Source organism: Gossypium hirsutum, chromosome A09, assembly GCF_007990345.1.
Source record: "Gossypium hirsutum isolate 1008001.06 chromosome A09, Gossypium_hirsutum_v2.1, whole genome shotgun sequence".
Lineage (NCBI taxonomy): Eukaryota > Viridiplantae > Streptophyta > Magnoliopsida > Malvales > Malvaceae > Gossypium > Gossypium hirsutum.
This window is the reverse complement of record NC_053432.1, coordinates 13,269,080-13,341,168: the sequence shown is the minus strand read 5'-3', so window position 1 is coordinate 13,341,168 and position 72,089 is coordinate 13,269,080. Positions and strand designations below refer to the sequence as shown.

General features: G+C 31.9%; 5 protein-coding genes across 7 annotated transcripts; 1 reads left to right on the top strand and 4 right to left on the bottom strand.

Moving 5' to 3' along the window:
- The first annotated feature begins 28,277 nt into the window (after positions 1 to 28,277).
- Positions 28,278 to 33,045, top strand: LOC107888740 (peptidyl serine alpha-galactosyltransferase). The gene is made up of 8 exons (XM_041077550.1): positions 28,278 to 28,948; positions 29,438 to 29,608; positions 29,863 to 30,106; positions 30,223 to 30,423; positions 30,689 to 31,161; positions 31,313 to 31,477; positions 31,598 to 31,841; positions 32,033 to 33,045. The coding sequence occupies exons 1-8, from the start codon at positions 28,650 to 28,652 to the stop codon at positions 32,699 to 32,701; spliced, it is 2,466 nt and encodes an 821-aa protein (XP_040933484.1). The 5' UTR covers positions 28,278 to 28,649; the 3' UTR covers positions 32,702 to 33,045.
- LOC107888741 (protein FAR1-RELATED SEQUENCE 12) lies at positions 33,040 to 36,435 on the bottom strand. The gene is made up of 2 exons (XM_016812928.2): positions 36,155 to 36,435; positions 33,040 to 35,549 (listed from the first exon to the last, which is right to left on the bottom strand). The coding sequence occupies exon 2, from the start codon at positions 35,465 to 35,467 to the stop codon at positions 33,098 to 33,100; it is 2,370 nt and encodes a 789-aa protein (XP_016668417.1). The 5' UTR covers positions 35,468 to 35,549; positions 36,155 to 36,435; the 3' UTR covers positions 33,040 to 33,097.
- A 1,785-nt stretch (positions 36,436 to 38,220) lies between these two features.
- On the bottom strand, positions 38,221 to 39,315 carry LOC107888739 (uncharacterized). Its single transcript, XM_016812925.2, has one exon. The coding sequence runs from the start codon at positions 39,013 to 39,015 to the stop codon at positions 38,386 to 38,388; it is 630 nt and encodes a 209-aa protein (XP_016668414.1). The 5' UTR covers positions 39,016 to 39,315; the 3' UTR covers positions 38,221 to 38,385.
- Positions 39,316 to 40,649: 1,334 nt separating this feature from the next.
- Positions 40,650 to 43,517, bottom strand: LOC107890214 (zinc finger CCCH domain-containing protein 43). Of its 2 annotated transcripts, none has more exons than XM_041077549.1 (8): positions 43,092 to 43,517; positions 42,874 to 42,983; positions 42,620 to 42,736; positions 42,448 to 42,523; positions 42,232 to 42,366; positions 41,821 to 42,123; positions 41,170 to 41,412; positions 40,650 to 41,004 (listed from the first exon to the last, which is right to left on the bottom strand). In XM_041077549.1, the coding sequence occupies exons 5-8, from the start codon at positions 42,232 to 42,234 to the stop codon at positions 40,915 to 40,917; spliced, it is 639 nt and encodes a 212-aa protein (XP_040933483.1). In that variant the 5' UTR covers positions 42,235 to 42,366; positions 42,448 to 42,523; positions 42,620 to 42,736; positions 42,874 to 42,983; positions 43,092 to 43,517; the 3' UTR covers positions 40,650 to 40,914. The 2 variants fall into 2 exon arrangements, with proteins under 2 accessions (XP_040933483.1, XP_040933482.1); XM_041077548.1 differs by having other exon boundaries at positions 42,927 to 42,983.
- A 383-nt stretch (positions 43,518 to 43,900) lies between these two features.
- On the bottom strand, positions 43,901 to 48,365 carry LOC107888736 (uncharacterized membrane protein At3g27390). 2 transcript variants are annotated; one of them, XM_016812923.2, is made up of 10 exons: positions 47,715 to 48,365; positions 47,253 to 47,361; positions 46,969 to 47,161; positions 46,744 to 46,871; positions 45,824 to 46,112; positions 45,325 to 45,431; positions 45,124 to 45,235; positions 44,826 to 45,021; positions 44,477 to 44,711; positions 43,901 to 44,388 (listed from the first exon to the last, which is right to left on the bottom strand). In XM_016812923.2, the coding sequence occupies exons 1-10, from the start codon at positions 47,806 to 47,808 to the stop codon at positions 44,130 to 44,132; spliced, it is 1,722 nt and encodes a 573-aa protein (XP_016668412.2). In that variant the 5' UTR covers positions 47,809 to 48,365; the 3' UTR covers positions 43,901 to 44,129. The 2 variants fall into 2 exon arrangements, with proteins under 2 accessions (XP_016668412.2, XP_040933481.1); XM_041077547.1 differs by having other exon boundaries at positions 47,828 to 48,361.
- Positions 48,366 to 72,089: the final 23,724 nt, after the last annotated feature.

Genomic DNA, 72,089 nt, shown 5'->3' with positions numbered 1-72,089 from the left:
TATTAAATTTGTTGTTTCATAACCACTATTCCATTTAGGCCCTATTTCGAGATGTTACAATCTGTGTGTTCTTTATTTTTATTTCTCTTTTCTTTACAATATTTTGTCATTACCGACATTCTATTTTTTACAAATTGGTATCAGAGCTTCTGGGTTATTCATCTCGATTACGGTAATGGCATCTTTAAAGTATGAAATTTCGCTGTTGGATCGCAACACCAGATTTGCGTTGTGGTAGATAAACATGCTAGCAGTTCTTGCACAGGTGGACTTAGAGGAAGCCCTGCTAGGGGTAGATAAGATGCCTTCGACATTGATGGAGGAAGAGAAGAAGCACAATGTAACACCCCTTACCCGTATCATGCACCGGGAAAGGGTGTGAGGCATTACCGAACGTAAACACAAGCACTCGTACAAAACCAAGACATGGATTTCAGTTCAAATTTAAAAATTTTCATTCACACGCATATCGTCCCTTATATGGGTCCTCGAGGCCCAAAACATACATTGGGTGTGGTTCGGGACTAAACCGAGAACTTACAAAAGTTTCATATCACTTACAAAATTTTCCTCGAAAGAAGAGTCATATGCTCATGTAGGTAGGCCACGTGGTCACACACGCCCGTGTGGCTTGGGACACACTCGTGTCCTCAGCCCGTGTAACTCTCTGTTTATGATGTCATCAACACAAATAAGTTCAAACGGCCAAGTCACACGCCCGTGTGCTTAGGCCGTGTGGAGAATTAAATTCCAAAATCAAGTGCAGACTTCACACGACTTGGGCACACGCCCATATCCTGAGGTTGTGCCCTTCACACGGCAGAGACACACACCCGTGTCTTTTCCTGTGTGTTTACTACTGGGCATTTTGTTTTGCATTAATTAGGGTGCAAGAGACACACGACCAAAGCACATGCCCATAGGGCAGACCGTGTGTCACAGACGACCTAGACACACATCCATGTGTCTACCCGTATGGATAACTTTGAGGCTATTTTTCTAAGCCTTTTGTCACCCTTAATGTTACAAGCACACTTACACATCTCAATGACATCCTACATGGCATAAATGAGTGGTCACACCTTCACAAACTAAGCTCATGCATAACAACTTCTTATCAATTAGTACTTGTTAAGACTCCATATTTTATTTGAACTAAGCTCACTAAATCACATGCAACATACAAGATCAATTTACTTCCATTTTACACATTTATGCATTATTTGTTATTATGTCATTTACTCACAATCCATCATCAAACATCAATGATCGTTTCCACAATTCATACATGCCAAAATGAATTTAACCACATTATGAATGACCTTAGCATAAACATGCATATATGAATAGGATTGCATCCCTATAATTAATATGAACCATATCTTATGGCCATATACAAAATGAATCATCAAATCATTATAAGCCAACACATTTGGCTAACCTAATATGACATATAACAAAAAGACCAAGTCCCTATACATGCCATACTCAAAATGTTGAGACTAACTATACCCAAATTTTCCAGTTGATAGTGTGATCGAGTCTCCGACGTCCTTTGATCCCCGAGCTAGCTTGGCGACACTATAAGAAAATGGAAAAGAGAAGGGAGTAAGCATATAGCTTAGTAAGTTCACATGCAAATAAATAGCAACATAATCACTAACATATATACATAGATACCATTGACATAACATAGCTTACATATGTGTCATCATAAATTCATAGGCATAACTTAAATTTATAGGCATAACTTACACATTTTCAACCTTACCAGAAGATCATCACATGCGGGGTTCATTCATAAGAGTTTTTCATACATATATGTACTGACTCATAATACATTCTCATATTTCCTCATCAATGACTTACTAGTCGAACAAATCACTAATTTACCCGTTGAACACTTGGAATACTATCGAATACACGGAAGACCTGCACATAGTGCTCCGAACGCAGGTGCATTCTACCTCATATCTCAACCACATATTGCTCGCTCTTGAGCTAATCACGGGCCTGCTCACACAAGCTGATAGGTACTAGCAACACATGCCGGGCTACCCAGCCACCGGTCGAACGTACAAGACTAGCACCCAGATTCACTTAAGTACATATCACATATTTTATGAGCTCAACACATCTATTTCCTCATGACATGTCACATTGTATCCTAAATTATTCCTAATGTTCAAACAAGATTTTCCTGATATCACATCTTCGTCAAACTCATTCATAATATCATGCTAATAGACTATAACATCATTCATGCACTTGTCATAATAATTAAACATAGAGACTCATACATTAATAAAATATTAAAACATGATATATCATTGCATTATTTATACATGAACTTACCTCGGTGCAAAATATGAACAACTAATTTGATTTAGACCAAAACCTTGTTCTTTCCCCAGTCTAGGTCCAGACTTGTTTTTCTTGATCTATAATAGAAAATTCAGCTTATTTAATCATCACTTTCTTCAAATCAGTCCAAAAACTATATTAGGAAAAATTATAGTTTTTCCCCTAAACTTTCACATATTTAAAAATTAGTCCCTAGGCTCGTAAAATGAAATGTGTTCATTTTCTTTGTTATCCAAGCCTAGTCGAACTTATAACATACTCATAGAAGCCCACATTTCTCATTAAATCATACATCTTACTTCCCATTTTACAAACTTTACAAATAAGTCATTTTTAGCCATTTTCACTAGGAATCACTGGGTAAAAGATGTTTATCACACATCAAACATTCATATTCCTCTATTAAACATCAAAACACAAGCATGCATACATGGATCAAATTTCAAACATGAAACCTACTCAAATATATGGCTAGAAATAAGTAAATCGGGTTACGAGGACTTCAAAAATGTAAAGAGCATTAAAAATGGGGCTAGGATGTTCTTACAATCAAGCTTGAAAGATGACAAAACCCTAGCTATGGAGAGCTTGAGAATTGCAGTCAAGGGTTGGAGAAGATGGACAAATTTTGGCTTTATTTTCCATTTTTATTCTTTTATTAACCAAATGATAAAAATGCCCTTAAGGCCTTTCTTTCAAATTTTTCCTATTCATGCCCCTTTTTGTCCATAAAAATAGAAATTGGGAAAAATGCTATTTAAGGACCTCTAATTAATAATCCATGGCAATTTCATGCTTAAGGCTTCTAGAACTCACATTTTTCAACTTTTGCAATTTAGTCCTAAATGTCAAATTGGACACTTTATCAATGAAATTTCTTCATGAATTTTTCACACAAGCATACAATCATATCATAGACCTCCTAATAATCATAAAATAATTATTTTTATTTTGAATTTGTGGTCTCAAAACCACTATTCTGACTAGGCCCTAATCCGGGATGTTACACGCACGGATCGAAAGGCGTTAACACAGTTACATATGCATTTGTCTAACAAAATTTTGTTGGACGTGATGAAGGAGAAGACTGCCGCTAGATTATGGAAGAAGCTAGAACAAATATGTATGTCGAAAACTCTAACCAGCAAGCTCTATATGAAGCAGCGTCCTTATGCTCATCGTTTGGAAGAAAGTGCATCTGTGCACAAACACTTAATAGTGTTTAAAGAAATTCTCTCAAACTTGGAGACCATGGAGGTTCAGTATGATAAGGAAGATCTAGGGTTGATTTTACATTGTTTGTTGCCCCCGTCTTATTCAACCTTTAGAGACACGATTTTATATAGTCGCGAGTCTCTCACAGTTGATGAGATTTATGATTCTTTGACCTCATATGATAAGATGAAGCATCTTGTGGTTAAAACTGACTCTCAGGGTGAGGGTCTCATTGTTCATGGGAGACAAGATTGAAATGCTGATGATGATTTTGGAATGACACAGGAACAGAATCCCCGCGACAAATCTAAGGGTAGATCAAAGTCTTCAAATAGAGGTAAAACTTATAACTTCTGTAAAAAGAAAGGGCACATTAAATCTGAGTGCTATAACCTACAGAATAAGATCAACAGAGAGGCTACGAATCAAAAGGGAAAACAACCAGAAAATTCTGGTGAAGCTGATATTGTGGAAGACTACAGTGATAGTGAACTTCTAGTCGCTTTTGTCAATAATTCTAAAGTGAGCGATGAGTGGATCTTTGATTCGAGCTGCACCTTCCATATGAGTCCCAATCGGGATTGGTTTACAACTTACGAAACAGTGTCTGAATGTGTTATTTTGATAGGAAATAATGCTTCGTGTAAAATTACAGGTATTTGAACAATTAAAGTTAAGATGTTTGACGGAGTTATCAGAACACTTAGTAACGTGTGACATATTCTAGAGTTGAAGAGAAATTTAATTTCATTGATTCAAAAGGGTACAGATACATAGCTAAAAGTAGGGTTTTGAATATTTCCAAAGGTTCCCTTGTTGTGATGAAAAGGTAGAGAAAGACTGTCAAGTTATATGTTTTGTAGGGTTCTACTGTTACTGGTGATGCAGCTATCGCTTCCTATTCCTTGTCAGATGATGATATTACTAAACTTTGGCATATGCGACTAGGGCATATGAGTGAGAATGGCATGGCAGAATTGAGCAAAAGAGGACTTCTTAATGGGCAAGGAATTTGTAAACTAAAATTCTGTGAGCACTGCATTTTTTGGAAGCAAAAGAGAGTTTGATTCACCAGAGGAATCCATAACACGAAGGGAAAATTGGAGTATATTCATTCTGATCTACGAGGACTATCCAGAGTGCCTTCGAGAGGTGGAGCTAATTATATGCTAACTTTTATTGATGATTTTTCTAGAAAATTTTAGGGCGTTCTTCCTGAAGCAGAAAAATGACGTGTTTTCCGCATTCAGGTTTTGGAAAACTATGATTGAAAAATAGACGGGAAAATAAATAAAATACCTCCGTACAGATAATGGCTTAGAGTTTTGTTCTGATAAGTTTAATAAACTGTGCAAGTCAAAAGGAATCGTGAGACTCTTGACAGTTCATCATACTCCACAGTAAAACGGCGTTGCAAAACGAATGAATAGAATGATCATGGAGAAGGTTCAATGTTTGTTTTCAAATGTCAACTTACCAAAGTCGTTTTGGTTCGAAGTAGCCTCTATTGCATGTTTTTTGATCAACCGATCTCTATCCGTTGCCATTGAGAAAAAGACTCCACAAAAGGTATGGTCTGGTAATCCTACTAATTATTCTGATTTAAAGATCTTTGGGTGTCCTACGTATGCTCATTCTGATAATGGAAAATTGGAATTGAGATCCATTAAATGTGTTTTTCTTGGTTATAAAGCTAGTGTAAAAGGGTATAAGTTATGGTATCCTGAAAATAGAAAAGTTGTGATTAGCAGAGATGTTGTTTTTGATGAAACTGGTATGATACCTAACTTATCTCTTAAAGACTCTTCCAATAAAAAAAATCAAAAGCAGTTGGAGCATCAGTTTAATATAGAATTGACAACAGAGTCGACTCCTCAAGTCAGTACAAAAATTGAGAATGGAGTTGCTTATTTACCACAATACTCTATCGTCAAAAACAGAACTAGAATAGAAATTAAACCTCCAAAGAAGTATGCCGAGGCTGATCTAGTTTCTTATGCTTTAAATGTGGCTGAAGATATAGATGTGAACCAAGAGCCATCTAGTTATTCTAAGGTGGTTAGCTGTGAAGACTCAGAAAAATGGATGTTTACCATGCAAGAGTAGATGGAATCGCTTCACAAAAATAGAACATGGGATCTTGTGAAACTTCCAAAAGGTAAAAAGGTTGTTCGTTGTAAATGGGTGTTTAAAAAGAAAGAAGAGACTCCAGGAGTTGAAGAACTCAGATATAAAGTAAGGGTTGTTGCAAAGGGTTACAGTCAAATTCCAAGAGTGAACTTCACAGATGTGTTCTCCCCAGTTGTGAAGCATAGTTCGATTCGAGCTTTGCTTGGTATTGTGGCCATGCATGATTTAGAACTTGAGTAGTTAGATGTAAAAACTGAATTTTTGCATGAAGAACTTGAAGAGGATATTTACATGCAACAACCAGAGGGTTTTATAGTCTCAGAAAAAGAGGACTATGTTTGCTTATTGAAAAAGTCCCTTTATGGTTTGAAATAGTCACCAAGATAGTGGTACAAGAGGTTTGATTCCTTTATGACTTCTCATGATTTCAAAAGAAGTAGTTTTGGCAGTTGTGTTTACTTTAAGAAAAACAGTGATGGTTCTTTTGTGTATCTACTTCTTTATGTTGATGACATGTTAATAGTAGCAAAAGATAAATGAGAGATAAGAAAGGTCAAAGCCTAACTAAATGAATAATTTGAGATGAAAGATTTGGGACCAGCAAAGAAGATACTTGGTATGAAGATTCTTAGAAATAGAAAAGTAAGTAAATTGTACCTAAGTCAAAAGGGGTACATTGAGAAAGTTCTTTGCAGGCTCAATATGCAGAGTGCTAAGCCTGTTAGTATTCCTTTAGCAGCCCATTTCAGACTTTCATCGATTTTGTCTCCATTATTAGATAATGAGATTGAGTACATGTCACATGTTCCATACTCTAGAGCAGTGGGATCTCTCATGTATGCTATGGTTTGTTCACGTCCAAATTTATCATATGCAGTCAGTGCAGTTAGCAGATACATGGTGAATCCCGGTAAAAAACATTGGAAAGCAGTTCAATGGATTTTAAGATACTTACGAGGTACTACTGATGTTTGCTTACAGTTTGGAAGAACTAGATATAGAGTCATTGGGTATATTGATGCTGATTTTATTGGAGACCTTGAAAGAAGAAAATCTCTCACAGGTTATGTCTTTACAATCGGAGGTTGTAAAATCAGTTGGAAAGCCACTTTACAAACTACAGTCACTTTGTCTACCACTGAAGCTGAGAACATGGCAATTACTGAAGCTTGTAAAGAAGCTATTTGGTTGAAGGGACTCTTTAATGAACTCAATGAAGACCTTCAAATCAGTACAGTATTTTGTGACAGTCAGAGTGCAATCTTCCTTATAAAAGATCAAATGTCTCATGAGAGAACAAAACACATTGATGTTCGGTATCATTTTGTTCGTGATATTATGCTCGTAGTGATATTGTTATGAGAAAAATTAGCACTCATGAAAATCCTACAGATATGATAAGTCTGAGCAATTGCTCAGACTTGGTTGGTGTTCATTGTTGAAGTTAAACCCTTAAGGGGTTTTATGGAAGAGGTGGAGAACTTGCTCGTTGAGAGTTCGCGATGAAGAACTTATTCATTAAGAATTCGTGTCAAGGTCGAGATTGTTAGAATTAAGTGACCCGAATCCTTATTTAAATAAAATCAATGGTAAAAAAAAGTAAAAGTAAAATCCATATAGAACTATACTTCTTTTATTTTATTTTATTTTAGAATAAGATTTTTTAAACCTTATTAAACTCCATCTATTTTATATCGATTAAAATAAGGTGTTTCAATCTTACTACACTCCTATTAGAATATGGCTTTACAAGCCTATGAATAGACATTGTCTATTCCTCTTGTATTTAATTCGAATTCGACATAGTGAATTTTCTTCTCTTCTGCCCGTGGTTTTTTCCCGAAAGTGTTTCTACGTAAAATCTGTGTGTTCTTTATTCTTATTTCTCTTTTCTTTGCGATATATTATCATTATCGACATTCTATTTTTTACAGTATCAGCAACATGATTTCCTTCATGAAACACATGCAATAGCCTAACTTTCCATTCTTCTTAGCCAGTATCGTAGCAACCTAAACAATGGGCTCATACCGTCTACATCTACCTATAAACCATGCTGATGATGTGAATATATTATTTACAAAATATAAATTAAATTTAGATAATAAATATTTAAATTTTGATTTTATTATTTACAAAAGTAAAACAAATTCAAATAAAAATGCAAGCATTAGTGCATTCATTACAAATAATTATTAAAATATCTATAATTTAAATATCATTTGAATTTACAATATTCAAATATAAAAAATAACAAATCAAATACTCCTAAGTCCGCACTATTCCATTCTTATAACTAATTCCTACTACCCATTTGGAAGGTGCCAGTGCTACGTTAAGTCCACCAACTCCGTTGACTTTCTTCCAGTATTTTTTTTTCACATGTTTCCCACTCTTTTTTTTTCTTCTTCTAACTTCTTTTAATAAAATATTGAAAATTATAACACATAAGTATATGCAAAGAAATCACATATTTAAAATATAAGCGTATATTTAAAAATAAATTATAATAAATGATGAAATTTAAGGTTTGAAATTAATAATAATTAACACATGTAATATGTACGGAATTAAATAAAAAATAATTTAAATTATGAGTAAAAGGAAATTTAAATATGTAAGTACATCTAATTAAAAAATATTAAACACATTCCAATTGTTTAACATGATATGGTCATTTTTCTTGAGTTAATATCGAGTTGACTTGTGACACTAATTCAATTAACGATATTATCAATATATAGAAATAATGTGGCTGAAACAATTTATGTAATTAATTTGAAATGTATAAAAATATTAAAAGAATTTCGGTTGAAGTGGGAAAAAAATTATAGATGTTGGTGGCATATAGGGATGGAAATGGGGTGGGGCGTATTTTTGTCTGCCCTGAGTCCGACCTGAAACTTGAGGTATTCTCTCCGACCCTAACTCTTAAATAAAATTATGCCCGATCCAAAATTTAATAGGAGATCCAATTCCGACCCGATCTAAATTTAATTTTATTTTTTATTTTTTATTTTAAAGAAAATAAAATTATTTTTTAGTTTAGAATTAAAACATAATATATATATATTGAAAGCAAAAAATTAATATATATATATTAACAAAAATTTTGTAAATATCTTGGGTTGGAGGTGGATTTACCTCAAACCCAACCACAACCTAATCCGACTTTCTTTTTATAACTCGACCCTAACGGATCAGGTTAGTTCGAAATCAGTCAAATTCGGAAATTTTTTACCATCCCTAGTGGCATAGGTTCAAATCTCAACATTTGTAATATTTTTATTAATTTTTTAAATATAAAAAATAAAAGTACCCTCATAAGAATATAACTTTTTCAAGATATATATGATTATTTTAATAATTTTCTTAACTAAATTAATATCGAATTGACTTGTAATATTGATTCAATAACACTTAGATAATTGTATAGATAAACCATTTTTTTACTTATTTCTCATAAACAATTTTGTACTCAACAATACATTGATTAATGTAATAAATGGTGTATTAAAAAAGTTTGTACTAAGAACTTAAAGCTTAAGTTTATTAAAAGATTAATGTAATAAATGTTGTATTAAAAAGTTTGTACTAAGAACTTAAAGCTTAAGTTTATTAAAAGATTAATGTAATAAACGTTGTATTAAAGAGTTTCTACAAACAACTTAAAAGCTTAAGTTTATTAAAAACAAAAAGAAAAAGTTTAAGAATCCGTTTGTTTCATTGAAAATGATTTCTAAAAAATAAATTTTGGAGAAGTTAATATTTTCTAGTGTTTAGATGAATTTGTATAAAATACTTTTTGTTGTTTGACAAATTTTTTAAAAATATTTTATAAATGTTGTTTTCAATGAAACAAACATACATTTGAGATTTTATTATCTTTTCATTGTTTAATTGAGTTTATTTCATAAAGCTTATTTATATTTTAATTAATCATGTTTTAGTTTTAATTAATCTTAATTTACTTAATTAAGCTTAATTGTTAATTTCATACATTAAGGAATATAAATTTATATTTAATTAAGTTGAAAGTGGTAAATATTTATTTTGAATATTATTTGGATGAGTAAGTTGAAAACGATTTAATTTGATAAAATTTGAAGTAAGGACCAAATTGTAAAATTTGTAATTTTTTTTAATTCTAAGGGTTTGAGTAGTGAAATCTTAAATGTTGATGTAGTAACAAAATTATATGATTATGAAATATGAAAATTTGGAAAGTTGAGTATAAAATAGAAAAGTTGAAACTATAAGGGTTAAATTGTAAAGATTTCAAAACTTGAGTTTTAGGACTAATTTACATTATTTGGGAATTTACAATTTTGAGAAATAGAATATGAAAGTTTAATTGTTCAAAAATCAAGGACTAATTTTTGGAAATTTGACAATTTTAGTTGTAAGGACTAGATTATAAAATTTGGAAATTTTGGAAAAGGATTTTTTGCAAAACTATACAAAATGAGGTTTAGGGTTGAACTGTAGAATAAGAAAATCTATTTTTGAGGAATAAAATTGTAGACTAGTAAAAATTTGGATTTTAGGGACTAAATCATAAAAAATATAAAATTAGAATATAAGGGATTGTTTTCTTTGACAATGAAGAGAGCTTCCCCTCTGTTGCTCTGAAAGCTTCCCCTTTTTGGTTTCTTTGACAATGAAGACAGTGAATAGAGCCTTATCAGTTTGAAAAATGTCTTATGGAAAAAAAATTGATTAGACATTTTCCTTAAAAAAGCCTTGATTTTACCCTCTTTTTGGAGAATGATTTATTTTAGTAATTCATTTTCCACCAAACAAACACCGTAAAACAATGAAAATGTTTTACATAAAATATTTTACATTCAAATAAATGGACCCCAAGTTGATTTTGATTATTGATGATTTGGGTTGAATTTTAATAATTTCTTTTATATAAAATATGATATTAACCTAAATCTATATTATTATTTATTAAGCTTTAGTTGAGTTAGTGTCACTCTCAACCGAATCACCAACACAGTCAAAAAATTACATAAATATTCTTCTGTAATTAAGAAAAGTAATATTATTCGAGAGTTTTTTAGTTTTGCTATAAAATAAAAGATAGAGAATAAAGAACAAAGAGAATGGGAGAGCAAAGAGAGGGCGTATTTTATTGATCAATCAGGATATTTACAAAGTTTCTCCAAAGTCTCTAGTTATAGGTATAAGAAGTATAAATGAAGTAGAGATCTATTTCTAATAACTGTTAGAATTTAAAGTACATCAAAACTTATCTTGATCCTGACGGACATCTACTTAATAATATATTCATAATATTTCCCCTTGGATATTCATTAGTAGATAATGTGTCTCGTTAAAATCTTACGAAGATAAAAACCTTGTGAGAAAAATTTCTAGTGTAGGAAAAAGAGTACACATATTTATAATACACATAATATGCTACCTTACTAAAAACCTTACCAGGAAAACCCAATGGGAAAAAACCTCGGTTAAGGAAAAAAAAGTACAGCACGTATTTACTCCCTATCATGAAAACATCACATAATATCTCATATTCTATGTATTCAATCTTGAATACTAGCTTTTCAAATGCCCATTTAAACGTATTTTCTAAGCATTTATATCAACATTCTTTCGAAAGTCATGAGTGAGGGAAAATTTTGGGGTAAATATATTTTGATCTCTTCATGAGTTTCAACAATAATCATAACAAATTTTAATCATGATCCCTCTATAAAAATACAAATAGGTATTTTGGATCATTTTATAATCCTCTTTCAACTACTATTGACTAAGTCAAAATTACTACATATGTTCAATTATTTCAATTCATATAAATGACTAATTTCCCGATAATTTCAATATGCTTCTGGCTTTCTAAATCCTTCAAGGATTTTAATATAAACTTTAATATATAGTGATTCATAAAAGGTTGTAACAACAACTATTAGACGCAAGTTAAATTTTTAATGAACTATTAGTTTAATAACATATCTAAAGGTTATTACATCCATCACAAAAGAATATTATATTTTTTCATAATTAATGTCAAAACTTATCAAAAACTTCATATTTTATTCCATTTTGCAAAACTACTTCATTTGCACCCTCACTGGCTTTATACATTTAGATATTTGGACTACTAGTCCAAAAACTCCACAAATTTAATTGTACGTAAGTTGTGTCTTTCTATTTTGACCAATTTACTCCATATCTATATTTCTCAATAGATTTATTCAAAATCCTCCTTTTATTTCATTATTCCAACAATAATATTGCATGTAAAATCATTATTGACCACTTTTATTATCGGTTCAACATTTTCTCTAATTCACATAACTTATCAATATCTCTTATTTTTCACCATTTTAATCTGCAGTTTCAGGTACCTAAATCTCTTCTAAAGTTTTACTTATTAGTTATGTCTTAGGTCTCTTCTAAAGCACCTGCCTTAACTATATGACCATCTAGATTTATTATTTTCTTTTATAAAAATTTTCATATTTGGAACTTCTAGTTCAAATTACTCTCCCCCCTAACTCATTACAAGTTATTATTTCTCTCACCCTAATGCCGAGAAAACTATCAAATCAAAATAGTAATCACAAATCATGTCATAATTGAATCTGCAATACATTTAAAACATATAATAAAACAAGGAGACTCATAATTAATATATATTCTCAACTTTCTTTGAGTATTCACTCATCTTTGTTCTGGTGAAGCAATTGGAACATATACGCACATACAAAAATTCAAAGATAAGAAATATTTAGCCCTTTACCAAAAATCAATAATAATGGGAGTATTTATAACTTATTGGCTTGATGCGTGCAACACGTAAATCAACATAATCTCATGTTGAAATAGGAAGTTTAGTTATCATAAGTAATGGTTTAGACATTAACCAGAAGCGTTCAATCAATAATTGCTCTAAACCATTATGCACATAAATAACAAACTTTTACAAAAGTTTTTCAAACTCAGTCAATAAAAGATTGAGATATAAACTCATTAGTATTAGCAAGATGAATTGTCTTTATTGCATGATATGAAATTTATTATTTAAACAAGCAATCTTGCAAATGATAGGTTGCAAGTTGGTAACACATATGTGATTATTTTGTAGGTGCATCTACCAAAATCATATAATATCAAAACCATCCACATGGTGGATGAATAGGCCCATATTCATTTCAGAAATACAAGACATTAAGTCTCAACTTTAGCTAGTGAGTTTCTAACAATCAATTTTCATTGAGAACAAGCAACAAATGAGAATTTTTTTTAAATTAAAGAATCTTCTGGTTCTTTAATGAATGTCCATATAAATTCTCAATTAATTTTCACATCATATATGATCCAGGATTGTCTAAATGGTCACACCAAGTAATAAATGTATTTGTATCTGTAAACTTTTGGTTTACTTTAATATGTGTTTCGATTGTACTAAATTGTACTATCATTCCTTTTACTTTGTATCAAATATAAGTACTATTATGGCATTTACTACTAGAAATGTCTAAATTAATGTAAAGTCTATAATGCCACTAAGTCAATAAAATATAATTTCCAAATAATTATATACAATATTCGCTTCAGGGAATATATCAAAATCTTCAAATGCAAGGCATTTGGTCTAGTGGTATGATTATTGTTTATGGTGTGAGAGTTTCCAAGTTTGATTCAAAATACTTTTAAAACCCTTTTAACATGAGTTTTACATAATCAATTAACTAGTAAGAATAATTGCCTAGGTCATGTATAGAAACAAGCCTATATTAAATATATCAATAAAAGTCACATCTCAAACATAAAATCTCAAACATAAAAATATGACATAATGAAAAATTAGTAATTTTTTTCATAACCATCATTATAAACATGCATGAAATTTAATTCAAAATTCAACCATTCATGCTCATAGAACTTTTCATTTACAATTGCTCGTGTCATTTTTCTAAATAATTAACAAATGGAATAATATAAACCATACGAATTGCTACTTTTAGCAATTCTTTGAACTAAATCAAATCGAATAACCATAAAATTCATTATTTTATTAACACAAATTTGCATACTAGATATTTTTAATCAAATATATTATTTAATTATAAAACCTATTATAACGACATAAATAAATTAGTTAATATTCATTTTCATGAACAATTGAGATGCTTAAAATAATATGTAACCCATGTAATCAAAACTTAAAAAGAAACCATCTCAAATATTTAAATCATATATCAAGTTGATTTAATATTTAAAGATGTACCCCATTTTTTTTCTACGTTGAGAGTTGACAATTTTATTAAGAAGTAAGAAAATTAAACTCCAGTAGTAGATTTTGAATCCAATCAAAATTTATTAATACCAAACTTTGAGAGGGGATCTTATTTCCAGGTGTACAACAGGTACATAACCAATGACTTTTCATACATAAGTTTTCTCTCTTGCAAGTTCTTATTAGTAATATTTTTCACGTAATTTTAATTGAAAACTTACTGTAGAGTTATACTCATAGCTTAAAAAAGAACTTGCAACTTCAAATGCATCCAACCATAACGAGCTTTAGATATAATTATCATATTCTATTGCTCATAAGTAGATTTTTCATAGTCAAATATTTTGCTTTCAATCCCTTAATGGAGATGACGATAAAAATAGATCACAAAAATAGTCACAAGTAATTTAATTTAATAACAAGAGTAATCAATAACTCAATCCTCCTTTTTTTTTCATCCTTTCAAAATAGATATTTATAACAATAGTGATTCATATGAAATATTATCTTTTCTTCATTCACAATCTCAATATGATATCCATTATAATAAATATCTTTTAAAACTAATCCATTAACCAGCACAAATTTTGCGCTTTTTTAGATATTGATATATTAGCTGTTCTGAAGCTTTCAACTAATTTTGTACTATCAAATATTGGAATAATATTTGTTTGTTTCAGTGCCAAATAAAATAAATGTTTTTTATCTACAATGATAGAATTCTTTACTACATTCTCATGTCTTTCCTCAAAGAATATTAACAGAAACAAAATATTTGGGCATATATGTGGCCAATAATCTTTCATATTATATTGATAACACTTTATCCTTTGAAGAGTTATCTTGAGAACTCTCATTGTTCTCTTATTTATTACTATGTTCTCACTTTTAGTGGTCCATGATTATATATTTTATTTGCTTTATGTTTGCATCCACTTTGGGGAATGCAACAAATCTAATAGGACAAACATCTAAACACCTCCATTGATTCTTTATTTCATAGTCACTATCGCAAACATACGTAGATTTCAAATCATAATCTATCTATTCATGTTTGTTATGATTAGTCTCCAATTATAATAAACATAATATAATAAATAAATCATAGTAAAATATACTGAAGATCTTTAACACCATCATCGTCACATTGGCTATTATCACAAGCACTATTACAAGAACAATTTAAATTGTGCTCTATAAATCCAAAATCTATACTGAGATCAAATTTTTTTTTCACCATCCAAAGCAATGGACTGTAGTGTCCATCTTGATGTTGAGCCTCTTAGTGTATACTCAAACCTTCCATTCGGAGTAATACTCTTTTACCAACTTTAATAAGAAGTAAAACAAGTTAATTAAAATAATCTCAAATTAATTTAATTTAATTTAAAATTAATTTAGATATAAAACACAAATAGATAAAAACTTCTTGCAAAGAGTTGCAAACAGCAATGGGTGAAAGGCATGAAGTAATGGAGAATAAAGGAAGTCAGCACTCAATTTGAATACCAATTGACAACAATAAATAGCCATTTGAAGAAGCAAATGAGCCAATGAAACAGAAAATTAAGAGCAATTTTAGTTGTTGGAGGTTGAATTTTGGTATTATATGAGGCTTAATGGTTCGCAAAGTTGCCACTAATTTAATCCACAACTAAGATAATTAAAAGAGAATTGTGCTAATAACGTGTTATAAAATAAAAAATAGAAAATAAAGAACAAAAAAAAGGAGAGCAAAGATGTAGCGACTCGTTTTTAGTCAAATCAGAACAGTGGTTTTGGAACCACAAATTCGAAGTCAAAATATTTATGTTATTATTATTTTAATTTTTACAGTATGATAGCATGTATATGTGAAAATTTCGTGAAAAAATTTTATCGTTTAAATGGTTAATTTGAGAAAAAAGACTAAATCGCATAGAGTGCAAAAGTAGTGTTCTATTAGTTAAAGGTATTAAATAGCTATAGAACCTTAAAGTAAAGGTTCTTATGTTGTAATCAGACCATCTCTAGTGTAAGTGGACTTTTGTGTACATATTATCATGAATTTTAATGGTTTTTAATTAAGGGTAAATAGGTAATTAGTATATTAAAGATAAAATAAATAAAACAAAACAAAAGAATTGTTTTGCATCATCATCCTTAGCCGATTTTTAACTTGAGGAGAAGCCATTTTAGGGCTTGAATTTCGGCAAGCTTGTTTTCTTCAATTAAGGTCAAAAAAAGAGGAATTCAGACTTAGATCGAGGAAAAGCAAAGTAATTGAATAGTCAGTCCGTTCTGTTATTTCCATACACGAGGTAAGTTCGTATATTTGAACTTAAAAGTGTATTTATTCAATGAATGGATGGTATTGAGATTGTATTTATCCTATGGTTAAATGTGTAGAACTTAATTGAAATGTAACTGTTTCAGTAGATGAATTGTTGAATAAGACCATAGTTGGGCTATGGGAAATTGGATAATAAGACCATAACTTAATTGAAATGTACTGTTATGTCATGTGAATGTAAGACCACGACAGGGCCTTGGCAACATATGTGTAAGACTATATTTGGACTATGGCATCGGAAAATTGAAGTATTTGTATCATAAACATTTATAAGCTCGAAGTGATTTGGTAAGAGAGTAGGTGATAAATAGATATGTATCAATACAAGTATGTACTGAAAACTATTCAGATAACGAGTTAGAAGAAGTTGAGGACTTATGAGTTCGATATGGTTAAACTTTACGTTAGCTCATTGATTGATGTTTTAAATGTTAATTATTTTATCCATTTTGAAGTGCTAATGATTGTTGAGATTATTTCATATTTACATACGAACTTACTAAGCTTTATAGCTTACTTTGTTTAATTTTTGATGTTTTATAGTTCTACAAAGCTAGCTCGGATCTGGGGATCGTCAAGGACTTTATAGCACTATCGAGCATCTATTTTGATACTTTTCAAGTGTGTATATATGGTTTATGGCATGTATAGGATTGAGTCATTTTGGTATGTGATGAAAATGTATTTTGGCCACTTGAGCTGGCTTGTGATGATGAATTTAATGATGTTTATAAATGTGCAAATGGTTTTGTTTTGAGTTTGGTAATTGGCTTATATTGTGTGTTTGAAGTTGGATTTATGATGCTTAATGATATTAGGTAATTTGAATGGTAAAGGATTGATATTTGGGAAGCTTTATGCTTGTGAATTGGTACATGATAATGCATGATTGGAAGGGTATAATTAATTGAATTGTATCTATGAATTTAGGTATGAAATTAGATGGCAAATTGTAGTATATTGGTGATTAGTATTGATGGTAAAGAAATGGTATGATTTGAACATTGGTTGGTGGTATTTTGATGCATATTAGTGTCTTGAAATGGTACCATTTGATCTTGAATAGGTATATGCAAAATGGGTGGCAAAATGGCTTGGTAAATAGCCTATTTTTGTCCACACAGGCAGAGACACGGGTGTGTCTCAGCCGTGTGTCCCCTGGTGTTGAATTTGAAAACAAGTTAGTATGCTCCACACGGTCTCACATATGGGCGTGTGACTTGGCCGTGTGGTATAACTCAGTATACTCTACAGGTCTGACACAGCCTGGCATACGGACGTGTATGGCCATTTTTAAGGCACACGGACTAGACGCACAGGCGTGTGTGTTGGCCGTGTAACCCAAGTCAATGAGTTACACGGGGTCAGACACAGGCTAGGACACGGCTATGTGCTCCCATTTTGAATGCCCACATGACTTGTGACACGGGCATGTCTAGTGGCCGTGTGAGACACATGGCCTGGTCACACAGGCGTGTGTCCCCTATTTTAAGAAAAAATTTCAAAGTTTCCTGAAAGTTTCTGGAGTTACCAATTTAGTCCCGAATCACTCCCAAAGCATGTTTAGGGCCTCGTAGGCTCGTATAAGGGACAAATTGATTGAGGTTGAATGATGAATGCTTGAATTGAGAAAATGTATGCTAAATGGATGTTTTATTGTTTTGTAAGTCCGGTAATGCTCTGTAATCCTATTATGGCGTTGAATACGGGTGAGGGGTGTTACATTTATTGGTATCGGAGCTACAGTTTAGTCGATTCTAAGACTAACGTAGCATGTGTGAGAGTCTAGCTATACATGCCATATATATATAACTTGTGATAGTGTGATGGATCCTTACATTATAAACTATGCTTTCGTATAGTATGAATACCGAACAAACTATAGTAGATGATGTTGAGAGTAATGCGGCAGCTTCGGCTCAAGGGACAGCGCCTTCTAAATCTAGACCCGTATTGAGTAGTCACGGAGGGGAGGCTAAAGAAGCCTTCTTTCAAATGATGATCGAGTGGTTCACTCAATACATTCGTATGAACCTAGCTGCTCAACAACCTCCACCCCTACCAATTCCTCAACCAATCCCCGTAGTTCCTCAAGTTATTGATCCAATATGATTGAACAAGCCACCAGTCAATAGAATTCGTAAGCATGGGGCTGAAAAGTTTAGGGCTAATGTTAATGATGATCCTGAGAGAGTTGAGTTTTGGCTTGAAAATACGATCTGAATGTTTGATGAACTTTCCTGCACACTGACCGAATATTTAAAGTGTGCTATATCCCTTTTGAGAGACACTACATACCAGTGGTGTAATACATTAATATCTATGGTATCAAGAGAGAGAGTCACCCAGGATTTCTTTCAGACCGAGTCCCAAAAAAAGTACATAAGTCAACAATTTATGGATCAAAAGCATAAAGAGTTTTTAGAACTGAAATAAGGCCGCATGACTATAACCAAATATGAAAGAGAATTTGTACGGTTGAATAAGTATGCTCGAGAGTATGTTTCTACTAAAGAGATTATGTGCAAGCGATTTTTTGACGGGTTGAACGAAGATATTAAACTTCTAGTCGGGATATTAGATTTAAAAGAATTTGTTGTGTTAGTTGAACACGCTTGCAAAGCTGAAAAACTGGGCAAAGAAAAGAAAAAGGTTGATTCTGAAGCAAGAGATTCAAGAAAGAGATTGGTGAATAAACCCTATCACTCTTCATCAAAGAAATCTCGAGATTCGTATAGTCGATCAAATGCATTAGTGGAGTATTCTAACAGAGATCGTGGGAAACAATTTACGAGTTCAAAAACTCTAGTTACATCAATGGCAAGTGTGGGTAATACTAGACCGAATAAACCTGAATGTGGATGATGTGGGAAACGACATTTTGGATAGTGTAGAATGAATGATAAAGCCTGTTTTATATGTGGTTCACACGAACACTTCATTTAAGATTGTCTTGAGTTAAATGAGAAAGATAAATCTCAGAGTGTAAGATAAAGCAACACGACTGCGAGAGGAAAACCATTCCGTAATATTTGAAATGTGGGTGGTGGTAGTGGTGCAACACGAGATGCTGCTATGAGATCATAGGCTAGAGCACCTACCACAACTTATGCTATTCGCACTCTCGAAGAAGCGTCATCTCCAGATGTTATTACTAGTACATTCTCTCTTTATGACACTGATGTAGTTGCATTGATAGACCCGGGATCAACTCATTCATACATATGTGTGAACTTAGTGTCTAGTAAGAATTTACTTGTTGATTCTACTAAGTTTGTTATAAAAGTGTCCAACCCCTTAGGCAAAAATGTCCTGGTTGACAAAGTTTGCAAGAATTGCCCGTTAATAACCTGGGGTTATTGTTTTATGGCTGATTTGATATTGTTGCCGTTTGATGAGTTTGATGTTATTCTGGGTATGGACTGGTTGACGTTGCATGATGCAGTGGTAAATTGTAGATGAAAGACCATTGAGTTGAAATGTCAAAATAATGAAATTCTCTTAATCGAATCAAACGATTTGAAGGGTTTATCAGCTGTAATTTCGTTGATGTTAGCTTAGAAATATGTGAAAAAGGGGTGTAATGCATATCTTGCATACGTACTTGATACAAAAGTGTCAAGAACAAAGATTGAATTAGTACCAGTTGTTTACGAGTTTCCAAATGTGTTTCCAAAAGAGTTACCGGGTTTGCCACCGATTAGAGAGGTTAAATTTGCTATTGATTTAGTACCGGGAACTTCACTAATATCGTAGCTCCGTGCAGAATGGCTCCGACAGAGTTAAAAGAGTTGAAATCTCAGTTGCAAGAATTAACTGATAGAGGATTCGCAAGACCGAGTTTCACGCCCAGGGGTGCACTAGTGTTGTTTGTAAAGAAAAAGGATGGTTCTATGAGAATGTGTATAGACTATCTACAGCTCAACAAAGTGACAATCAAGAATAAATATCCATTACAGATAATTGATGATTTGTTTGATCAATTAAAAGTAGCTACAGTGTTTTCTAAGATTGATTTAAAATCTGGCTATTATCAGTTGCAAGTTAAAGATGCTGATGTGCCAAAGACAGCATTTAGAACAAGGTACAGACATTATGAATTTCTTGTTATGCCTTTTGGATTGACTAATGCTCCTGCCATTTTTATGGATTTGATGAATTGGATTTTCAGACCGTATTTAGACAGATTCGTTGTTGTTTTTATTAACGATATTTTGATTTATTCACAAGATGAGTCTGAGCATGCTGAGCATTTGAAAATAGTGTTACAGACACTAAGAGATAAACAATTGTTTTCAAAGTTCAATAAATGTGAGTTTTGGCTCTGAGAGATTAGATTTTTGGGGCATATCATTTCAGCCGAAGGTATTAGAGTTAACGCGAACAAGATTTCTACAATTATAGATTGGAAACCTCCGAGAAATGTATCTAAAGTCCAAAGTTTTCTAAGACTAGCTAGCTATTATTGATGTTTTGTGAAAGGATTTTCTATGATTGCAACACCTCTGACTCGATTACTTCAAAAAGATATAAAATTTGAATGGTCTGAAAAGTGTCAACAAAGTTTCAAACAGTTGAAAGCATTATTGATAGAGGCACCAGTGTTAGTACAGCCTGAATCGGGTAAAGAATTTGTAATTTTTAGTGATGCGTCATTGAATGGTTTGGGTTGTGTATTGATGCAAGAAGGCTAAGTAATAGCTTATGCTTCTAGATAGTTGAAGTTGTGTGAAAAGAATTATCCAACACACGATTTAGAGTTAGTTGCGATTGTGTTCGCATTAAAGATTTGGCAACATCACTTGTTTGGTCAGAAATGCCACATCTATACAGATCACAAGAGTTTAAAATATTTAATGACTCAGAAAGACTTGAATTTGCGACAAATAAGATTTGAATTTGCGACAAATAAAGATTGCTTGAATTACTGAAAGACTATGAGCTAGTAATTGACTATCATCCCGGGAAAGCAAACGTAGTTGCTTATCTGTTCATCTTGGGAGTACCAAAATGTACAATGATTTGAAGAAATTGTATTGGTGGTCGCGTATAAAATGAGACATTTCTGAATTTGTATCAAAATGTTTGATTTGTCAGCAAGTGAAAGCCGAGCATCAAGTGCCTTCGGATTTGCTTCAACCTGTGATAATACCAGAGTGGAAATGGAATAGAGTGACTATGGATTACGTATCGAGATTACCCCTATCTCTGAAGAAGAAAGATGTAATTTGGGCTGTCGTGGATCGACTAAAGAAATCCACACATTTCATTCTGGTACGTACTGATTTTTCACTTGATAAATTGGCTGAATTATACATTTCTAAGATTGTTAGCTTACACAGAGTGCCAATTTCGATTATTTCGGATAGGGATCCGAGATTTATGTCGCGATTTTGCAAGAAATTGCAAGAAGCTCTGGGTATGAAATTGAATTTCAATATAGCTTTTCATCCGCAAACCGACGGTCAGTTGAAACAGGTAATACAAATCCTCCAAGATATGCTCAAATGTTGTGCTTTAGAGTTCGAAGGCAACTAGGAGAAATATTTGCAGCTGGTTGAATTTGCGTATAATAACAGTTTTCAATCGAGCATAAAGATGGCACTGTATGAAGCTTTGTATGGTCACAAATGTCAAACTCCATTGTATTGGTATGAACTTAGCGAGAAACAGATTCACAGGGTTGATTTGATTAGAGAAATCGAAGAGAAAGTGAAAGTAATTCGCAACTATTTGAAAGCAGCTTCTGATCGACAAAAATTGTATGCGGATTTAAAATGAAAAGATATTGAATTTCAGATCGGTGAAAAAGTGTTTCTAAAAGTATCCCCATGGAAGAAAATACTTCGTTTAGGCCGTAAAGGCAAGTTAAGTCCGCGATTTATCGGGCTGTATGAGATTATTGAACAAATAGAGCCAGTATGTAACACCCCTAACCCGTATTCGTTGCCGGAATAGGGTTACGAGGCATTACCGATCAATTACAGCATACATCTTACATTTCTCACATAAAAATCCATTAACACATAAACATCCATCAAACATAATCACATTGTCTCTTATAAGGTTCTACGAGACCTTAAATCATGCTTGGAAGAGGTTCGGGACTAAACCGATAATATTTGCAAACTTTGTGAAACTTATAAAATTTTCAAACATTCATGGGTCACACGCCCGTGTTAGACCGTGTGAAAACAGGGCATACATACTGACTTGCACCACATGGCCGAGGACACGCCCGTGTGCCATGGCTGTGGGAAATCTCGAAGGGTTACTGAATTGGGTCACACGGCCGACCACACATATATGTGTCAGCTTGTCTGTCATACACGGCCAGTAGACACGCCCGTAGGTCTAGGCCGTGCCAAACCTATAGGGTATACTGACTTAATTAGGACTACCCCAGGGGACACACGGCTATGTAACATGACCGTGTATCGTACACGGCTGAGAAAAACGCCCGTGTCTCTGCCTGTGTGAACAAAAATAGGCTAATTGCAAAGCCAACTTGCCACCCTTTTCTCATGCACACCTAGCAATCAAAATGGCACCATTTCAAATACATTTATAGGAAGCCAAAATATCCATTTCAATACACATTATAAGCCATTTCAAAATCAAGCATTCATATACTCAAATCAATACCATTTCTACATTCAAACACATACCAACTAACATGATTCTTTCATCATTACTCACCTATTCAATCATATACCAAAGTACATATCATACTTATCAATACAACCTATTTCAATATGTATTTTTACTACCATCAATCACACACAAAGCTTGACTCATAATTCATCTATTAGCCATTCATTTATTAAGTCCAAATTCATGTTTTTCATAAGTAAATACTTATCATATACCAATTGACCAAAGGATCATCTTGAACCATCACCAATCATACCAAATTATGCCATTACACAATGCAAATTACACATAAAACATAAGTCATTAATAAGCCATATAAATGGCCAAATACATCACCAAAACCTCTATCAAAAAGACTCAAGCCTATACATGTCATATTACCAAGTCACAAGTATATAAATACCAAAATCAAAAAACCGGATAGTGTGATGCAATCTCCGTCAACTTCCAACCCGAGCGAACGTCTGAATCACTATAAAACATAGAAAAATAACTCAAGTAAGCTATAAAGCTTAGTAAGCTCGTATGGTAATAAACTCATATTATTAAATAACTGCATTTAAAACCATTATTCAAATCATGATATAATTCATATGATTGCACCATTCTATCTTGAATTCATACACATAGTTGATCAAGATTTTCATGAGTTTATTCATTCAAAACACATATGGTTTGAATACTTCTTATCAATTCATTCATATCTTCATATGCATAAGCAATTATATATAAAAACTTTATTCAATTCAACTTCCATCACCTTTTCTTTAGCCAAGTGAATTATGTGAAATATCATCAAATAACGGTATTTCGCACACTATGTACCATATGTATATTTAGTTAAAACAACTATAACTCATATCTCACATATCATTCAATTCATACCTCATTATAGCCAAATAAACACATTTTTGCATGAAACATACTTATACACAAATCTTTCTCATTTCATATACATGATACACTAAAAACTTGCGAAATTACCTTCATTTGATTCTTATATAGGTTTTGTATGTACCTATATCACTTAATTTAATTGTACTTTTATTCTCGTCTTGACTTTGCCCGTTGAACCATTGGAATTGTTAAGGATACTCAGAAATCACATTAGCTCGTACAATGTCATATCCCGGATATGGTCTTACATGTTATCACATATCAGTGCCACTATCCCAGACAGAGTCTTATACGAAATCATATAATGATGCCAATGTCCCAGACATGATCTTACACGTAATCACAATACAATGCCAATGTCCCAGACATGGTCTTACATGTAATCACATCTCCGTAAAACCTAATGTCATGACATTTGTATCCTATACTATTCCTAAGGTTCGTACGAGACTTTCGGATATCATAACTTCATCGATTCTTGCTCGTATTCATGACCATTCATCATTCAATTCAATTCAATAATAATTAAGCATTTATAACACTATTTAAATACGTTTATTAGCATACGAACTTACCTCATTCGTTGTAACGACAAATTAGGTCAACTAATCCGATACTTTGTTTTCCCCCGTTCTAGATCCAAATCTCATTTTTCTCAATCTATATAATAACAAAATTTTACTTATTTAGTCATTAATTCATTCAATTTAACACAATTTACACATTTTGGCAAAATTACAGTTTTTCCCTATTATTTCACATTTTTGCAATTTAGCCGTTATCACATAAAAATACAAATTCATACAATTCAATACCAGCCCATGCTATTCGAATTTTCCTTATGTTCATATCAGCCCATTTTTTTCATTAATTCACACATTTACCCATGGATTTTACAAATTTCTCAATTAAATCCGTAATTGACATTTTTGTCAAAAATCACTTTATAAAACTTGTTAATCTAGCTTCAAACTTTAATAATCTATCATAAAACACTTAAAAAACCAAGCATTCAACAATGGCATCATTCAAAATCTATAACAGTTTCAAAATCAGAGGTACAGGCTAGCTAGATTACAAAGCAACGATATCAAAAACACAAAAATCGTTAAAAACAGGACAAAAATCACTTACCAATTTAACTCCAAAGTGACCAAACCCTAAATGTATAAAAATCGCTTCCTCTTGTTAGTATTCAGTTGATGATGAAGGAATAAAAAGATGATATGAAATTTTATCACATTTAATTAAGCTTTATTAACTAAATTACAAAATTAACCATATTCATAAACATTATAATCATCAAATTAATGGCCATAATAGTCCACTCATATAAAAAAATTTCAAATTTCCATGCAAGTGCTCCACATTTCCTTTTTATAGTTATTTGGTTCATTTAACTAGTAAAACTCATATTTTACGCCTTACGTGATTTAGTCCTTTTTACCTAATTAAGCATTTAAATAGTAAAATTTCTTTATGAAACTTTCACACAATAATTCTATCATGTTGTAAACCTTAATAAAATAATAAAATAAATATTTTGAATTTGGATTTGTGGTCTCGAAACCACTATTCTGATTTGACCCAAAAACAAGCTGTTACATAGTAGCATATTGACTAGCCTTACCATCGGAGTTAGAAAAGATTTATAACGTATTCCATGTTTCGATGTTGCACCAATATAGATCTGATCCATCACGTGTGATTTCTTCGTCTGAGATTGAAATTCAACCTGATATGACGTACAATGAGGAACCGGTCAGAATTCTAGCTCAATAGGTTAAAGAATTGAGAAATAAACGCATAGTTTTAGTGAATGTTTTGTGGCAACATCACGGTGTCAAAGATGCTACGTAGGAGCCTAAGGAAGCTATAAGAAAATAGTACCCTGGCCTTTTCATTGGTAAGATTTTCGGGGATGAAAATTCCTAAAGTGGGAGAGTTGTAACAGCCCATTTTTAGTCAAATCAGAATAGTGGTTTCAAAACCACAAATCCAAAGTCAAAATATTAATGTTATTATTATTGTAATGTTTGCATAATGATAGCATGTATGTGTGAAAATTTTGTAAAGAAATTTTATCATTTAAATGGTCAATTTGAGAAAAAGGGTATAATTAATTGAATTGTATATGTGAATTTAGATATGAAATTAGATGGCAAATTGTAGCATATTGGTGATTGGTATTGATGGTAAAGAAATTGTATGATTTGAACATTGGTTGGTGGTATTTTTATGCATATTAGTGTCTTAAAATGGTACCATTTGATCTTGAATAGGTATGTGCAAAATTGGTGGCAAAATGGCTTGGTAAATAGCCTATTTTTGTCCACACGGCCGTGTGTCCCCTGGTGTTGAATTTGAAAACAAGTTAGTATGCTCCACACGGTCTCACACACGGGCGTGTAACTTGGCCGTGTGGTGTAACTCAGTATACCCTACAGGTTTGACACGGCCCGGCATACGAGCGTGTATGGCCATTTTTAGGGCACATAGGCTAGCCACACGGCCATGTATGTTGGCCATGTGACCCAAGTCAATGAGTTGCACGAGGTCGGACAGGGGCTAGGACACGGCCATGTGCTCCCATTTCGAATGTCCACACGGCCTGTGACACAGGCGTGTCAAGTGGCTGTGTGAGACACATGGCCTGGTCACACGGGCATGTGTCCCCTGTTTTGAGAAAAATTTTCAAAGTTTTGTGAAAGTTTCTGAAGTTACCTGTTTAGTCCCGAATCACTCCCAAAGCATGTTTGGGGCCTTGTAGGCTTGTATAAGGGACAAATTGATTGAGATTGAATGATGAATGCTTGAATTGAGAAAATATATGCTAAATGGATGTTTAATTATTTTATAAGTCCGGTAATACTCCATAACCTTATTTCGGCGTTGAATATGGGTGAGGGGTGTTACAAAAGAGAACATATTTTATTGATAAATCTAGATATTTATAGGCATAAGAAATATAAATGAAGTAGAGATCTACTTCTAATGACTATTAGAATTTAAAGTATATAAAAACTTATTTTGATCTTAATGGACATCCACTTAATAAGTATTCATAACAAGTTTTTTATTTTAACAAAAAACAATTAAAATATGCATATGCTGATATTTGAACTTGCACTGAATGAATTACTAAAATATTAAATTTAGCACTCAACTAATACTTTATTTTAATGCATTTTATGCATTTTTCTTTTTAATATACACAATTTATATTTATACTTACTATTTATTAAGCCCCTGATCGAGTTGGTGTGTATTTTAGTTTTTTTTCATTCCAACAAAAACCAATCAAAATATGCATATAGTGGGATTTGAAACTACACAAATTAGATTTATAAAACTTTAAATTTACCATTCAACCGAACCTTCATATTAATATATTTAATATATTTTTTTTAATATAAACATTTTATTATCTACATCATTTGTATAATTAGTTTCAAACCATACATCTAAACAAGAATATGTGTTTTAAATTTGTGGTTTCCACACATATACACATTTGATAGAATTTCTAATATTTATTAAGTCCCTGAGTTGATGTCACCCTCAACTGGGTTATTAACTTAGTCAAGAAATTACAAAAATGTCATTTCATAATTAAAAAATGTTATATTATTTTAGGGTATTTTAATCTTTTCATTTTAACAAAAACCAATTAAAACATGCATGTAATAAGATTTAAACCCACATCAATTGTATTATTAAAACTTTAAATTTAACATTCAACCAAAGTTTCATTTTGACGCATTTTATACAATTTTGTTTTAATATACACAATTTATTATACTCATCAATTGTATATATTAATAATATTGTTTATTGAGTTGGTATTACAAATCAACTAGATATTAATTCAAAATTGATGAAAAAATCATGATAAATAATTATAGTGCATTTAGTATTATTTATCTGATGTATTTATGTGTTTAAATCTTGTTTTACTCATAATTTAATCTAATTTTTTATTTTAATATCGTACATATGTCATTTATTATCATGATTAATTAGTTTTAAACTATATGTTTCATTGTTGATTTGTATGTTACATTTAAACAAATATATCTATTTTAAATTTGTGATTTTTATGCACATACGCATGTGATAGAAAATGAAATCTATTGTAAAAATGTATTTGAATGAAAATATGTAGAAATTTTTGAAAATAATAATAACTTATTTTCAATGTTTTGTAAAATGAAAGTTGAAAATAAGAGTTGTTAATTTATGAATTAATTTTGGTTTAAAGTTATATAAAGAAAATTCCATTTTTCCAACTGTTTTTAAATATGTGTATTTTTTAAAAAAATTTTAAAAATAAAAATATTTCAGAAATCAAAACTACTCTTTAGGTAATTGATTATTCTTTTTCCTTACGAATAGTTTAGTTTGTCGTGTGGCATTGATTTTTGTCGAGAACGACAACCACTCGGTGTCGTTTAAGGTTGATTTTAACTGTCTCGTGAACTCAGGCGGCTCCTTCTTCCTATGTTAGATGTACACAGTTGTTCAATTCAGATTTTTATCCTGTTTTGCTTTTATCAATTCAATAGTTAAAAAGAATCGTTCCATTTTTTAATCAAATTAATACAAATCTAAAAAACTATTTTTTTATAGCATTTCTTTGCCACCATCTCCCCTGTTTATATATGTTACCTATAAAAATTTAGAATTTTTCAACGTCTTGACTTCTTACAATCTCTTCACCCTCATGAAATCCAGATCTTTTAGAAACTACCCATTTCAAACCAGGCCTTGAAAACTCAACTTCCAATGGCCAATTTCTTAGCTATTCTAATGCTAGTTAGCTTTTGGGTTAGTTTCATTTCGGGTCAAAACCCGGGTCTTGAAGCTCCCTATAGGATCCACACTTTGTTCTCGGTGGAATGCCAGAACTACTTCGATTGGCAAACCGTCGGATTCATGCACAGCTTCAAGAAGGCCCAGCAACCCGGACCAGTGACCCGGTTACTGAGCTGTACGGAGGAAGAGAAGAAGAATTATAAAGGGATGGATTTGGCTCCAACTCTAGAAGTTCCCTCTATGAGTAGACATCCTAAAACTGGAGATTGGTAAAGTTTCTCCCTCTCTTTTAGCTCTTTTTTGGGTTTGAAGTTCTTTAATGGTTCCTTTGGTTCTTCATTGTCTAATTTCAATTTCCTTGATCTAAAACTATCATGATTCAAATAAGTATGCTGTTCTGATTAAAGTATTGCTCTTGGAATTGATCAAGTTTGTGAATTGTTGTTGTTGTCAACCTAAATAAAGTTGAAGGATTAAAAATCAAAATACCAAATTTCTTTACCTTATGAAAGAATGTTCATTAAACTTCTTTTTCATATGTTTAATGGTTCAAGAATGATGAACATCTTGCATTGTTTCATGCTTACTTCCCACTCCTTCAGGCATAGAGTCCACTGTTGTGTCCTTTCTGATTAAACTCTCTCATTGTAGCTTTCATCGTGTTATCGTTTTTTGACAATTTTATCTGAGTTCTGATACAACTGAGATCATAGGAGTCTGGAAGAACTTCATGGATGACACTTATTTTGATTATGTAGGTATCCTGCAATTAACAAACCTGCTGGAATTGTCCACTGGCTAAAACATAGTAAAGATGCGCAGAGCACCGACTGGGTAGTGATTTTGGATGCGGACATGATCCTCCGAGGTCCGATTATACCTTGGGAACTTGGGGCAGAGAAAGGCCACCCTGTTGCCGCTTATTATGGGTATGGAACTTTCGTTATTTTTTTGAAGTATGCCAAAACTTAGGACTATTTTTACATGTAGTTATGATAATGCTTCAACATTCTGTCATCGATACTTTTTCTGGTTTCACAATTATCATATGCCCAAAGGCTGATATTGAGAAAAAAATTTATATTTCTATGCATTGTTGCAAACTGTAGATGCATTGTGCATATTGTCTACGATCATTTTCAAATTTTGCACTTAGATATTCATAATTTTTTTGGTACTCCAGGTACTTGATTGGATGTGACAATATTTTGGCTAAAATGCATACAAAGCACCCAGAACTTTGTGACAAGGTTGGTGGGCTCTTAGCCATGCACATAGATGATCTTCGAGTTTTAGCACCTTTGTGGCTTTCAAAGACGGAAGAAGTACGAGAAGACAGAGCTCACTGGGGGACTAATATAACCGGTGACATCTATGGGACAGGCTGGATTAGCGAGATGTATGGCTATTCGTTTGGGGCAGCAGAAGTATGTTATTTTTTTTACTACCACAAAGAGTATAAAAGAAAACTTTACTTCAGCCTTTCTGTGTGCGATATTTTTATGTCCATCTTTTAATTCTGGTTATGTTCTTTTCTTTTCAGGCTGGACTTAGGCACAAGATTAATGACAACTTGATGATCTACCCGGGCTATACTCCACAACCTGGTGTTGAGCCTATTCTTCTACATTATGGCTTGCCATTTAGTGTGGGAAACTGGTCTTTCAGTAAATTAGAACACCATGAAGATGGAATTGTTTATGAGTGTGGGCAACTCTTTCCCGAGCCTCCTTATCCTAGAGAAGTAAGTTAAGATCTAAACCTTGCACTAAGAAATGCCTTTGTAAAATGCTCATTTATTTGCATGTGATGCATTTTTCTCTTACCAAAAAGGAAAAAGAAAATAACCTGTGACATGAGATTGGTTCCATTCATGAACTAAACATCATGCTTATTACTTTTTTTTTCCAGAACATTATGATTATTACTAATGCTGCTTGCATATATCATCTGTTCGTAATTACGAATTACATGTAACACTTGACTTAGTATATCCTTTCCTTACGCAGATTAAATTGATGGAACCTGATCCGAATAAAAGGCGTGCCTTGTTCTTGAATATTGAGTGTATTAATACCATGAATGAGGGCCTTCTGTTACAACATGCCAGAAATGGATGCCCGAAGCCAAAGTGGTCAAAATATCTAAGCTTTTTGAAAAGCAAAAGTTTTGCCAAACTAACTCAACCGAAGCTTCTTACTCCTCCTAGGATGCAAACTGAGGTGGCCAAGGAGGTGAAGGAAATCAATGAATCTATAAGACCATACCCGAAAATCCATACATTATTTTCGACAGAATGTACTACTTATTTTGATTGGCAAACTGTAGGGCTCATGCACAGTTTCCACCTCAGTGGCCAGCCCGGAAATATAACACGTCTTCTCAGCTGTACAGATGAGGACTTAAAGCAATACAAAGGCCATGACCTGGCACCCACTCATTATGTCCCTTCAATGAGCCGCCACCCGCTAACAGGCGACTGGTAATTCTCAAGTTATTGTTATTTACTTTTGCTCCAGATAAAAGAACTCTTAGGCAACATAAAGCAAGAGATTAACAAAACGTTTATGTGCCCAAGCCTTGTGAACTAGAAGGCAGACCACAAACTCTTATCGTTGCTTGATTCATTTCAGGTATCCGGCAATTAATAAACCAGCTGCTGTTGTTCATTGGCTCAACCATGTAAACGTTGATGCTGAGTACATAGTTATCCTTGATGCCGACATGATCTTAAGAGGCCCAATTACACCATGGGAGTTCAAAGCAGCACGTGGCCGACCAGTTTCAACCCCGTATGAGTAAGTCAAGGAGAACAAGGATTAATGTCACTCAAATTCTTTTTACATAACTCAAGCTGCAGCTTATCTCCCTCACTCTTCTCTTATTTAATGACCTTATTTTATTGCTGTGCTTGATAGATACCTTATTGGTTGTGACAATGAGCTTGCTAAACTTCATACTCGCCATCCTGAGGCTTGTGACAAAGTTGGTGGTGTCATTATCATGCATATTGATGATCTCCGGGAATTTGCACTGCTATGGTTGCTTAAAACCGAGGAGGTCCGAGCTGACAAAGCTCATTATGCAACAAACATCACTGGAGATATATATGAATCTGGTTGGATCAGTGAAATGTACGGTTACTCGTTTGGTGCAGCAGAGGTAATGTTTTCCATCTACTTTTTAGAAACTAGATTGTAACTCTTTTATGTCCTACAAATTCCTTGTTGCGAGATTATGAGGTAAAGGCAATAGCATTTTTTGAGGGATTGATTTGCTGTTTGAGTTTATTATTAATGGTATTCTCACTAAATGAAGTTCATTTTTTTGTATGTTCCTCTTATATCATGCAGTTGAAATTACGGCATCTCATAAGCAATGAGATATTAATATATCCCGGATATGTTCCCAAACCTGATGTCAAGTACAGAGTCTTCCACTACGGCTTGGAATTTAAAGTTGGGAACTGGAGCTTTGATAAAGCGAAGTGGAGAGAGGTTGACATGGTCAACAAATGCTGGGCTACATTTCCGGACCCTCCAGATCCTTCAACCCTTGAACAAACCGACGAGAATGAACTTCAACGAGACCTGCTTGGCATAGAATGTGCAAGAACACTAAATGAAGCACTGCGTTTGCATCACAAGAGGAGAAACTGCCCCGAGCCTACTGTCTTATCAAATCCAGCATTGGATACAACTAAGGATATTGCAAATTCAAGGAAAGTCGGTAGGTTTTCCAAGACTGATGATATAGAAAGCAATCCCGTGCCCAGAAATCATTCTCAGGAGTCATCTGAACCTAAAGTTAGAGATGGGCTATTCAGTACTTTAAGGTTCTGGATCATTCTCCTATGGGTGTTTTCTGGATTGGGTTTTATTTTAGTCATGTTAGCGATGTGTTCAGGATATACAAGCAAGGGGTCATCAAAAGGGAAAAGTAACAAAAGCAGGAGAAGATCTTATACGGGGTTTTTAAAAACCAATGGTCGTGATTGGCAAGGTCGCAAGTCAGACGCATAATTGTAACATCACAAGTTGCTTCTAAAGACAAAAAATACATATTCCGATAACAAGTGGAGCAAGCCTGAGCATGATAAAGAGTTCCAAGACAAATATGGTGAAGTGAATGCCATTGATGTAGTTGGAGATTAGAAAAATACTAGGTTTCTCTCGTTTTCTAACTGGCAGATGGGATCATTGGTTGACATTGTAGTTCTTTTCGTTGCATATACTTCGGTTTTGAAGCTCCAACCAAGAAAGACATGTTTTGACATGCTATTTTATTCAAATTTTTGGTTTCTCGAATTGTGAAACATAACTCTTTTATCTTATGAAATGAGATCACAAGCTTTTGCATATCAAAATACAGCTCTTTCATTACATTACTAATTGCTTGTCAGATACAGCAACCAAGCTCTAAACTCTGGCCTCCCTTGTCCACCTCTTTAAGATGTATTGGCTTGGGAGCGACCTAATATTACTATAATCTAGCACTTTTAATGCATGACTGCATAACACTCCTATAAACTCGAATTGCATACAACTACAACAAACGGTGTTGTTAGACAAGTTATAACTTACTGTGTACTCTCTAGGTTGGCCGTATATGCTGACTTTATACTCGAGCAGCGAACCATTCTCAATGCATTGATTGACAACAATATTCAGACATGTTTCGTATTCTTGCTGCAACAATTCGAATATCCTTGGTGTGTAAGCATCTCTTGCATACTTCAAGAGAATCACATCCCCCATTAGTTTCGGCATGTTTTGGGACATATCATAATTAGCTTCCAACTCTTTGTGGTGGCAATCATTCACCATTTTCCCAAGTTGCTTGAGGAATGAAAGAACATCAGAATCAGACTTTAAGTATTTCTTTAGATTAAGTATAAAACTTCCACGCAGTTGCACGGATTTTATGTCGGCGCAAAAGATGTGCCGTTTGTATGCAATGGCCCATTGCTCCCTGGTTTTGAAAATCTTGTTCAACCATTCATTATCCCAAACACCATGTAGATCCATCATATGGTTCCATGAAGCAATGAAGTCTTCTTCTTCCTCATGATCGAAAAAGCAACTGAGTAAGTCATTCACGAAAGGCGGAGAACCTATAAACATATGACTCAGTTGCTTGAGTGCCCTTTGGTACACATGCCAAACGCATACTCGTTGGTTTATGTCCGGTAATATGGAACTAATTGCTTCAGACACTATTTCATCTTGATCAGTGAGGATTGTTTTTGGCTTCTTACCAGACATTGCCTCCAAAAACTTTTGGAACAGCCACTTGAAAGAATCAACAGTTTCATCATATAAAAGTGCAGCACCAAAGATCACCATTTGCCTATGATGGTTCACCCCAACGAACGGTGAAAATAGACGACAATCTTCATTTATCCTGTAGGTTGTATCGAAGCAAAGTACATCACCAAAGTCACTGTAGTCCATTACCATCTTTGCATCAGTCCAAAAAATATTAGCTATTTGATTGTCAGCATCGAGTTGGATGGCATAGAAAAAGGATGGATTTTTCACTTTCTTACCCTGAAAATATTGTTGTATCTTTTCAGCTTCTCCATCTCTCATTTCTCGAGTACGTTTGGAAATCAATTTACTTCTTCGATCTACTGGATCATATGCATGGTCGACACAAGCCTCAATCGAGTTACATGATACTTCATATGCTGACTTTAGTTGTATCTTACGACCCTCAATTGCATTGCCTTCGGCAATTTGGGCTGCAACCAACCGCTTTTGTGATCGTAACATTCTAATCCGACATGCTGCAACAAGCTCGTGATTGTGTTTTTCTTCGAAATTAGTGACACGGTAGCTACCATCAGACTGATGAGAAATGACTAGTTGCGCCAAACAACCAATTCTTGTTTCTTTTCGAGGTCTCTTTATATTCAAATCCCTTTTATCTTTCTGGCGAAACCCTTCTCTGAAGCAAGTAAACCGCCTTGACACCACAGCACCATCTATCTTACTCCTATTCACAGAATCTTTTCGAACACTGAAACCAACTTGTCCTGCATATGAATTGTAAAACTCATATGCATGATCTTCTGATTCGAACCCCATTCCAAGCTTAGGCACGCCGTCCACTCCTGAACTACTATCTAAGTCAGCTTCAACTGCTTCAGCAAAGGCTAACCTCTTCTGTGATGGTAATAGATGAGCTGTTGACGGATTCACAAACTCATGGTTGTGCTTGTTTTCAAAATTAGTGACACGAAACTTTCCATAAGGTTGCCATGCAATAGTCATATGAGCCAAGCAACCAGTTCTCGTCTCTTTGCGGGGCTTCCTCGTATTCATGGTATGCTTGCTAGGTCTATAACCTTGTCTGTAACAGGTGAATCTTCGGGATACAACAGCACCAGTTACTCGACTTTTGTTCACGAAATCTTTTCTAATACTAAACCCTTCCAATACAGCATATCTACTATAACACTTGTATGCATGTTCTTCTGATTCAAACTCCATTCCAACTGCTGGAACCATAAATAAATCTTCGCCATCTTTTACATGAACTCCGGGAACTAACACGTCAACAGATACAGAATCCAGACTCTGAGACTCTTGTTCACTATCAACATTCATCTCATACTTGTTGACTAAGGGAATTTCAGGGGGTGCCTGGCATTCGTCCCCATTAATTTCCACCACACTCTTCTCGACCAAAGAAGCACTTCCACTCCAACTATCATTCTCGCTTTCAGTAGCTTCTCGACTCTTTTCAGGAGAGGAGGTTTCAGAGCTTTTACATCCTTCACCCATATCAACATCTGCTTGATTTGATTCGTGAAGCTCGTTTTGAAATTCTGAATTCTTTCCATGTGTTAGTATGTCATGGCCACTCCTATCCATTGACATTCAGCTAATGAGGGGAATAAAAAAGAGTGGAATTAAGAACATGTAGCAGCAAATGGATACATATAGCATCAAAAAACAAGAAGTTATATTAAAACCAGCTCTTCTATTATCAATTTAACATAAATTTACACACATTCAATATTAATTTCACATAACCCAATTTCAATAAACCGCTCCCCAATAACTTGAAACTTAACAAAATCAATTATCCTACAAAATTAAATATCAAAAGCTATATCCACATGCATGCTTACATGCATATATCATACCAGGAACGTATATAAATATAGATACATAAATACATGTAAAAGCAAAAGTGATACATATACAATTAACTTTTTTTTTTATGAATGAAGTTTAACAAACCAATGAGCAAATTGCAGTCTAAATTACTCAAAGCTCTTAGCAAGAATCCATAAACCAGAAACTAAAAGAGCGAAAAAGAAGTCCAAATATTAAAAAATTACTAAATTACATTCAAAATGCATCAATAAAATCAAACTTTAATCATCAATACTTGCTTGGGTATGGATTCTTTTATTTCAAAAGAATCCCAACTGAATACAGAAGAAGAGAGTAACAGGAAATTACAGTGACAAGAGAAGGTGCAAAACAGAGTGATACGCAATCAAGAGATCAACGGCTGAGATTCGCTGATGATTAGAAGAAATGGCGGGAGAGATTATGAAGTTAAAAAAGAGAGCTTTGTACAGATTGAGTGAGGAATTGGCAGAATTGTAGAGATTAGGTTTTTTTTTTTTTTTTTTTCCTTTGCTACTTCTTTCGGGCTGTTCGGTTACTGGAATAATAGTAGGCAAAAGAAAAGTAAATACTGCAGGAGAGAAAGAAGATTTAATCGATCCACATGGCAACACTGTTGAGATGCCTGCCTTTAATTCGCTATTTAAAATGACTTTAGAAGTAGATTTGTTCAGGACTAAGTTGGAATTATGAAATCGTCATTATTGAGAGGTTTTATTTTAATATCATTTTTATTCGAATAAAATTGTAAAACATATTATAACACATATAATTATAAAACAAAATGTTAAGAGTAATTTATTTTCTCTAGTGATTAATTTTTATTTTAAAAGAAAATGTTTTTGGAGAAATTAAATTTGAATTATTTATATACATTAACAATGTTTGTTTTACTATTCATATTCAAGATTTATTATTATCTCTTCTAATAATATGATTTCTAATAGTTAACTTTGTATTCTTTTCATGAGAGTGTAATATGTTTTATTATTACATCTAACATTTTGTGGGAAGATACTATTGCATCTAACACTTATCGACAATTTTTTTTTAAAAAATTACAAGAATAATTTAAAAACTCTAATTTTTTTATTTTTAAGCGAAAATATTTAATATACTGTCAATAGAATTTTTAAACTTTATATTATTAGGGGTTGAAAATGTATTATAGGAATATAATAAATTATTAAAAATTTTATTTGTGAAATTTGAAAATTTTATCATTAATGAATGAGGTCTTCGATTGGTTAACACAAGTAGAGGTATTGGGTTCTAAGTACCTAAGTTCGTGACTTATCATACACAATTATATGTGTGGATCTTCACAGGGGCGGAGTTAGAATATTTTGATTGTGATGTTAAATTTTGAAAACTTAAAATGTTTAAAAATTCATAAAAATTAATACATAACAAGATTAAATGTAAGAATATTACAAAACTATTTAAATAGTAACTAAATAAAATCAAAGGCATAATGATTTATTTGTCCTCCAATTTTACAAAAAAATCATTTGTCTCCCATTTAATTTTTGGCCTTTTTGAGACCTTAAACTTGTATTTTTTTTGTCAAATTACCCCAAAATGAATAAAAAAGTCAATGTTTTTAAACTTTTTTGACGTGACATACACATGGTTTACATGTCAGTATTTAATTAATTTTTAAAAATTAAAAATATTTAAAAAGTATAAAAATTTTAAAATATTTAAAAAATTAATTAATTAATTACTAATGTATCATTCACGTGGAAATACGCATGTATGCACGTTAGCGAAGTTAACAAATATTAACTTTTTCATCCATTTTATGGTAATTTGACAAAAACACAATTTTAAGCGTTAAAAATACAAAAAATTAAATGAAGTACTAAAATAAATTTTTGTAAGTTAGAGGACAATTATGCCTAAATCTAATTCCTATATACAAAACATTTTTATAAAACGAATTATATTATTAATATTAGATTAATAGTGATTTATAAAAGCTAAAATATAAAAAAAATTATCATCAGCAGTTACAGGATAAATTGTAATTCCTTTCACAACAATAAAAGTTACTAAGTACTTTTTAGTGTCATGAAAATACAATATGTAAAATACGATATGAACACAAACACAAAATGCACAAAATTACACAAGTAACAATAATTTTTAAACAAGAATATTAATTTTTAATCTATATTCAAGAAATACGAGATTAAGCAGACAATTAATCTTAATTTTTTTAAAAGATTTGTATTAATATTGTCTAAAAAATATAAATTAATTAAAATATTTATACTGTATTTGTTAATTTTAGGGAAAAAGAAGAGCATAAAGGGATGAAGTTGGTATAATAATTTTTTATATATTGTTATGTGAAAAGTTGAATGTTGATTAGAATCAATATTCCAAAGAGATAAGATTAAATAAGTAATATATTTAGATTGGAAATACAACTCAAATGGTTTGAGAAGTAACACACATTTAGTATTAAATTATGACCCAACCCACAATCCAAATTCAACCAAATTTACAAATATTCAAACCCAAACATAATTAATAAAAGAAATAGAAATTGATCATCAATCATCCCCAACTAAACACCAACCTCCTCCTTCCAAATCTTGATCCAAAACAAATCTCACATCATCATCATCAACATGAACACCATCACTCTTCACATCATCATCATCATCCTTATTATGGTCAACAATAATATTTTCTTCAGTCTCACCTTTACAGTGTTCCATTTCTCCCAAGGGTTCTTGAGAATTCACCTTGAACCCATCATCAACTACACATTCATCATCATCATCATCATCATCATCATCATCATAGTGATTAGACAAATGGTCCAAAATCCTTGAAGCTGAAAACTCAGAATCTTTCAAACCATGCCTCCCATCAACAACTCTCCAAGTGATCAATCTATAGCTAGTGACCATCTCCCTTGACCTCAACTTATGACTGCCCTTACTCTTATCTTTGGACTTACAAGCAGGATGCATGTGACACCCTAAGCACCGTGGTCTACCGCATCGTCCCGTAAACTTGGAATGATTAGTCGGCTTCAGCGGCACCTTGGTGAATAATCCGGCGGTTGGGGGCGAATCGAATTGTTGAACAAAACGAGATTCAGGGTTGGGGTTCCATGGAGAGGGGAGGATCCCGTAGGTCCTAACCATACCATGCTGACGGCCTTCCCTCTTCATTTTTGGCTAAAAGGAAAGATAATTGATGGGGGATAAGATAAGAAGAAAGGCTTGGATTTTGACCCTTTTTTTATGTTTCTTTTATAATAGGGACATGCTTTGGCAGCAAGCAGCTTTTTCCTTTATTTTTTTTTTCTTCGTACGTGTGGAGCAAGCTTAAAACAACAATGTTAAGTAACAGCTCACTTTAGGGAATAAGACAGGTATGTTTGAAAAGTTAATGAAAGTTTAATTATATTCTCTTAAAATTATAAAAATTTGTAATTTTTTAGACATATTTAATTGATATAGTGTAATTATATCGTAATTTTTATGTCATATTTGGTAGTATAAATTATAATAACACAATTATATAATATATATATTTTAAAATATATTAATAAATATAAAAATTATTATTATGATAAAATAATTTCTAAACAAGTAATAAAAATTAAAATCAAATCATCATATGTATTAAATTAGTTTGAAAAAATAGTTGATAGCACAATTACTAATAAAAATAGTAAAAAAAAATCATATGTAATTTTATCTAATTGCTATAGTGCATGCTTGTTGGATTATTCACTCTTTAATATTTAACATATGCTTTTTATCATTTGTTGGTCTTTGCCTGAGTTTATAATTATTTGAATTTAAATCTATATCATTAATATTATCAAGATCTCCTTCTTCCATGTACTTTACAAAGTATGGATCATCTCAATTCCACCTATGATTGAAGTCATGAAATATTTAATATGTCAGTAAGATCCAACTTTTTATTATGCTATACTAATGTGAAGTTGTTAATATAAAAATGATTTTTTAAAACAACAAATGTATTCTCAATTACATTTTGAAGCATTGGATGTTTAAAATTAAAGAGTTCATAAGTTATCTATAGTGCTTGTGTCTAGCACTATTCTATCATATTGTATCTTTTATAATATTTAATTCCACAATCTAAATAATCTATAGCTTCAATTATAAAATTTTGATTTAGAGAATAACTTAAGTTAAATTTTTTTATAATATGTAAATTAAATAAAAATAATAATATAAAATTCATAATACATAACCTTCATAAAAAAAAGTTTTGTATATTAACCAACACCTTCCTAACATTTCTTATAAATAATATATAATATTATCATAACTTTAAAAAAAAATTATAAATAAGAACCCTATAACATTTTTTTATGAATAAATATATTCTTATGTCGATATTTGGCCATAACAATTTATAAACAAATATATTATAGCACTAATGTAAAAATGTATATAATAATTTTACTCAATAACTTTGAAAAATTTTATGATTTAAATAATATAATTTTTTATTATAATTTTATAAAATAACACATTATTTTTATAATATCATTTTTTTAATATTTATAATATTTTTTCCTTATAACCACTAATATGTGCTCATACTTATAATATAATTTTTATAACATTTATAAAAATATTTTTTTAAAATTAATTTTGAATTTAATTTCCTACATAATTACCCCTACGAAGTAATCTAATTACGCCCAATTTGATGGAGCCACCAATTATACTGATTATCTAACCATGTCACTTTGTGTAATCCAATTTCTAAGTGACTTTCTAAACACTACTTAAATATTGAGGTATAATTTAAGAGCCAATTCACTAATAAAGCCCTATGATTTATTATATTCTTTATTCCATTCGACCCAATCAAACTGCTGTTATATAGATTCCATCACATTACACCTCTATTTCATTTCCACAAAATAACATTCAATTACAAATCTAACCAAACATGTCATGAGGAGCTGCTGCATAAAAAGCCAAATATACCAAAGTCCACTACTTTAATCCTTTCAAGTTAGCATGGAACCATGGAAGCCTAATGGAGACTAAGGAATAGAGTCAACCGTGACAGTTCCATTAGAAGAGATTCTCTGGATGGTGAAAATAACAGATGCTTCCATACTTGCAGATCCCAGATTTTTCATAGTTCCAACATATTCTTCTATCCTGCACAGCAGTATACTATGATAGGTAAACAAATTATCCAAAAGGATGCACCAATGTGATTGATTTTGCTGATTTTTCAAAGCAGTTATCAACCCGGAATAATTCATTCCCATTGCTCAAAAAAATTCTCTCTTTCTATATGAATGGAAAATGATGGGAACTTACAGGTCTTAGAGGCAAGCCTGCATTGCTGAGGATAGGCTTTGGAAGCCGAGTCTTGGGATGATGAAACTTGCAGGCGGATTTATACTTGCAAGATCCAGTTTTCATAAAGTAAGGACATTCAGGTTCCCCAGGTCGTTCAGGGAATTCATGAACTTGAATTTGCTCTTGATGAAGTTCGGAGATATCCACAGTCTTAATTGCTTTGTCTATTGAAGGAGCTAAATACGGATCACTTGTTTTTTCCTGCATACTAATGGTCAAAGTAAGTAACAAAAGACCTTCTATAAGAAAACTAACACAAACAAAGTTTCATGATAACAGCAGAACTCATTAATAGAATCGACCAACAATGGCTGGCTAATGCCAAGCACGAGTTGTGCACAGTGCAAACTGAAGAAACTTAAAACTTCATAAATCAAGTAAATGGCATAGGCTCCACGGTTCCCAATTCATGGCACGTAGCCGATTCTAACATTTATACTATTTATAGAAGCCTTAACTATCATATTCCATCCATTTTCAGTATAAAGTTCTTATGAATCGTATCATATTTTCCTGGGAAGTTCGAAAACCAAAATTTCTTGAAAGAAAGCTAGATAAAACAGCAATGGATAAAAACACATTGGTTGACTAAAGTGAGAGACAGGCTACCTGATGTCCACTCCATTCAGAATTTGCATGCACCCCGTGAGCATACGCTGAATTCTGATTCAAGCATTTAAGATGCTCATTTGACATCATATTCAAAGACAACGAAGGGGCAGTTGGTTCAGTTGATGGCAAAGCATCAGATCCACCATTATAATTCCCTGGAGAATGGTCTCCAGAACCAGAAGGGTCCGAGCGGAAAGTGCTGGATCCTTCAGCAGCAGTAGGGTCCGGATGGTTAAACCTACAGCTAGATCCATACGTACAAGAACCATTACGCATATAGTACGGACACTCTTTCTCCAGCTGAAAGGAACATAGAATTAGCTCATATTGTGCACCGGGAGAAGGTAGATATGTTCAAAAACCAAGTGAGAGAACAAAATATAGCACCCCAAATCATAAAATCCTTACCATTCGAATTGGCAGGCCTAGAAAGTTAAGTTCAGGTGGAGGTAACTCGGACTTTTCGAGATATCTGGACTTCTCTTTGGAGTGACTATATCTACAAGCTTTTCCATACTTGCATCCTCCTGGACTTAGGTAATACTGCCGAAATAACAATAGAAAAATCAAGATTCTTAATAACAAGTTTGAAACCATTGCCGTGCGTACTAATAACGCTCAAACCTTGCATTCAATCTGCCCTGTCTGTTCCGCGAAGCCATCCTTTTCACTCTTTTCATTAATATCCTTCAAGTGACACCTACAAATGGCAAGAAGCCAATGAAGTTCAGGGATAATCAATAAGGTAGCAAGCTACAACCTAAAATAGTATTGAAAATGTTCATAAAGGATGTACCACTTGAAATGGAAGAGCTAAGGAATTGACTTCTAAGGGAGCTAATACATAATCTTCATTAGAGTGCCTATATCTGCAAGCATTTCCATACTTGCACCCTCCAGTGGCTCGGTAATACTACACACATCAAAACACAGAGTAAACATAACAACACAGAGGAACTCAAATACTTCCTTCGTGACATGTGTATAATAATAATGCTTGGTTGAATAATACATGGCTGATGCCACCATCAAATACACTATTATCCTTACATGCGTTATGGTAAATAAAGAATTGCAACATAAAATTTCCAGGTTCCCCCAACCTTGCATTCAATTTGCCTTTTCTGATCAGTCGCCAATCCCAGATGATTCTCCTTATCCTTCAACAACCATAAAAAAACACACAAAAAAAAATGAAAGTTTTTTTTTAAAAAATCAATCATTTACATTAAAAAATGGTAAAATAGAAAAAAAGAAAAAACTTAAACCTTAATAGTTCTAGGAATTGGATGGTTAAACTTGCAACAAGAACCAAACTTGCAATTGCCAGATTTAAGATAAAAGCTACAATTTTCAGCATAAGGCCTTAAAGGGTACTGATAATTCTTCCCATTTTGCCACTCCACTTGAAGATTTTCATTGCTATTGTTGTTGTTGTCTCCATAGCCATTCCAGTCATTCTCTTCCAAGTCACACTTCTAAGGTCCCTAACAATACTTTCTTCTTGTTTTTCCCTTCCAGGGTAAAGATTAGACAAAAGGGTGTTCGAATTAAACCCTGAAAGAGACTCTGGTTGAGTTTCGTTTGGGGTTTCCCGCAGTACTGGTGAGTGTTCTTCATAACTTCCCATCTTTTTCTTTGATTTTTTTCACTCAAAGATCAGCACGCAGCCAGTTTTTTTTTTCTTTTATCAACCCTAGCTCACGTGCAGAACATATAGCCCGTGCTTTACGGGAATATATTTATTTGTCACTAGTAAAAAGTAAACTGCATATCAAAGTTAACTTATATTTTGTTATATAAATTAAAATATATTTATTATGTTTATTTTATTGATTTGCTGGATTTTTTTATTTTAAAAATAAAATAATTGGTATTATTATATTATTAACAAAGATGTTAGTTTAAAAAAAAATGCAAATGTTAAAACTTGCACATTCCTTTTAAAAGTAGTATTGTTTCATCAACCAATTGGTTTAATGCTTTTGCCAAACAAAAAGCAATGTATAATTATCACACCAATTAAGGACTTGAATTCTCAAGAATTTTGCAACTTAAAAGCAGTGAAGCAGTCAAGTCCAAGTAATTTAGTGAATTACATTCATGCATGGTTACTTTTGCTTGTTAACCAAACATTTGGAAACATTAACAACTCGAAATGAATGAACAAAGGCGGCCGGCCGTTGCATTTATGTCCAAAATCTGACAACTATGGACAAATATCAACATCCTAGTCCTACACCATTCGATTTCTATATCTCTGGCAAGAACTGATTGTGATTCTTGATCGACATCCTATTCCTACATCATTCGATTTCTGCATCTCTGGCAAGAACTGATTGTGATTCTTGATCAGACATGTTTTGGCTTGAACTCCGCTTGAAAGATCTGCTGCTAAAAAACCGCAGAACGGTGTTCTTCGATTGATGAGACCTATTACTAGATCTGCTGCTGTTGCTGCTGCCACTGTCCTTTGAGAGATCCTCGGATAGTTTGTTAACAAATTCCTCAAAGTGTCGCCTGAAAGTTGGATACCTCGACACTGATTTAGTAATACCTTGTAACCTTCATTACAAAGTATAAGTGATGAAGTCAGATTATGAAGCATACGGCAGTGTCAAGAAAGAAAAATATATATTAGTTGCATTCTCACCGTCGGGCTAATGCATCAAGTTCAGCTCGTTTACGCTCTGATTCTGGTGGAGACCCAATATTTTTCAACCGTGCTGCATCACCACACAGCAACACTAATTTGCCTAAGTAATCCTTTTCTTCCGGGGAAAGATTCTCTGCTCTGATTTGCTCTTTCAGTATCAAAAAGGGGTTAAGAAACCAATCAAAGAATGAATCTTTTGGTCGGTTCGTGGCCGTTATTTCTGTATTGTCACCTACATAAAAGCAATTCCTCAGATGGTGTTGAAGCCATTTGAAAGCTCTTAAGTCATAATCTTTCACAAGTAACTCTTTTTTGGAGGGCTCAATAAGGAAACAAATTTACTTACTCAGTAATATGCCCAGTCTATTCGCATCCACAGAGCGCAAGAGTGCCTGAAGAAAGCAATAAGCCGGTAAGCCGATGCTGACCACTCTACTTCCTTTGATAGACTTGGCATCATCGATGTCCTTAGAAGTTATCAGCCCTTCAGACACCATTTTCTCACCATGGACATGGCACTCCTTAAATAAGCCCTCGAGTAGCTGCATTAATCATAAGAGAACTTATTTTAGCACCCGACTACAATCAAATACGAAATGCTTGTTCTATTCCAAAGGGAAAGAAACCACAAGCAAACAAGTCACCTGGAGTGGGTTCAAATCAAGCCTTGCATTTGTAAGTGAATCAATGCGAGCAGGAGGACGGAAGGAGTCAGATTTAGAGAAGGATTCATTTCTATGCCTACGATACCGAGGCCTGTTTATACAAAAAAAAAAAAAACTCATAAAAAGTTTGCTAAGGCATATAATATCATAAGAACAAATCATTAGAATGCTGAATGAAACCTGGGAAGGCAAGATCCTTCAGGCATGTCAAGGACATCAGTGCTGTATTCATCATATATGGACAACGAAGCAACGATATAACAAAGCCCATACCAAAACGAGGACTCCTGGAAATCAAATCACAAAAAAGCAAGTTATATGTTGAATGTAAATAAGGACAAAGAAAATACCGGTCTAACATCATGCTGCAGGTTGAGGTTCCATTACTCTAAAACACTTGGTTGCATTCAATAAAGTACAAAGGTCGGAGAAGAAAATGGATCGCAATAAATTTGAAATTAAGTAGAACCGTGGTTAATACAACAACAAAATTGCCAGTTGTCTATAAGATCTCGTAATGAAAATGTCAACCAATTAAGTGGGACCAAGCATATGAACTTTTATAGCTAAATGCTGCATTTATGAAGTTCCACATCCATATTTGAATGAAAATCAACGGACAACAATATTACATTGGAAGACTAAGAAAAGGAACTAAAATTACATAGAAGATATAAACCTGGTAAACAATCACCGCAGCATAGGCACCAAGGAAGATGCTAGACACAATTGAGCCCAACACTGCTCCAATGACAGCGAGTGGCCAAAGTAAGATGGCAAGGCCTGCAAATGGTACACATATTGTCTCCAAGAAAGGGCCTTCTCGACCTACAAGGTCATGAAATAATCGATGCCACCCTTTAACGAGCATGTAAGGACTTTTGCATAAGGCAATAAGTGAGATCATTGGAAAATCAACCAGAAAACCAAGCACTGCAGCTATAAGAGCAGGAAGCAGACAAAGGAATCTGCAATGAAGTTCATAGAAACCTCAGTTGAATCAAAAAGGGATTTATATTCTGAAAAAAATGAAAACCCCACAAAGCTTAAGTGCCTACCGTGTAGGAACCTAAATGGGCAAGCATACCAGTACAACACTCTTCATTCATAGCATAGCTCACCAAATTTCTTCTACAGTCTAAACTTCAAACCAACTAGCTAGTGGACAGTGTTTCGTCATGTATACTTTAAGCCAATTGAAAGCATTTAGCAGCACAATATTGCTGATCTCTAAGCAAATAAAAGAACAGATATAAACTATCATAACATTGCCATATTCTTTGTAAGCTACCTAAATAATGAAATAAAGACACTAGCCAGATGCAGCTATCGATCTTGTCTATGATCCTAAGATTATAATTATAGTACGCATAAAAAGTTTAAAAGGAACAAGTCAATTGGGAATAGAATGATGCATGGATTTAAACTTATACGTCAAAAAGCTCGAGACTAAGTTCTAAAATTGACATACAGGTTGGCTAAGGGTTTGATAATCCGTAATGCTCTTTGGTAATAAAGGATTTCTGTATCAAGTAAATGATGCTCTTGGCAATGACAGCAACATGACTTAATATGGGCAACGAGAACTTTACAGCTAACCTTATCTCATAGTATTGTCCATTTTTCTGTCGTAGTTCTTCCATAAACGAGTAGTAGGAATGGACACAAACATCTTTGAAATCCTTGACAACAGTAAAGCTGCCCTTGATAGTGCTCCAAGTACCATCCTAAAAAACAGGCCAATATATAAGTCTCCTTCTCATTGTACAGGAGAAGCTAATATATGTAAAAAAAGAAATAACAATGTGGACTTTTAAGACATACGTAAAAACAGTGGATAAACACATTGGTCTTTCCTTCGCCCACAGCGTCAAAAGTGGCAAACATTGGTGAAAGAAAGCCGTATAATATTCCCCCTAAGATACTTCCAACAATGCCAACAACCACCCACAATATCAAGACAACCGGTAGGAATATGCAGATAGCGAGCTTCAGAAATGGCCCTAATAGTTTAGTGCTGACATTTAACGAAATTAAGAGAATAAGAAACCGAATACAACGACAATGAGGCAAAGCAAAATGGAGAAGTCAAGGATCAAGAAAATCACCTCACAATGCTATAATAAGTGAAGTAACAATGATAGGGCAGAAGGCCTAATATGACGGACGAGTTTCCAATCGTCATGATAAGGCATATCGGAGAGCAGAAAATGATTCCTGAAGATAACAGTGCAATCAAAGGATTGAATTAGTTAGCTCAGTACCGAGGTTCAACGTTCTTAATCGGTTTCTACAAACATGACCAGATGATATAAGCACTGGCATTGCATCCAATCACTAAACCGCACCACTATCAGGCAGGGGAAGTTCCAATTACCAAATTTCCATTTAAGTTTACAAAGGAAAAAACCCTACTAAAAACTTGAAAATTGGAAATCCAATTAAAACCCCAAAAGCTATACATTAACAGCATAATTGTGCAACTAAATAACAATCAAATGGAAAATATATCCTTAAAACACCAATTTACGGAACATAAAAGCAAGAAAATCAATTTAAGAACACTTGACCTTTAATTGTGCCTAAAAGAAGCAAGCCAATGAAGTAAGGAAGAAAGCATATAAAGTTCCACAAAGTAGCTAAAAATCCCTTGGGAGGCTCCATGTTTCGCCTTATATTTTACCTTCCAGATCTTCATAAAATTCACTACAATCCCATCCTAGAACTCAACCCCAGAATTTTCCCTGGAAAATACCACTAAAATCCAAACTTTTATCATATCCCAGATCCAAAAAAGATAATAGAAAAAAAAAAGAAAGCAAATACAAAAACAAAAACCCAGTTCACCTAATACTAATTTGCTTCAAAACCCAACATTAAAAACCATTAAAGAAATTCTTAGACCCTGGTTTAATAAGCTTTGAACTTTGAAGGAACTTTGAATGTATAGAAAATATTGGGGCCGGGGGGGGGGGAATATATCACATGGGATTTGCGGTTTTTGAGCAAATATGGAAGTTAATAAACCGTTTTTTATTTTCTTCAAAGACCCCAAGTTTTGAGAGGGAATCGTGGTTTGTGGATAAATCAGTTACTATCCAGAGCTTGGAATAAGCAAAGAATTCTTTAGTTTTCTATGGTCTTCTTTATTCTTTTCACTTTTCTTTTCGCTATCTTTATGTTTTGGCCTCAACTGGAAGTTAAGCAATCTTGGGATACTGTGCCAAATTCAACGAAAAAAACACAATATATTTAGGAAAAAAGTTTATTAGGAAAAAGTAACTTAGGTGGGGATGCTATTCATCTAAGGTTAATGATTACACATTAATTCAACCAGCATATATTTTTACAAGAAAAATTAACTCAAAACTACCTTTGCCGTCTTATAAATGTAATTAACGTTAAAAACCTGCAATACAACTCTGGCTTTAGTCATAATCATATGTTCAATTTGGCGAAAAGGACGGAAGTTAAATTTTAAAAGCAAACGTGAATGTATCGGTGAAGCACACGCTTTATTAATGTGATGACACGTTGCAAAGTAATTCTAATGCGTTTGGAAGTGATTAAAGGCGCGTGGGTTTTAAGGTTGATCAAATTGGTCCACGATTTGTCGATATCTTTGCTGTCTGAAAAATCTTCGAAAATGTTGAGAACAATAACGGAAAATTATGTGTTTGCTTTATTACCAAACTTTTTATTTTTATTTTTATTTTTATGCTTTTGGTTTTTAAATTATGGACCACCTATATTTATTTTTTTTATATGGCTTGAGTATGATTTCTTTTTGTTTGCACATTATTTTTATTTAAGAGGAGGGGAAAATTCTAAGAATAATGTGATTAGGATAATTTAAATTTAAATTATACTTGTAGTTATGAACATCTTAACAATCACATCAACATAAAGGATTAACATAATAATTTTTCCTTCATAATATTTTATTTACTTTCTTATATTTATAATAAATTAATATTCATGTTATATTTAAAAGGATATTTATTTAATTATAGATAAAAAATAACTATTTAAACATGAAATTTATCGTAAGAGTTAGTATTTAGTATATCAATAATATATTAATTATAGAAGAAAAGGATATTTTTTATTTATAAGTAGTCTTAAATGTCATGTGTTTTTTTAAATATTTTATTACATTTTTATAAAATATTTATCAACTCTTTATTTGACTTGTAAAATCTAAAAACTCTATTAATAATATATCAAATATTTTTTTTCTTTTATTAAAAAATACGCAATATAGTAAAATTATTGGATATGAAAATAATGAAGGAAGATTCGATTGTGCACTTTGAAGTTTGAACCGAAAGCTTCAAAAGAGTATCAATGAAGACTTCATATATTTTCATTTCATCAATGAAACTTCCTAATCCCAATGGGGTTGGAAGTTTGAAGCATGAATAAGTAAGGTATATAGTTTAGTTTTTCAAGCAACCTCAAATAAAATATTTTATATTAAAAACTTTATAATAATTAAAATATCTATCACTTACGGTAATAGTTAATCTATTTCTTATTATTGACAATATAATCTATTTATTATAGATTTTTTTTAAAGAGATAAATGATAAACTATAAAATATACTTTATTCTTATGAGTAAATATAAAACTTTTAATCACGAGATTAAAAAATAAAATGAATTATTAAGGAACGAGGTAAGATATTGAATTATATCGGATTCATAATATGAAAGAAAGTTTATACAAATATATATATATTGTAATATTCATGTGATTTTTTGGGTAGTCGCATGAAAATTGATCTTTTGGCATGGGATCTCAAGTAACACGTGGATTTCTTGCATGAAAATGGTCCTTTTCTTGAGACAAAGGAGCTAAGACATTTGGGCGCCATGCAAATTAGTTTATTGTGTCTTGTAATTGAAATATGAAAATAGGTGTAATGTGTGGTGTCATATGCCATATAACTAGGTTTATGGCACACTCGCAAAAGTTAAAAAAAAATTATTAAAAAGATGTTGCTATTGTAATTATGAAATTAAAAGGTATAGTATGTTTTTTTATTTAAAATCCATGGTGGATAAAATTTTATTAATTTATGAAATATAAAAATTACAAGTATTGGATATAATAATTAGATAATTTATATTTTTAATAAGAGAATGGAAGTTCTAATTTTAAAAATAACATTGTTCGGATGGACAATCATAAACTTTAAACATGGATCATAAAACGGACAAAAAAATATCATTAAATAAATAAAAGATTAAAATAAAAAAAACACCCTCGTAGTGATGTTACTTAATTTGTATATAGAAGGATATTTTAATTAAGTTAGTACTAAATTGACTCGTGACACTAACTCAGTTAAAGACTTAAACATAAACTAGACTTATGGCACGCTCACGATACGAGTGGAAATAATTTATGTAACAAATATACTTATTAAAAATTCATATAAAAACCAAATGATTCTTTAGTTAAAATAATAAAATTAAAGGATTGATACTTTGTGTTCTAAGTTGAAATCTTATCATAGAATTATTTATTTAAAAAATAAAAAGACAAATATCTATTAATATTTATTATTTTGTATATTAAAGGGTGTTTTAGTAACTTTTTAACCGATTGAGTTGATATTTTAATAAATTCTCTAATTCAAATGATGTTTGATTGACTTGTAACACCAATTTTATAAGACAGTTAAATTATATATAATTATAAATCATTTTGTTGTAGTTTGTATATATTGATAGGGATTGTGATGTAATGTTTGATTCATCATTCATGTACTCATTTTATGTATGCTCAGATTAATCATCATTAAAATTGTTTATTGAGTTTTCTAATAATAAGGCAACAATCCCATTTAATATAAATAGTGATTCATCGTTAGTTGAGATATTTATTAAAAATGGAATGCATCTTTCAAATAAAGTAAATCTTTGTGTTAATTGAAGAATATTCAAAGATATTTTCACTTTTAAATAAAAAGTGATTTTCTCTAAAAAAAATTCATTTCTTTAGATTATTATTAAATTTCTTTTGTAAATTAAGATAGCACACGATTAATAAGGTATTATCTTTTAGCATCACAAGGATGTTAAAATTTTCTTCACTCCTAATCTCAAAATTTTTTCTAGTCTTTAATTAAAATTATCTTTTTCAAAAACGAAATTTAAAATTTTCTCTTTAAAAATCAGATTTTATAGGTGGTTGATCACATAGTAAAAATAATTCTTGCAAAAAAATCAAAATTTCCTAATTTTTTTAAGAATTCGTCCATCTATTTCTTTTTTATTTTTAACTAAAAATATTTATTATTTAAATTAAGTTTAAGGGTTTGAAAAACTCATCAAACTTTTCTGAAGAAATCAATTAAACTTCAACCTTTTGGTGTTTTCAATCACGTGTTATGTCACTGTTATGGCATTTTTGAAAAAATTATTAATTTTTTATTGAAAATAAAAATGATATATGTATTAAAATTATTTAGCAATTATAAATTGTATTTAAAGTTTATTAAAAATATTTTCCCTTGATTTTGTTTTTGCTTTCAACTCTTCTGTGTTTCTAAAGAAAAGCCTAAATTCGGTCATCGGTCATTTGAGAGTGTTATATATGTTGAAGGCAAGTGCCTCTTTCTCGAACATAGATGTGAAATCTATGACTTTGATAGGAATGTTGTGACCCCTTTGTTGAGAGCAAGATGGCATCTTGTCAGTTACCTATTCTTTAAAGCCTGCTATGACATGCCCATGATCCTAATCCGACAACAGAGGTGGGTTAGAGGTATTACATTAGATGTTCGTTGGAAGAGAATTTGTATCGTTAAAACCTTACTAAAATAAAAACTTTGTGAGAAAAAATTCCTAGTGCATGAAAAATAGTACACATATCTATAATACGCATAACATGCTGTCTCATTAAAAACCTTATAAGAAAACCCAATGGGACAAAACCTCAGTTAAGGGAAAAAGAGTACAACATGTATTTACTCCCCTTCATGACAACATCATCTCATATTTTAAGTACCCCAATATTGAATACTAACATTTCAAATTATCACTTAAATAGATTTGATATTCTTCTGAAAGTCATAAGTGAAGAAGAATTTTGGGGAAATATATTTTGATCTCTTTAAGAGTTTCAACAATTAGAATAGGGAGTGCAAGGGGACTTCGCACTAAATGAATGAGTACTTTGTTTTCGTGGAAGACTTTGCCTGCCCTGTGACGAAGAGCTTCGACATGCGATCCTTAGTGAAGCTCACAGTAGTTCTTACGTAATGCACCTAGAAAGTAACAAGATGTACCATGACCTCCGTGAAATGTATTGGTGGCCTGGTTTGAAGGTAGCTGTCACAAATTTTGTGGCTAAGTGCCTAGTCTGTCAGAAAGTGAAAGCAGAGCATCAATTCCCCTCAAGCTTGCTACAACCACTCAAAATTCCAGAATGGAAGTGGGAAATAATCACAATGGACTTTGTGACATGCTTATCTTTGACCTCAAAAAAGAAAGATGCTATATGGGTGATTGTGGATCACCTTACGAAAAGTTTGCACTTTCTAACCATTTGCACAAATTACACTTTGTAAAAACTGACAGAGCTATACATCGAAGAGATAGTTACCTCCGATCAAGATAGTCAATTCACTTTAAGATTTTGGAAAAGTTTGTAAGAAGCCTTAGGTTCAAAACTAACTTCAGTACTACTTATCGTCCACAAACAGATGACCAATCAGAAAGGGTAATACAAGTACTAGAAGACATACTACGAAGTTGCGTATTGGAGCTCGTAGAAAGTTGAGAGCAATACATGCCTTTGCCAAAGTTCGTGTATAACAATAATTATCAGACAAGCATCTAAATGGCACCCTTCGAAGCGCTGTATAAAAGAAGATGTAGAACCTATTTGTGTTGGGCAAAGTTAGATGAAAAGCGAATGGTTGGACCAAAACTAGTTCGCGAAATAGAGGATAAGGTCAAAATGATATGTAAAAAGCTGAAGGCTGCATCAGATAGACAAAAATCCTATGCTGGCCTAAAATGACGAGACATTGAGTACCAACTAGGAGAATGCATGTTCTTAAAGGTCTTGCAATGCAAGAAAGTCTTAAGGTTCGGGTGAAAAGGAAAATTGAGTCTATGATTCATTGGTTCTTATGAAGTAATTGAAAGGATTGATCTAATGGCCTATTGTCTTAAGTTGCTACCTGAACTTGAGTGAATCCATCATGTTTTTTATGTGTCCATGCTAAGGAAATATTGTGTGGACCCATCCTATATTGTATCAATAAGCGAGGTATGAGTGCGACCTGATTTAACATAGGATGAAAAGCCAGTGCCAATTATGGCTCGCAAGGAGAAAGTCCTATGAAATAAGAAATTCTTTTAGTCAAGGTATTATGGCGAAAACCACAATACCAGCGAAGCCACTTGGGAAAGAGAGGAAGCAATGGGGAATCAGTATCCCTATCTATTCTGACATAGGTAGTTTCGAGGATGAAATTTCTTAAAAGGGAAGATCTGTAACACCCCAAGATAGGGCCTAAGAGTTAGGAGCCTAGCGAGCATGAGTTCTCAAAAATGTTAGGCGAAACAGATATTCGCAAGTATGTTTGGCGAACATGTATCCACTAGAAGATTTGGCGAACAAAGGTCGCTAGTAGGTCTAGCGAATTGCAAATATTGGTTTAGGCCTAGCAAGATGAGATCACCAATATGATTAGCGAATAGGGGTTCGCTAGTAGGTCTGATGAATAGGGGTGTGCCAACAGGTTGGAAAATTGGAGTCACCAATTTTAGCCACATGTGAATTAGGAAGACAACATGTATTACACCACTAATCATGCACTTAACTATTTCCTACCTCTATTACAACTAGAGTATCCTAAGAGCATTAGGAAACTTAGTGCTTATAAATTAAGCTCATTGCTATTAGAAAGTTCATATTCTATTATTCCTTAAAATTTTTCATCAATTATTCTACTACCAAGTTTCAAGAACCCAAAATTTAAGCCCTCAAGACCTAAGACTTTGTTCTTCTATCGATAATTAGAAGAGTTTGCAACGAAAGTAGATAAGTTCACTTATATTTATATGTGTAGTTTGAAGGTGTTGTTTGTAAATTATGTATATCTATTACAAACCCAACATAACCATCTATAAGCAAAAACAAGGGAAAAGAGAAGTTTGCCTAGGTTTGCAACAAATTGGTGAGTGTTTAGGGATTACCACTTATATGTGCGAACCAATATGTTAATCAGAAGCTTAGGGTTTTTACCTAAGTTTCAAGAGTAAGCCTTCTCTAAAACTCTATTTCTATGTTTATGTTTCAAATGTGTTTTTATGAACAGTGACATACGAGCTCTATACAACCAGCTCTATATGATTTTATGTTTTGCGTGCTCCTTGTGATTTGTGAAATCTATGCTAAGTAAATGTTTTGACAAGATAACCTTCTAAATCTATTGGATATAATAACATGCCATAAGACTATGAGTACTCACCTTTATGTTTTATGTTTGGGCATTGAGGCCTTGAGGCAAGTTGGAAAGATAAGGGAATGTTGAGCTAAGCTCCATTCAATGGGACATGTTGGTGTGTTAGAGAGTACTTAGCCTTGTAATACACTTATGGAACATGTTATGGACTCATTGATTCAATATGAGGCGTTATAAGGAGATTCACTTATCCAACATGAACAAAAACGTGAATAAGATTGTGTTTTTGAATTACTATGTTTTACTAAGCTATCTCTCTATAAATGTAGGCGAACTAGACTTTGCACAAGTATTGCGAACTCTGTTCACAATTCAGTAACCGAGCCTATGTTCTGTCAACTTATGTTTTGTACTGTAATGTTGTTGTTATTTCTTGTATATTCACTGAGTTCACAAGAACTCACACACTCATTCCCATACATTACAGATAACTATATTCCAAGGTAAGTCGCGGTGATGCGAGTGATCCTGGGAGCATAAACTCTAGAAAGGTAGAACAAGCAAACTTTGGATTAAAGGCAATGTGAGTTTTTGTTTGGGCTTAGAGATATCTTTTTGATGACTTCGTTGCTTGTCTTAGGACCTAATTGTTTTCTTAATGTTTTTTTATGTTTGTCTTTATATTTTATTTGCGAACCAATATTATTTTATAAACACGTCTATATTTCAAGTATAAGATTTTAATCCAAGTTTGATTGATTTTTTCCTGAGTGATGAGTTCATAACTAAACACTAATTTCTAAACCTTGAGTTCGCCAAAGGCAATAGCATGAATGTTTAAAACTGATAAATTTATAGAGTTTGCCAAGGTTGTTGTGAAGTGATAGGGGTTAGATTTGCTAGAATACGAACCCTATCGATTGGCAAATTGTTATCTGCGAACACATAATGCCTTTGAGTTTCAAAAACCTTGTGATTCAAGTTCGCAAAACCTTAGCTCCCATAGGTAGCTTGTAAGGCTTACCCTGCTTACATAACTTACCTCTTAAGAGACTTTGAATGTGTGAGCTATGCAGGGTGCAAACCCCTATGTTAGATAGACGAATTGCGGTGCTTCACGAAGTGCATTAATTAGAATTTGCATGTTATAATTCCTTTTTCTATAATCTTATCTACTTCTAGGAAAGGAAAAAGTTGTTAAGTTAATTTTTGCGAAGTAATTTTGCATAATTCTGCCATTGCGAACCCTAAAGCTTGCGGAGTAAGTTTGCGAGTTTGGGTTGTCTTAGATTGTCCATACTTTACTTGCACATATATATGTAAACCATTAACTTATTATTATGAGAAACCCCATAAATATACGAACTCTACTTGTATGCGAGCTGTTTTTAATTTTGATGACGAATACCTCTATGACATTTCACTGCAAACTAGACATATTACATGCTTTAAATTGTGGTGTGTTGGAGGATAGGTTGGGTGTTAATGAAGAATCACTTAGGTGGCTAATGTCGCATTCTGTAGCTCAGTTACGGTGATCGGACTAGGTATGGGGTGTTACAAAGAGTTTCACCAACCTACTAATGGTTGTAAAGTCCTTTTTTGATTGTATATGGATGTTCTTAGAGTTAAGTCGACTGATTTTTCAAACTTGAAAATTGACAGCTTCGGTGAATGAAATTTAATAAATTTCACCCTATCCGTGCATGTGTGCATGTATTAATTAATATTGGCTTGTTTTTCTACCTATAAGGATAATATTCATTATTACATTGTCAGCGAGACATATTTTCTTTCTCAAAGAAAATTAATAGATTTTAAACAAAATATTTGGCTATACGACAAGTATGTGATCAATGATATTTCATATCAAATTGATAACATAAATTATATCTACATTTTAAAAGGTTATCTTGAGAACTCTTATTGTTCTTTTATTTATTAATATGTTTCCACTTCTAACGGTTACATTATGTTACTTATCACGTCAATAATTTTATCATTAATTTATTTTTTTGGCTTGCATTCACTTTAGGGAATGCAACAAATTTAATATGACGATTTTTTAAATATCCTAATAAAAGAGAACTAATATCACAAAAGTTTATTGTGATAATTCAATCATATGTAAAACAAATAATAATCACAATCATACCTTAATTAAAAATATTTCAAAGCTCTTTACCAATCTAAATTTTGCTCGATAAGCCCAAGATTAAGAACCAAAATCAATGTTGAGATCAAATCTTAGGGAATAAATTTGATCTTTAATCCTTGATTGAATAAATCTTATTAGAGTTTATAATTATTTCGATACAAAATGCTTAAAAAATTTGAAGGAGTTGAGCGGCTTAAAACATTGCCAAAAACTCATGAAGCGCAAGTTCACTTTTCTTGTCTGCTTTTTCTTTCCTTTTTTTTTTCTCTATGCAATGATGGTTTTATAACCTTCTTGACACAAAACAATAATAATCATTTGGTAGTTGAGTGGTTGAAGTTAATTGATGTATTCAAACTGTTTGGTGTTTAATTAACTAGTGACGTCAAACTCAATTAATTTTGTATAAATCAATTCTTTAACACACCCATTTGTGTCCAGACATATAATAATAATATAAAAATAAAATTTTAATTAGTAATTATTTTAAAAATAATAATAATATTCAGACTGTTTGGTGTATAATTAACTCGTGACGTCAAATTCAATTAATTTTGTATAGATCAATTCTTTAATACACCCATCTATGTCTAGAAATATAATAATAATATAAAAAAATTTAATTAATAATTATTTTAAAAATAATAATAACCATTACTATTATAAATTTTTTGACTAAATTTAATGTCACAAGTTATTGAATGTACTAAAAGATATTTCTCTCTATAAAAAAAACTCATTTAAATTGTATTACAATTAAGGATGATCATGAAGTTTAATTATTATATGTTATATTGTTATAAAAAACTATCCATTTTCTAAAAAAAAAATTTCTCAAACTTTTAAAAACTATAAATTATTTTTCATTTTAAAAAAATATTTTTTCACCTAATTATTATATTTCTAAAGTAATAAAAACATAATCTAATTATTTATATAAAATAATTTAAAATGTACACAATTAACGATAAAAAAAAGATAAATTACAAATTTAATCACTTATGTATGGTTTAAAATACGCTTTGGTTGCCAAACTTTAAAATTTTATTATATGATATTAATATTAATGGTTTGTAACATTCGATCGTTGAACTGTTAATGTTCGTTAACAATTGTTAATAATATTTTTATTATTTTTTTTCCTTTCCTTCCCTTTCTCGCCATTTTTTTCTTTCTTTTTCCTTTTCTTCTTCTTCTTATATCCCTCTCTCAATCTCCATTTCTCTCCTTCTCAAAGCCTTTTTTAACATCTTTCTAGATGTATCTTCAGGTGATAAATAATCTAAAAAGATATTGACGAAGGCTTTGAGAAGACTATGAGAGGAATAAGGAGATGAAGAAGGAAGAAGGAGAAAAGAATGAAAGAAAGTTGATGTGAAAGGGAGGGAAACGGGAAAAAATAAATAATGTTAATGATCACATAAGCTTATTGTTACACCATTAATGATTCAGTAAATAAAATATAGCAAATCGATACCGTTAGTAATTATATTATAACTTTTTAATTATGATTATCAAAATATAATTTAAACAATATATAAATAACTAAATATTAGCTTACTTTGAAACATGAGATTCTTTTGATTTATTAAAATTAGAAAAAGATTAAATATTCCTTCCTTTATTTTATAGTGAATTTGATTTAAATTTTAAGTAAATTGATGTAACTCATTTTGTTGGCAGTAGAAAATGCTATTGTGGATGTTATTTCCTGTCATTTCATTTTTGGTTTGTAAGTTAGTTTAATGGTATTTCCGATGCCTTCTATATTAAGAAAAACTTTATATGATACGATGCATGTGCAAATTTGATCTTAATCAAGGTTCGGTTGTTGTAAAAATAGTTTAGTAAATTTTTTATGCACCAAAATAAATGTTTAGAATTTGAAATATTGGACCAAATCAATTGAACCTTGTACAAAGGTATTAAAATTATTTAGTCAAATCAATCGGTTAGATTTAATCTATGATTTCGGTTTGGGTTTTGTTTTGTGTTTATGAAATGGAGTATAATAAATATGAATAAATTAATTCTTTAATTATATATAATTTATTTTATTTTTTGGACGAAATTTATTTTTAATTAGATGTAGGTTATAAAATAATTTATAATATATAGAAAAATACGAGTTTGATAAAAATATTATATATTTTTCACTATATTATTAAATTCACATTTAAAAATGATTATAATGTTCAATTTAAGATTATTAGTTTAAAAATTGAAATAAAATAGAAGTTGTGATAATTACACAATTAAAAATAATTAGAATTGAAATTACAATTATCTATAATCTATAATATATACATAAAAGCATGAGTTTAAAAAAACTTTTGAACTGACAATAATACCTTTTATTTTCTATCATATTACTAATTAACTCTAAAAATAATTATAATTTAATTTAGAATCATTAATTAAAAAAGTTGTGCTAATTTTGAAATAGAGTTATTACTTGGATAGAACTCTAAGCATAAAAAATAGGAAAAATTTTATGATAACTGTAATTATAATTTCATTTATAATTATTAGTTAAAAAATTGATGTTAAAAATTTGTGTTAATTTTAACTTTTTTTGAACAATTTTATTATAGGTTCTGATCATTTTTTCCTTTTTTTTTTACAGAATACCTAGAATTACTCATATCCCCTCCCAAACTCATAAATAAGAGGATAATGCATTTCAACGTATTCGAACTCATATCCTCCTGCATTGGCAACAATGCCCATGCCAATTAAGTTAAGACTCAATTGTCTAATTTTTTTTTTAAAATTGTGTTTATTAATGTAAAATAAAATTAGTACTTGAATAGAACACTAATCATATTAATTTGACTTAATGAATATTAAAGTTATATAACAATTAAAATTTAAGTTTAGCTTTAAATAACATTCAATAATTAAGCATATTCAATCAAGTAGCATCTAAGAAAAATTCAGTAAAAAATTAGAGAATTCTAGCATTAATAAGTTAGAGTTATAAAAATAATGAAGAATTAAAGTCATGGTTCTTCGAAGAGGTAATATCGAATCATATTCAAATAGCAATGACGACAAAAAGTGATTGAACAATAATGGTGTAACATCCCAAAAACCAGTTAGAAGAAATGCGGTTTTGAAACCAATAGTGGTCATCCCTCGATTATGAGTTTAGATCTTGGAAATTTTGATAAGTAAATTGATTTAGTTCAGTGGTCAAGTGTTCTAGATATGTATGTGAGGTTCTGGGTTCAAATCTTATTTTTGGAAATTTTGTTATTTTGCTTAAACCCTTACCCTTAAACGTTTGGCTTATAAGTTAAATTCAGTCAATTGATGTTAATAATGAGCTTAATGGTTCAATGGTTAAGCTTTTGTATAATCCTTGGTCTTGTGTTTGAATCCCAATGGAAACAATAGGGAATGTTTTATTTTTTAATTTCGTTAAAAGGTAGTTAGTTTCTGTTGGTAATTTAAAACCTTCCAGAAACCTCCTGCGCTTTTATTTTCATTTTGTTCTTTCTTTTTCTGGGACGTTTCTGTCATTTTGTTTGCATTCTTCAGTTTCTGCATTTTGGTTCCTTATTTTCAAGTGACCCTTTTTTTCGTTATGTTATGTTACACGGATTCTGTACGGGATTTGACTTCTCCTTCTAGTTAATTCGCTGGCCGGTAAGTTCGATTTAAAGTTTTGGTGTCGAAAGTTCTTTGACATAACTTTGATTTTGGAATGTTAGTTTTTAGCGATTTGATTGTGAATTAATTATTTTATTGGGCAATTTCTTATCGTTTAGGAACGGGAATTCATCCTTATTGCTTTGCATCGAGTCTGTATCAGGTGGGTGTCAAAACCCCTCCTTTTCTACGTTTATCTTCGCCAGAATCGGGAACTATTGACGGCACACAGGTGTGTATGCTAGTCGTGTAAGCCACACGGCCATGTGGGAGGCCGTGGTGGACCGTATAACTTATTGACTTCGAATTTATGGACACACGGGCAAACCACACAGACGTGTGTCAGACCGTGTGTGGGTAATAGGATGCATGAATTACGCGGGTAAGACACACGGCCATGTGTCCAGGCTATTTAACTCACTGAGTTCATATTAGAGTCACACGGGTTAGACACATAAACGTATGTCCAGGCCATGTAACTCACTGTTTGTGAATTAGGACCATATGGGCAAGTGACACGGGCATGTGTTAGGCCATGTGGGACACACAGGTAAGTACATAGGTGTGTGCTAGACTGTGTGGAGTCACACAGGCCAGTTCTCCAGACCGTGTGAAACCACACGGGGGTGTGAAGCAATATTTGGAGTTTCTTTAGGGCCACAAGCGTCATTCGAAACGAACGCAAGCCTACTATAGGGTCCATACGATCTGAATTAGGCTATATAACTTGATATATGATAATCTGATGATGAACAACTTGTAATCTGTACGTATGTATGCTATGTTTGAATCTAACTGAATAAGATCTGTCATAATGTAACGTGCTACTATCTATGTGTGCGAATTATCCAGGTACAATCTGTATTTTGTTAAGTTTGCTGGAACGCCTCCGTATTATTCTGTTATGGAGATTATACGATATCTGAATATGTTAGATTGATTGTTACTGATTCTAATTTATAACTGTGCACGTGTCTTCATGAAAAATCTGATATGATCTGTTATAATTTGATAAGTCTATTTTACAAAACATAGATTCTCATGTTTACTGATTCTGTTATTGAAAGATAGTATGTCTTACATGCTCATTACTCTAATTATGCATATGCATGCCATGACTTAATGTATGGGACTTGGGTTGATGTTAAAGGAGGAAGGTTTTGTACTAGCAGTTAATTATCTGCGTATTTAGTGGCTTGACCACATATATTTGATTGACAATTTAATTGTATATTAATATGCCATCATTGCCGGGCAACCCGGGATGGCTGGTCGTCGTTGCCGGGCAACTCGAGATGACTTTGTTGGTGTGTTTTGGATGGATGAGTTCAGGGGAGAACTCTATTTTGGTGTGTAGCGGAGTTTGGGTAGCTTGTTTATGATAAAGCTACATTCTAATCTGTTTGAAAATACTGCATCTGCATAAATATCCATGCTCTGTTCTGCTCTGTTTCGTTCTACTCTGCTCCGTTCAGTTTTGTCCAATTCTGCTTTGCTCTATACCATTTTGTTTTGTTCTATTTAGTTTATTTTATTCTACTCTATTCTGTTTTGCTTTGTTCTGTTGTACTACCTTTGATCGAATCTTTGTGATACTCTAGATCTGTCCGTACTGATTATACAACTGCTCTTAAGTTCTTTGCGTTACTACGATTTATATATTATGTTCTGCTTATTGTATTTGAGTTTGGTTATACTCGGTGCTTAATAACTCACCCTTTGTCTTACTTTTATCTGTTTAGGAAAACATCTTATTTAGGATTGGACGGCATACGAGAGCTTGGATTGTTTCGCACTAAAATAACTGCAATTTGATCTTTTGGGATTGTAAATTGTCTTTGGGTTTGCCTTGCTTTTCTTTTGATAATCTCATCCGTATCTGTTAATTTCTAACACGAAATTACAAAACTACCTAAATCGACAAAATTGAATTTTCTAGTTTTCAAAGTTAAAACTTTGAAAAGAAATCAGCTTTCAATCGTTGGTGTAACTCGCCCAAATTTGGCTTAAATTTCTAGGTCGGATTTAGGGTGTTACAAATGGTATCAAAGAGTGATTGAATATTATATTAATTGATGATGAGGTAATATGATATTACAATATTATTTTTTTTATTTTTTCTATAAGTTTATATTAAGTGAAGTAAGCGCTCTTAAAATATATATTTTTTTAATCTATTTGTTATTTGTTTGGAGGAGGTTAAAAATGTTTTGTGGGCTTATTTTAAAAACAAAGTCAAACTTCAACAATTATTTTTTAATTACTATTATTAAATACGAATTTAATTTAAATATCTTTATTCTTTATCATGAACTATTATTATAATTGCTATATGTTGTTTTACTTTTTATTTTAGTTTACTTTCTTACATAGTTATATATTTTTATATTATTTAAAAACTAAAAGAATTATTATTATTAATGATAAGTAACAATAATTAAAAATATGTTTTTTAAAAACTAATTAAAAGTTAAACACATAAATTTACATGTAATGCATGTAACTTTAGAAACTAGTATATATAAAAGAACGAATTTAGAAAAACTTTTAAACTGACGAGAATACATTTTATTTTCCATCTTATTACTAAATTCATATTTAAAAATAATTATAGTATTTAATTTAATATTATTAGTTAAAAATGTTGAAATAAAATAGAAGTTTTGATACTTGTATATTTAAAAATAATTATAATTTAATAGAAGTGGTGATAATTACAATTAAAATAATTAGAATTTAAGTTACAATTACTAATTTTAAAAATTGTGCTAATTTTAAAATAGAGCTATTACTTGAATAGAACTCTAAGCATAGAAGGTAAAGGAAAAAAAATTGTGATAATTTTATATTTTTTAAAAAAGTTGTGTTAATTTTATTGATGTAAAATAGAGTTATTATTTGAATAGAATTCTAATCATATTAATTATCACTTAATTAATATTAGAGTTAATTAGGTTAATTAGTTGTTATTTGGAATAATGTTACTTTATATTAATTAAATAAAAGTAAAACTATAATGTATGTTGAAGATGTTAAAAACACTTTAATTACTATTTGAAAATTTTCTATTATAATATTCGAATTAATAAATTAATATATTTTAATTAAATTCAAAAATTGACATAAGAAATAATATCTTCTGCTAATTATTGCAATAAAAAATATAATATTTTAAAACTAATTAAATATTAAACACGTAAAATCACATACAACGTACGTGACATTAAAGGCTAGTATATATATAAAAACATGAGTTTAAAAAAAAAATTTTAACTGACGAGAGTACCCTTTATTTTTAAATATATTACTAAATCGACATTAAAGATAATTTATTAGTATTATTTTATTATAGCAAAAGTAATATTAATTAATATAATAATATATTAACTTGAAATTAATTAATTTGGTCATATCTTTTAAAAGTTTTACATAAAAATAACATAATATATTATTAATTAATAAAATTATAAAATTATAAAATCATTAAATATAATTGGATAAATTAAAATTAGTTTTTATATATAAATAAGATTTATTTTAAATATGATAATAATTATCAAGCTAAAATCATTTTTTTATAATTAATAAAAATTAAATCTATAAATATGATTTTATTATTAATAAAATTAATATAAAAAGGTATGATGTAATCACGTCATTGTTTTAGTTTAGAGAGAGAGTATAAGTGTTGCAATCCAAGTTGAGATTGTTGAAGTATATGAAAATTGTAGGCATAGGATATGATTTGATATATTCCCAAGTCGGAAAAAGTAAAGTTGAAGTGGACTTGTACATATCACATTTTATTCCTTGGAATTATCTCATAACGCCACTTTCCGTTCCATTTTCATCTTTTTAAAGTCATTTCCCTTTGACATTCTATCAAATTGTATCTTAATTCATTGGTTAAAAGTCGAAAACATGGATTCTATGTCATGATAGGCATAACAATTAACTTTTTCTACATCTCTTCATCCGTTTTACAATTTTAAAATAATTTTATTATTAAATAAAATTTGATAATTTTAAAATTCAATCTGGTTATAATGATAGAGAATAATTAGGAAATCTATGTTACTTCGAATTTAAGAATATCTATACTATGATTTAAATGTGTGATTGATTCGATATCACGAGTTAAGTTGACATCAACATTATTTGTATATCTAATATTTACGTATATTTTGTAAGAAAATATAATATCGTATGTAGTATTAATATGTTAGTTATAATAATAATGCAATACAATGCAGTAGCAGTAACACAATAGAATACCTATAATTGGACAGAGTTAAAAATTAGAAGAAGAATTTTGTTGAGGCCTCTATGAATAGTTTCCTTAAGACAGATTTGACCTCTCATCGGTGCTTTGAGTAACGTTTGACGTCTGTCTCCTAGGATACAATAACAAACGATCACAGTAGTAACACAACAACAGTGATTAATCGAACATAATCTTGCCTTTTTCTATCACCAAGGGGAATAGATTTAAAAGGAATTTTTTATATTGATGGTTTTTGATGATGTGTTTTAGAAGTCTCCTAACTTGGCTTTATATAGAGGTGAGGAAATGAATGAAGAGATTTAGACCAATTCATGAAGAGTTTTGTTGAAAAGTTAATAGATATAAATGAACAAACACAATGGATGAAAATATGCAATATTAAACCAAAAGCAATGAATCTATTCACCAAGAGATACAATTGTTCATCAAACGACATAACTGTTGTTTAATTTGAGCATCGACTTATCATTCACCACTCAACAATTTTGAGTATATTATATAGAATATAAATTCATAATTTATTATTCAAACTTTCAATTCTATCAATAAAAATAATATGCCTCAAAGTTCCAAAATATCAATTATTTTCCAACAATCCCCAACATGAATGAAATTGATGGATCAACGAGACTCAAAGACTTAAAGAGGTGACAGATTCTACGTTCGATATTTGCATAGGATAGGTAGGCATCAACCCTTGAACCTTCCTTTGTAAAAGTATATTTACTTTACTAGCTAACCAGTAGACATGGCGTTCTTAACCTATTCTACCATTTGTGTAAATAATGATATACCTCACACAAATACCTCTCTGGTAAGATTTTGGTTCACATGGATATGTTCATATGGTCGTGAACATCCTTCTGGTTCTGCAAGAGCTTAGAGAACTATGCCCCAATAGTCTTTTGAAGCGGCCCCACTTCACTCTCACATAGATAACTTATGTTGTTCGTTTCATCGAAACACACAATGGTCTTTAAAAGGATTGCTTAACCTTTTCCATATTTTAATCATTGTTTCATCATAGGAATGGACTTTGGATAAGAACCCCCACAGTGACCTCACAAGGTTTATACCAATAGGTTGTCCCATTGAACCTAGATCTTGGGATCTCTAATCAACTAGGTTGGATTTTCCTTCACATAGCGCCATAAATATTCATAAGCTTTAATCATATCCCTTTCGATGTTTTATCAGCTTGATCTCGGTTTAACCCTTTGGTTAGCGGATATGCAGTCTTATCTTTTGATCTTACAAAATCAATAGAGATAACTCCAATTGAGATCAATTGTCTAACGATATTGTGTCAACAACGCATGTGTCTCGACTTACCATTGTACATTACATTCTGTGCTCTACAAATTGTTGCTTGGTTATCATAATATATGTATATTATGGGCATAAGCTTTGGCCATTCAGGAATATCCTTTAAAAAGTTTCGTAGCCATTCTGTTTCTTCTTCAGATTTGTCTAAAGCTACAAACTCATATTCCATTGTGGATCTAATTATAATCGTTTACCTTGAGGATTTCTATGACACAACTCCTCCTCCCAATGTGAAAATATAACCACTTGTGCCTTGATATCTTGAATATCAGATATCCAACTAGCATCAGAGAATCCTTCTAACACAGCAGGATCTCTGGAATAGTGTAATCCGTAGTTCTGAGTATATCTGAGATATCTCAGTACTCTTACAATTGCTTTCTAGTAATTCCCCTTGGATTGCTTGTGAATCTGCTTAAACTACTTACAGTGAAAGCAATATCAGGTCTAGTGTAACCCATAAGGTATATTAGACTGCCTATGACTCTTGCATGTTCCACTTGGTCAACACTTTCACCTTTATTTTTGGACAGATGTTGACTTATATCTATCTAAGTTTTGGCTACACCAAAATCATCCTTGCCAAAATTTTCAATAATCTTGTCTATGTTGTGTGATTGAGTCAATACGAGGCCTTCAGATGAGCTTTTGATTTGGATGCCCAAAATCATGTCAGTAAATATCATATCTTTCATTTCAAATATTGAATTTAACAAGTTTTTGGTACGTTTTACCATTTCATTATTACTTTCAACAATAAGTATGTCGTCAACATATAAATATAGAATTACATATCCATCAACAATGGTTTTGACATACACACATTTGTCACACTCATTAATTTTAAATCCATTTGATATCATGACACTGTCAAACTTTTCATGCCACTACTTTGGTGCTTGTTTAAGTCTATACAAATACTTCACCAATCTATAAACTTTTCTTTCTTGCCCTAGAGTTATATGACCCTTAAGTTATTCCATGTAAATCTCCTCATCAAGATATCCATTTAAAAAAGTTGTCTTAACATCCATTTGATGAACTTCTAGATTCCGCAAATCATCAATAGCAAGTATCATCCTTATAGTAGTTATTCCTGATTCAAGAGAAAATGTCTCAAAGTAATCAGGCCCTTCCTTTAGTCTATAACTTTTTATAACCAATCTAGCCTTTTACTTATCAATTGTTCCATCTGCTTTCATTTTTTGTTTTAGAATCCATTTAGAATTTAGTGGTTTGATTCCTTAAGGTAGATCCACTAAGTGTAACACCCCTAACTCGTATTCGTCGTCGAAATAGAGTTATAGAGCATTACCAGAGACTTTTAACTTAAAATATTCGATCATAATCATTTATAAAACACATTATATTCCATTCAAACACATTCATAATGTCCCTTTTTCAAGCCTTCGAAGCCTTAGAAACACTTTAGAAACGATTCGAGACTGAATTGAAAACATTTAGAACTTCATGGAAAAATATAGAAAAATTCATACTACAGGGGTCACATGGCCATGTGACTCACACGATAGAGATATATGTCTGTGTCTCATGCTGTGTGGGCATTTGAAGTAAGAACACACGGTCGTGTCCCAGTAAGAACACACGGCCGTGTCCCAGCCCGTGTCTGTTCCCGTTTAACTCTCTGACTTGGGTCACACAGCCAAGTCATACTCCCGTGTGCAAGGCCATGTCACTCTCGAAATGCAACTTTTAAAAACCTATAGGGGACACACGACCGTGTCGCATGGCTGTGTGTCACACACCCCCATGTCTTAGGCCGTGTGAACGAAAAATAGGCCATTTTCAAGTCATTTTCTCACTCAAAACTTGGTCACTTACACAAGCCAAATGCACCTATTTTCATGCATCCAAATTGTACCTAACACATGCATATTCAAGCTAGATCATCATAGTATTTAATCATACAACCAATATGCTTAAAAGACACTTCAATCACAACAATCAAACTTGATTATACATTTGTTAAGTTTAGCCATAAATCAACCAACCATTGGAACAAATTCTATACCAACATTTACCACAATGTTCACGTACCAATCATACTCAAATATACCAATTTGACTATTCAAAAACTATCATCATTAAACCCTATTAAACCTGGATATTTGTCAAACACATCCAAATTTACAAAAATAGCCATTTATTAACTCAATGTTCACTATCAATTTCCAGACCTCAATGATCACATTCAAGTATATCAAAACAACATTTCATAGTATGCATTTTATATATCATTCCAACTTCCAACCTTTAAGCACCCATATGCCAAAATATCAACAATTATAAGACCACATATACATGCCAACATAAAAACTAATACATTATCCAAAATACCATAGTTACAAGCCAAATATCATGGCTATACCATCAAGCACAAAACGCCTATACATGTGCATATTTAACCATTTTTCGATTAACTTGTTCCTATATCAAACATATCAAAATGACCTTACCATTGGGACTACTTCTCACATGCATCAAAACCATTTAAATGTCACCATTCTAACCAATTCCAAATGGTTCCAATAACCAACATAAATATATACCAAATTATGTCCAAATGGTCATAATTCAAAAAAGCAGACTTGACTAAATTTCATATCAAAACATGCCCTAAATGATCACTTTGCAAACATGCCAACTCTTACCACTTTGGCCATAATCGATTTGATCTTATAATCACTAATCTTTAAACATCAAAGTGCCAAACACACACCAATCATCAAGGCATCAAATATCATAAGTTTCACAAATTCAAAGCAACATTACATATCGATATCATTGACTAAACATTAAAGATACGTCCACTTATATATGCCATTATAATCACGACCAAAATATCAAAATCTACCGATAAAATTGATAGATAGTGTGATAGATCTCTGACTAACTTCCAACTTGATTGAGCTTATGATAATTTGTAAAGTAAAAAAAAAAAGATAACCATGTAAGCAATGAATGCTTAGTAAGCTCGTATAAACCATAAGCATAATATTACATTTCAATAATGAAATTTATAGGTTAAAAGTAAACCTATACTAATGCTTCAAGATTTATCAAATCATAATCAACAACTCACAAATGAGAAAGTTCCTTAATGTCGCATATTTATTGACCATTCATAACATGATAGGATTTCATGAGACATAATATGTAATCATCAACCTTTTTATAAGGTTATATATCTTTCTATTTACGTACTTTCCAATCCGTCTCAAATTCTTATAATAATCTTAGACAACATTATTAATTCCCAACTCAGTGTATTTATCCATGTTATAAGTATATTCATTAATTGTATACATAAAATTTCTCACATATAAATACATCATCATACATTCCAATTACGTACTTACCATTTCATTCCCTTTTCTTACCCGTTTCGTATGCATAATAAAAGCATAATCATAACATCAATCATATCCACAACCTTGGCATAAGCCTAAACACATCAGTAAAACATGTTAGTTCATTTAATGATTCATATGAATTTGATATGGATAACCATTATACTAGAGTATGATTCAATTGGATTTATCATCTATCTCATGACATATCATGTTTTTCCATATATCACCATTTCAATGAGTTTCATGCATACATATCTTAATTCATATTGAACACTTACTATTTCATTTGCATAACACATAAGACATAAACATAGCATTAACCATAGTCACAAGTTTGAGGCTCAATCTCTAGCATATAGGTTAGAAAATCTGATCTAAAGGACTTTTCCACCATTGCCCTTTTACTTCTTCTTGGCTCTACCTCGACTTCAACCTCTTGTTTAAAGTCTTGACTATTAGTAGTCTATGAAGTTCATTTTTTTGAACTTGACCCAACTTTCCTAGTCTTACAAGGGAATATATTTTCAAAAAATGAGGCATTTTTAGATTCTAATATTGTATTCTTGTAAATTTCAGGATTCTTTGATTCATTCACAAGAAACCGATATGCATTGTTCTAGTGTGCATAACCAATGAAATTACAATCCATCATTTTAGGACCTATTTTCATTTGCTCCGGTAAAGGAACCATTACCTTTGCAAGAAACTTCTACACTTTCAAGTAGTTGTAGGAAGGTTTCCTGCCCTTCCATAACTCACATGGTGTATTGTTCTTTTTCTTACGGGACACTTTATTTAAAAGGTAATTCACTGATAAAACAGCTTCCCCCCACATGTTCTGTGACAACCTAGAACTTTTTAGCATTGCGTTCATCATTTCCTTTAGGGCTCGATTTTTCCACTCTGCTACTCCTTTGGATCGAGGAGAGTATGGTGGTGTCACTTTATGAATAATACCATGTTGTGCACAAAATTTACAAAATGGTTCAACATATTCACCACTATAGTCACTTCTCACCCTTTTAATTCTTTTATTAAATTAGATTTCAACTTCCTGCTTATAGAGAATAAATTTCTCTGTAGCTTTATCTTTACTTTTAAGCAAATAAATATAGCAATATTTTGTGCTATCATAAATGAAAGTAATAAAATATTATTCTCTCATCTAGTTTGAATAAACTTTTAAGTTACAAATATCACTATGTATTAGATTAAGTGGTTAAGTATTTCTTTCAACAGATTGAAATGAAGACCTTGTTAGTTTTGTCTCAACACATGATTCACATTTATGATTATAATTAATGTAAAATAAAGGAATGTGCTCTAAGTTAATTAATATATGTAAAGTATCATAATTAACATGTTCGAACTGACCATGCCATAAATCAAATGACTCAAGCATATAAACATAAGAAGAAGCATCGTTCTTATTCATAGTATTAGCTTTTATAGAGATAGGATTGAGTTTCCACATATCATTTAATACATATCCCTTTCCCACAAACGTTCCCTCTTTTGACAAAACTAAATTTTGGGACTCAAATACCATTTTAAAGCCATGCATACTTAGGAGGGTTCTAGAGACAATGTTCTTGTGTATGTGAGGCACATACAACACATTTTGAAGTATAAGTTATCTTAAAAATCATAGTGCCTTTCCCCTTAATCTTGGAAGTTGCAGCATTGCCCATATAGAAATTCTCCCTTTTTTCACAAGGAACTAACTCAACAAAGGAGTCATTGTCACAACAAATATGGCGTGTGACACCAATTGTAACAGCTCATTTTTCAATGGTGTCAAAAATAATAGTTTTGAGACTATAAATCCAACGAGTAAGTTCGTATAATTAGTATTTAAATTGTACAAGCTAATAATAATTTTTATATTGAATTTCGATTTGATAATTTTAAACAATTGAATTAATAATTAATATAAGTAGTTTGGTTTAAAAGTGAAGTGGTTATTGAAAACGAGGTATTAGGACCTCGTTTCCATTTATTAAATATTTACAGAGTCGTATTATAGGTGAATTGAAGTTTGGATCAATAATTTTGACGATTTATTGCTTAATTTAGGCAAAAGCACTAAATTGTAAAAGAGGTAAAAGTTGATTGCTATAGATTTAAAATAAAAAGGGACTAAAATGGTAATTAGACCATGGCCAAAAAGTCCAAGCAGTGATGGATATGATTAATCCACTAGTTTTTGTGCTATTTTCTATTTTAGTCCTAATTAGTTTAGGATTAAATTGTAATTAAGTTTATTTAATTGGAATTTAATTTAATTGAAGGACCAATTGTGCAATTAAACCTTTTTTAGATGGTAATTATACCATATTTTATATTGATGGACAAATATGGACATGTTTTATCTATTTTTATAGGTATATTGTAAAAGGTTAAATTTGTAAATTAAGAAAAATAAAAAGTTAAAATTAAAATAATGTTAAAGTTAAAGTTATCATCTTCTTTTTTCTTTCTTTCAAAATCTGTATAGCCATGGGAGAAGAAGGAAGAAACCTTCGGCCAACTAGGGGTCTTCAATTTAGGAGGTAAACCTCGCTCATTTTTAGTAATTTTTATGTTTTTGAGCCCGTATTAGCTTAATCTAGCTAACTTGGGGATTAATTTGTAAAACTGTAAAATGTTATGGATTGTGCCATTGATGAATTTGAGATGTTCCTGAAATTTTATGGTAGAATATTAAGCTCGGTTACTAG

What these genes read in the sequence shown, in the direction of transcription:
- LOC107888740 (XM_041077550.1), top strand. Translation starts at nt 28,650, where the DNA reads ATGGCCAATTTCTTAGCTATTCTAATGCTAGTTAGCTTTTGGGTTAGT. An exon ending in CCTGTTGCCGCTTATTATGG is followed by an intron (nt 29,609 to 29,862) that starts GTATGGAACTTT and finishes TTGGTACTCCAG; the next exon opens with GTACTTGATTGGATGTGACA. An exon ending in AGCCTCCTTATCCTAGAGAA is followed by an intron (nt 30,424 to 30,688) that starts GTAAGTTAAGAT and finishes TTCCTTACGCAG; the next exon opens with ATTAAATTGATGGAACCTGA.
- LOC107888739 (XM_016812925.2), bottom strand. Translation starts at nt 39,015, where the DNA reads ATGAAGAGGGAAGGCCGTCAGCATGGTATGGTTAGGACCTACGGGATC.
- LOC107888736 (XM_016812923.2), bottom strand. Translation starts at nt 47,808, where the DNA reads ATGGAGCCTCCCAAGGGATTTTTAGCTACTTTGTGGAACTTTATATGC. An exon ending in TGTTTATCCACTGTTTTTAC is followed by an intron (nt 46,872 to 46,968) that starts GTATGTCTTAAA and finishes CCTGTTTTTTAG; the next exon opens with GATGGTACTTGGAGCACTAT. An exon ending in TAGACTGGGCATATTACTGA is followed by an intron (nt 44,712 to 44,825) that starts GTAAGTAAATTT and finishes GCTTTTATGTAG; the next exon opens with GTGACAATACAGAAATAACG.
- LOC107890214 (XM_041077549.1), bottom strand. An exon ending in CTGAATGGAGTGGACATCAG is followed by an intron (nt 41,413 to 41,820) that starts GTAGCCTGTCTC and finishes ATTAGTATGCAG; the next exon opens with GAAAAAACAAGTGATCCGTA. An exon ending in CAGGCTTGCCTCTAAGACCT is followed by an intron (nt 41,005 to 41,169) that starts GTAAGTTCCCAT and finishes ACTGCTGTGCAG; the next exon opens with GATAGAAGAATATGTTGGAA.
- LOC107888741 (XM_016812928.2), bottom strand. Translation starts at nt 35,467, where the DNA reads ATGGGTGAAGGATGTAAAAGCTCTGAAACCTCCTCTCCTGAAAAGAGT.